We start from the raw sequence: 72,089 nt of genomic DNA on the forward strand, positions 1-72,089 counted from the left end.
TAATTGAAATGACTTAATAACAACAACTTCTTGATTCCAGGGCCAGTGTTTTATGTGCTGTGCCACTTATTGCAATCTTTGATTTCCTTTGAAATTCTGTATATTTTATTTTATGCTTTTAAAAACATTATTTTGAAAAGGGGTCCATTGATTTTATCAGACTGCCAAGAAGATCCATAACACAAAAGAGGTAAAAACCCTCTGCTCTGGAGATAGGTGTCAATATTTTTTGTTTGAGAAGGGGGCAAAGAATATTGGTGAGAAGACCTTACTCTGGATTGAAGCTACCAGCTCTGTGTGAAAGCAGAAAAGACAGCTGCCTACAGATAGCTTTGGAGGGGAAAGCCAAAAGGTTCACCTTTCCCCCACCCCCCCAAAAAAATCTCTTTCTCCTGGTAGAAAATTAGTGCAGAAAGATCATTGGAATAGGGGTCAGGAGATCCAGTCTCTGCAGCCTAACTTTCCCACCATCTCTCTCTGTGACCAGGGCATAACACTTTCCTGACATGTCAGACAAGGCCATTTCTAAAACCCCTTCTAGTTCCAGCATTCAGTATCTCTGAATTCCATTTATAGTCACTCCATTAAGTTAAAACATCAAGAGCATGCAATTATGTTTTAAAATTCAATTGTTGCCTTGGAGGATAGAAACATTAATCCATCATCACCCATAGGTTTAGAGCTGGAAGGGAGATAGCTCATCTCAATTCCTTCTTTTTCAAATAAAGAAACTGAAGTCTGAAGGAGTGAAGTGATTTGACCAAAATTGCGCAGCCAAGTCCTTTGATATAGTGGAAAGCCAATAGAGAGGGAATTGGGAAACTCGGGTTCTGGTCTTCTGGAAACACTTCAGGAAAGAGTTAATTCTTAAGTCAGCTCCAGGTACAAAGCAAACCTTCTCTATTACTTTGGGACATAGGATGGGCAATTTTTGAAGGAGAAAGGGAAATATTTAGAGTATGGAAGTCTGGATTGTGAGCCACAGAGAAGGTCCTCCCAGCCAGGGGGACAATGTATGGGTAGTCAGGTCCTGTATCCCAAAGGAGGAAGGAGGTTCCAAAGAGGAAGCTGGAGACAAACAGCCTTCTCCTTCAGAGAGCAAAGATCTGCCAGTTCAAGATTGAGTCTACAAGGTTTCCTTTAAAAGGTGAAGTAGGCAGCAAGAGTTAAAATCCTCAACTAAGTAAACAGAAGTGAAAACTAGTTATTGGTGTCTTGCAATGTGAAGTTCTGCTCATCGACATGTGGATGTTTCTATTTCTTTCAGTTGAGGGAGAATCATAGCACAAAAAAATTAGAGGTAGGCACCATATTGGAACCTAAATGTCAAAGTTGGAGGGTACCTTGAAATTATAGAATGTAGAATGACTGAGTGGGAAAGGGGTTTTAAAGATGATCATCTATTTCCAAATTCTTTGTTTTAAGGCCACCCCCTACCCCCACCCATTAGTCCCAATTGGTCAGGATTCATTCCTATTTGTAGGTAATAGAAAAAGAGCAAGACAGCAGTCAAAACATTTGGTGTCATGGAGGAGGGAAGCCTAGAATGAAGGGCTAGGGATGAGCAGGAGAGAGAGGGAAGGGGAAAGAAATTGGCCGGAAACCATTTATCATAGGCTTCAGATAGCCCTACTTCCCCATTACATTTTCGGCAGTTTATGTATAAGTCTATGTTTGAGCATATTTTCCATCATTTAAAAAAATTCTGATTTAATTTTATATGCAAGGTAGTCAGACAAGTAAATAAAGTAAATGAATTGTAAGGAGCACAAAAGTTAATTGCTTGTATTAAGACAGAGGAGCAGGGATGCAAAGAATCAAACCAAAAAATAATCCAAAAACTCATCTAGAATCTAGAGTATAGTATCTATTTGTTAATCTAGTTTATCTACATATATATATATATATATATGTATATATATATATAAAACATTTATTTTATATGGTTTCCTTTCCTAATCACATATTGCTCAAGCTAATATTAAAATGAGTTTATATTTATAAATCTTGCACTATCAGGAAGGAAAAGAAAATGTAAATATCTATCTACATATAGATTTGTATGTGTACATTTTAAATCATTTTCCTGATTGTGTGCTACTAAGGCTAATATTAAAGTTATATTTAAAGATTCAAAACCTGACTCTCAATTCTGATATTCTTACATCAATGGGAGAACACATGTTCATTTTATCCAATATTAAAAAATCCCATGACTTTTCTAAAGGACAGAAATTACTTAAGAGCCAGGTACCCTCAAATTACAGAATTATTTTCAATCAGTTATACAAGTAAAAGGTTGAGAGGGCTAAGGGAGTAAATGGAAAAGTTGGGGTCAATCACATTCCTGTGTGGTGTCACAAGTGCTCCAGGATGCACTCCGGAGTTAATCTTCGCACTATAAACCCTTCATGGGGAAAATTCAGATGATGGACTATTCATTGGTTTCTGATGGGCTTTTAGTTTCTTTTGTTAGGATGTCAGATTAGACTTGGGTTTGATGGGGAGCAAGAATAGGATATTGTGGTCCATAATTAGAAAAGGGTAATATTTTTATTTCATTAGAACCTAAAAATTGTCATACGGGTTAGCTCCATGACCTATGTAGCCCTTGACTCTATCTCAGGTAAAGGGACAGTATAGGGTTACATTATCCTTGTCCTCTATCATTTCAAAAAGAAGACTAAAGATGTCGTTCCAACAATCTAGTTTTCCTGAATGATTATAATTATTATCCATGAATTCACATAAATACTTCTTGAAATGGTTTACGTTTTCAGCCTATATCATCTCTTGGGAAAAATTCCATAACTTTATTCATTGTTATGCAGCAAAGTAGGCTTTCTTTTGATTGATCCTGTTCATATGTATCTCCTTTGCATTCCTTCATTCTAATATTCTGGGATTTGGTAGAAAAAGTTTTAGGATGACATCCTATTCCATTTCTTTTTTTTTTTTTTCTTTTTTTCCGAGATTGGGGTTAAGTGACTTGCCCAGGATCACACAGCTAGGAAGTGTTAAGTGTCTGAAACCAGATTTGAACTCGGGTCCTCCTGAATTCAAGGCTGGTGCTCTATCTACTACACCACCTAGCTGTCCCCCCCCCCCCCATTTCTTTTTGTTTTATTGACTTTAAAGATTTCTCTTTCTCAAGCTTTAGCATTCTGGATTGTCTTTATCTTTTAAATTTGTCTTCATATAATGGCATTATTCTTTCCTCCATTTCTTAAGTCTTAGAATTCCAGAATCCCAGAGGTAGAAGGTGTTTAGAAACTCTATTACTCAAGGTCATGTAGCCTAGGGTCCCCTGTACTCCCTTTTCTTTGACACAACTTTTCCCCAAAGAATAAGAAGACCTCAAAAAACAACTAATCTAGCTTTCTGGTATGAGATTAAAACTCATTCTCCTCACTGCTCTTTAGTGCTAGTATAAATACTCTGGGGAGAAGAGTAGAGGAACATGACATTAGGATCCAGGTTCCCACATACAGTCCCTCTCAGATCACAAGTCAAATTTACCCTTCTTACCTTTTCACTCATTTTCACTTCTTTTGTGTTCATGGAATCCTATCTTTACTCATTTGCTTTCTGCTCACTTTCTCCAAATTCCTTTTATCAAAATCATTTCCATATTATAACACATTCATTTATTTAGTACAACTCGTTTATCCTACAAATTCAGTACTAATGTACTTTCATTCACAATAGTAGTTAATAATTTTTATAGTGCTATAAGTTTTGTAAAGCATTTTACTAATATTACCTTGTTTTATCCTGGGAGGTATATGCTATTATTATCCCACTTCACAAAATGAGGAAACTGACCCAGAGATTATGTGACTTGTCCAGGATCACATAGCTAGTAAATGTCTAAGGCTGATTTAAACTCGCATCTTCTCTAATCATTGCACACCTAACTACTTCTGACCATAAATACTAAGTCTGCATCCATACCTCTTCCTTCACATCTCTCAGGTCCAAGAGATCAGTACTAGTCCCAAACAGTCTTCCTGATGCTTTTATTTATTTATTCTTTTTTTGGTGAGCAGTTGGGGTTAAGTGACTTGCACAGGATCACACAACTAGTAAGTGTTAAGTGTCTGAGGCTGGGTTTAAACTCAGGTTCTCTTGAATTCAGGGCTGCTCTGCCATCTACTTGCCCTCCTCATGCTTTTAAATAGGTCCAGAGCTATCTGTCCCTGTAACCTCAAGTACATAGCTATTTTTCCTTTCTCAAACTAACTCCCTAGTATGGAGCTTTTTTTTTTTTTTTTTTTTTTTTTTTTTTTTGAGTAATCATTCTCTACACCACTAAGAAGACCTTTATGCAAACATTCCAAGCTTAAAACCCATGGGTCCATTTCTGAACATCTGACAGAAGAGATTTCAAATGTTATCTAAATCAGTCTACTACACCTAAAGCATGAATTCTCTCTACAATATTTGTAAGAATTTGTTACTCAGGAGCCACTTGAAGTCCTCTAAGTGGTGAAGAACTCAATATACTTATTCTCCTGCATGCTCACAGATATCTATTCCATTTTTGGACATCTCCAAGTACTAGGAAACTTTTTAGTAAGTTGAACTTGAATTAAGCTCACTATAACTTTCTAGTTTTGCCTTTTGGACCCAAATAAAACAAGTCAAATAGATTTTCCATCTGATACTCCCACAATTTAAAGACAATTATCATAGCAATCTCTGCCCATCTTCTCTACTGCAGGCTACATATTCCTAATTTTTTCACCCAGTCTTCATACAGCATGGTTTTGAGTTCCTTTCACCATCTTGGCTGTCTTTATTCTTTAATTTGTCCTAACAGCTCATAGTTTCTCTTCTGGTGGTTCCTTGTTTATCGGGAAATTCTTAGTGATTTTGGTAACAGTAAAGATAGATTTGGCATTGGCAAAACCAATCAATAGATGCCCATGAGCCAGAAAACCCATGAAACAATCTTTAATCCTTCTTTCCTCTTCTCTCTTCTCTTTTTTCCCCCTCCTCTCTTACCTTTTGTCCTTTCCTTTCTTCTCTCTTTTTTTTTTTCCCCCTGATCTTATCTTTTCTGAAGACCTGACATTGAGGAAATTAATCTTGTCCAACAAGTTTACACTCTTACTTACTGCTCTCTTGACTCTTTTCTCAGTCTAGTAACTTTTCTCTCTTCTTTAGGGGCACAAGGTAGCCAGTGATGGGAGGAGCTAACCACAGCTCCTTTAAAGGTTTCATCCTGATGGGTGTCTCTGACCATCCCCAGCTGGAGATGATCTTATTTGTCGCTATCCTGTTCTCCTACATGTTAACCTTGGTGGGCAACTTGACTATTATCTTAGTATCACGCCTGGATGCCCGGCTTCACACACCCATGTATTTTTTCCTCAGTAACCTCTCTTCACTTGACCTTGCCTTTACCACAAGCTCAGTCCCTCAAATGCTGTTGAATTTGTGGGGCCCTGACAAAACCATCAGCTATGATGGCTGTATAATCCAACTATACGTCTTCCTTTGGCTGGGGGCCACTGAGTGCATCCTGTTGGTTGTGATGGCCTTTGACCGCTATGTAGCTGTGTGCAGACCCCTACACTACATGGTCATCATGAACCCTCGGCTTTGCTGGAAGCTAGCTGCTATTGCGTGGGTAGGTGGCCTGGGAAACTCCCTAATTCAGTCAACGTTTACTCTGCAGCTCCCACTGTGTGGACGCCGGGAAGTTGATAATTTTCTCTGTGAAGTGCCAGCTCTAATAAAGTTGGCCTGTGGGGACACAAGCCTCAATGAGGCTGTACTCAATGGCGTATGTGCCTTCTTCACTGCAGTGCCCCTGAGCATCATCCTCATTTCCTATGGCTACATTGCCCAGGCTGTCCTGAAGATTCATTCTGCTGAAGGCCGGCGTAAGGCTTTCAATACTTGTGGCTCCCATTTGATAGTAGTATTCCTCTTCTATGGTTCAGCCATTTATGCTTACCTACTGCCAGCCAAGAATAGTTCTCAGGACCGGGGCAAATTCATCTCTCTGTTTTATTCAGTAGTTACACCTATGGTGAATCCCCTAATCTATACTCTGCGGAACAAGGAGGTGAAGAGGGCACTAAGGAAATTGTTGGGGAAAGGGAGAGAGGAACAGTGAAGGAAGGGGAGGAATGGGCTACCATATCTTTCCTGTTTGTTCTCTTTCTCTTTTCCCCCTTCCCTCACTCCCTCTTTGATTCTCTCTGTTCCTGTCTCTGTGTCTCTGAACCTCTCTCATAGATCTACATTAGTAATAATCATTATTCCTTTATTCTAAATAAACTAATGTCCCTAGTGGAAAGAGGAACTTGCTATATATTTATTAATGTTACTCTGCCTAAAAGGTATACACACTAAGTTTGCCTTCATATCTCAAAGTTAAAAAGCTTCCCTACAAGGCTAAGAAATTGGTATCTGATTAGCATTATTTGATAATTTTCCACTTAGTGATGAAAAATAGGCAGTGGGATACAGATTATAAAGCCAGAAGCTTTCACTTCTCAGAAGTTATTAGTCTACTATGGATCTAATTTCCATTTCTCTTTCTTTCTATTTCAATCTATATTATTGTTATTATTATTCTTCACATCTCAAATGAGATATGTGTAAAATGTTTTGTAAATCTTATAGTGATGTACAAATGTTAGCTATTATTATTATTATTATTATTAAAACAGAAGTTTTTTGATTTGTTTGCTTTTCAAAGTGCTTTCAAACTTATTATCTGATTTGGTTCAGTACCAGTAAAGATGATGATTTCATAGATGGTAGTATCTCTTTCCAGATACAGATCACTCTTTTCTGTCATTCTGTAGATAGTATAGTCTTTCTGAAGTGCTGTATCTAAAAAACAAAACAAAACAAAAAATTAGTAATCATCACCCAATGACCAGCTTTTAGGTGATGAACCTCTCTACAATTAAGTAGATTGGGTTTTTGATTACAGACATTTAGATTGTTATCAAACTTGCCCTTGAAGGCTTTCAAATCTGGTAGCATTTATCTCTCTCAGCTTCTGTTCTGCAGTCACAGCCTCAAAATACAGGGTTATTTCTGGGCCACATGAGACTTTGAAGTAGGGATTTCATGGAGTACAAGTATAATTCTTATCCATCAGTTGTAGAATATTTATATGTCTGAAATTTGTATGTCTGAGTCTATATGAAATCTACACTTCTGAAATTATATCATCTTTATGTCCATATCCATCTCTTCATGTCAATTTATCCATTCAGTTTTTCATTTACATGTCTCTATCCTCTCTCTTCTGCCTTTCACTTTTTTACTTTTTTCGACCTCATGTAATTTTTAATGATAAATGGAGATGGGGGAGGGAGGATTGTTCACTCCTCCAGTCTAAACAAACTAATGTTCCTAACAGAAAGAGGAACTTACTACATGTTTATTAATGTTACTTTGCCTGAAAAATATAGACACCCAGTTTGCATCAGCCTTCGTATTTTGATCTGGCTAATGAGTCACACTGCTGTGTGGAACTTTTCCAAACAAGACAAGAAAAAACACACACACACACACACACACACACGCACACACACAAACCATACATACATCAGGCTCAAAGAAAATGCAAAGGGTTTTTTTTGTTTTTTTGTTTTTTTTAAGATCCTGGAGTCATTTTCCTTTCCTTTAACATGTAGAATTTCACTTCCACAGATCCTGGAAGTGGGCATGTGCCAAGTCAACTTAACAGCATGTTAGTGTGGGAAATACAATGCCAAAATGTATATTTGCAAATCTAATTGGAATTACCAGAGAAAACTAAGCAATATATACTCTCCTCAGGTAGGTGACTCAAGTCAGGATAAAAAAATTTCTTGATGATTGCACAATCAGAGAAAAGGATTTTCAATAAGGTTTTAGGTATAATTTTTTTAGCACTATTGTTGAGCCTTATAAGTTCACTCTTCATCACTATAAGAACTATTTTTGCCAAATAACCATTTTCACTTAATTAATCAGGGTCACTGTGCTCTTCAAATAGTGCCTGGTGGATGGTAACATTTTTCTCTCTTAAACTCTCCCTTTTCTGTATTTCCACATTCACCTATTTTGTCAACCAAGTTTTTTGATCGCATCATTTTATATTGTTGTTACTCCAATTGTAAATCTATCTTACAATCTAGTTTGTTTTCCCATCCGTTAAAAATACTTTTATTAATCTTCCTGGATACAATCCTTCTCTTCAACATCCTCCCATTCCCCTCTCTTGTGAATCTTTCTATGTCACAAAGAAAAACAATTAAGCAAAAACAACATACACAGTAGCCACATGTAACATGTAACACTCTATACTCAGACCTCTTTCTCTAACATTCCATGTTCTAACTCTCCCAGTGCTATCATTCTGTTCTAATATTTGTGAGTAACAAAGCTGGAAGGGTATTGTCCCAATAGAATAATTTAATTGTGTCTGACAATACAATTTTTCTTAGAAAGGAGATTCCTCTGTTTAAGAAAGAGATTCTCTTTATGAATCAGTATTTAGTAAGACTCACAGAGGATACTGTCTGTATTGACCTCTCTTTTGAGTAACTTAACAAATAGTTTATACCTATCTAATAATGCCAAAATTATCTGCATGGTTTTTTCTCAATAATGCCTTTATCCTCCAAATCAATTGGGGTTTATGAAGTTCTTCATTAATTCCATAGCACCAGTCTTCTAACAACTATGAAATTATTTCTGTAGTCCATCCTTAAAATGCAATACAAATTAGGCAACCGTACTTGCAAGGGGAGGTAGCCCTGTATTCAGTATTGCTTCTAAGAAATATGTAGTTAATCAAGAGAAGCACTGCTCTCCCTATGTAATCATTGTATTAAAGACTCTCATGGTACTGAGGACAGGGGTTCACTTTGAGGGATTTCTTTTTTTTTTTTTTTTAAACTTCTTTTGTATTCTATGCCCCTATCCAGTAAGTCTAAGAAAACTTGGATTAGAAGATTGGTTAGGGAAATTCCCTGATCAGCTTGATAATTTTAAAGAGTGACAAGCATTTGACTGAGACTTTGATTGCATTAATTGGGGATAAATTGGTTGGCTTCCAGTCTCTTGTAGGTTTGCCGCTGAATCTATTAAAAGAAGGGAGTTAGCCCTTTTTGCTCTCTTTCTTTCATTTTTCAGATATATCTAGACCAATCAGAGACCTGAGAGCAGATTTTGACAGATCATTTGTCAGAATGTCTGACACTCTACCACTAATCCACAAACAGTAGTGACCAAGGGCAGAAATAAAGCAGCAAAGGCCAAGTTCCTGGACTCAGAGTGCCTAGACCTAACCTTGGAGAAGCAGCAGCATATAGATGTTGAACACAAGGCCCTAGAAAATACATGGTCAAAAAGTGGAAATTCCTGAATTCCAGGAAATTTATGAAGCTCAGATTCCCAACTTCCTGAAAAAAGAGAGAATTCCTAAGCAGTGCCAACTTTGGGGTTGGCTTAGTAGCAACCTTAAATTTGAGTGTTCAGGATCCAGACTTCTTTCAAAAGAAGGGGGAGTTTGTAGGCAGCCCTCTCTTATTTGGATGAATGGATATAAGCAAAAAATCAAAAGAGCAATAGGGGAATAAAGTCACAAGACACAGGTGCTCAAGACTTGACTATTCCTATGAGTTAATTGGTCAATATAAATTCTCTCTGACAGGGTTGATTCTTTAGCAATTCCAAGTTCATTTTCCCTTCTATAAGGAGTCCAAAACACAATGTGATGATAGGAGGGACATGAGGAACCAAATAAAGATAACGGGCCAAAGTTGGATTCATTGGAAAAGTAGAAAAATTGTATTATTAGGGGCTATTTACCGTAAGTTCTAATGTTAGGTAAAATTAAGATTGTTATATATCTAATAAATGTATCATTTCCTTGCATGATTATTTTATTCATATCTGTAGAAACTAAATGTGAATTATTGGAGCTACATTTGAAATTTTCCTGAAGAGATTTCTGGGTAGGGGCAAAACAAATCAAAGAAATGTTTGAAGAAGCCCCAAAAATTGAATAAAATTTGTGTTATCCTAAAGTGCAGGGTACAAGAACCACAGGTTACATATATTAAGTATGGAAGGTAAGCTAAGGCTTGGTGCTGCTCTTTTATATTGAAGTTCCCATTGCTCAGAACCAGTTTTGCTGGAATTTTTCTATTGTTCTGTTGCAATTTCTGAAGTTCCCTTTTGACTCAGCAAGAAAATTCAGTCAGTGCTTTTTCCACTGCATCAAGTGCCTCCCAAGGTCCCTGCTAGTTCTAACATTCTATTAGGCATATGCTACCCATGTATGTCTATTCACATATATTGTCTAAATATATCTCATGGAAGATATTGCCTTCTAATCTGTCCACCTCTCTCCAAAAGAGACTTTGATTCCTGCCTTGGTGGGAGCAGAAATGTTCTCAAGGCTGGCTGTTTTGTTCTCTGTTCTTTGACTGGGATATTAGAATTAGAATCATATCTGTCTGCTCTCATAAACATGGATAGTTTAGTTTACTTTGACTCAAAACATCCTTCCCCCCACAAAAGTCTTGCAAGTTGTTTTATTAAAGAAGATAATTTAGTTTTAATTTAATTTAATTTAAAATCTCACCAAATATAGTTTTTAGAAAAGACCATCACCTGCAACAAGAAAATTGGATTTACACACATATATTGTATCTAGGTTATACTGTAACACATGTAAAAAGTATGGGATTGCCTGTCATCTAGGGGAGAGAGTAGAGGGAGGAAAAATTTGGAAAAATGAATACAAGGGATAATGTTATAAAAAAAATTACTCATGCATATATATTGTCAAAAAAAATTTATAATTATAAAATTAATAAAAAAATAATGAGTATAAATATACCCATTCATCCAAGCAAATAGCAAAAAGAAATCCAAGAGCATTACAGATTAGAATATATTTTTTAAAATGGATACTTTAAATGCAAATGAGAGGAAAACTCAGCTCAGGCAAGAGATAGACCCTAATTCATCCAAAGACAAATGACTCCGTTTCCAAGAAAACAAGTTGTAAATTATTATTGAGGAGCTCCTTCTATCCCTCATATGTCACATCACATTCAGCATTCTCTCTACCAATTCAGTCACATATTTACAGTTTATGAAATACCTCAGGCATAGATTGAAAATTAGGGTGTATTGTATGATTCATTTTTATCATACTTTGCTCTGGCAATATATCAAGGACTGCCAAAACAACCAAGGGTATGACTAATGTGACTGCATTTCTGACCTGCCAATATATGATGGAGAAGAGGAGGAAAATGAGTCCTTTCCTCTCACTCATAGCCCCACTATTGTTATTGGAATAATGTAGAAGTAGAAAGCCTTCTTCTGCTTAGCAAGCTGATCCAAATATTTACTTGAAAATTAAAAGCCCTAATTTGAAAGTACTGTAAATATTAATATACAAAGCTTTCAGTGACTAGCAGTTTTGTTCACAGTACCCATATATCATTGAGTTTATAGAAGCAGGAGTTGTCAATTAAGTGGAGTACCGATAGGAAAAAATTAACCTTGGAGCTGACATATGCAATTTGGCCTTCTGATTGGCTATAGTAACTTCAGGGTCATAATTTTATTAATGCAAGGAATTCAATATGGAATTCAACTAGGACTCACTACAACAAAAGCCTGCTTAAGCACAACAAAAGGCCCACTAAAAGACAAGATAATCCTGTCAATGCCCCTCCCAGCTGGCCTCTTTGAATAACTTGGCCTGATTATATATATAGTATTTCAGACCCTTTTCTAGGAATGTCTCTCCCTATGACCTATCTAGCTACCAAGTATAATACCAGAGAGTAGAGATTTTTTTTTTTTAATCTTTAATGTGGAGAGTCTAAGCTAGCTGAGTGCATGGAAATATGTTTCCAAAGCATACAGTACAGAGAAACTGAGGCAGAGAGCTTACATAGGATTTTAGTTAACTAGGGTTTGCAAACAGAGTATATAACCTGAGTATACAATCTTATAGGGGAAACAAAGGCAGATAAGGGGGATAAGCCATAATTCTAGGAAAGGATCATAACTTAATCATGACAGGATAAGGGTCAAGATAAGAAGGTCAAGGACAGGAGACATTGAAGTGTGGGGCACTACTCAAAAGGAGGGGGAATTATCCTAGTAAGGATAGAGATAATCTACCTGGTATGGAAAAGGAGTTGGAGCTTCAAGGTTTTTCCTGGGCTCTTTCCTAAATTCAATTTTCCAGTGCTAATGGCAAGGAAAGGGAGGATGGCTATGGTTTATCATCCAGGGTTTAACACAAGGACCTTGGTTATTTTTGCTGAGGTCATATTCATCCCATCAGTGTTACATTACAGTAACACTAATTCTCAGGGATCCAGGGGTATGTTAAGGGAGAATACACTTCTACTCATTACTATAGCTCTCAAGCTCCTACTACTTCACTTACACTTATACAAATTAACCACTGACAATGATGACACATTTAGAGTTTAAATATACCGATTTACTTAGCAATAAGACAAACAAATTTTTAAAATGGTCCCAATAACATAATAGTCAAATGCAAGAATAATAATTACATCACACTCTCCAAACTATGCCCTCAGAATTTTGGGGGGGAGAATGGGCACACAATTACAGAAATCTTTAAGGAAAATTCATGAGGGAGAAAAACTCACTGAGAACTCTGCACTATAATCTATTATGTCATTAGCCTATTCAGTAATTTCTGCATGATATGAAGCCATTTCTTGATTAACTACTCCCTCTCTATACCTTCCTACTCTAAAGAAAAAGCAAATCTTCTATTTTTGTGCTAAATAAGTATTTACAAGTTCTTTCAAATTACATTCACTCTCAAAAGGGTTCTGAGAAAGTGTTAGATACAATCTTAAATTAGCTATTAGCTCCAAGTCAAAGTACTGCAATATTCACTAAGCCTATGTCTCTCTGAGCAATAGCAGCCTCACCAGAATGCTATGCCATCCAATCAACATGTAGTAAATAGAGTTCACAGAAAAATAAGCATTTTAGATTAACTTTCAATCAGGCAAACAAACTGAGTGGTCACCAGAATACTTCGTCATAAAATCAGAAATCAGAATCTCTTCTTAGATAGCATTCTTTTCTTTTTTTTTTATTAAAGCTTTTTATTTTTTAAACATATGCATAGATAATTCTTCAACATTAATTCCTGCAAAACTTTGTGTTCCAATTCCCCCTCCTTCTTCCCCCCTCCCCTAGATGGCAAGTGGTCCAATATATGTTAAACATGATAGAAATGTATGTTAAATCCAATATATATACAATTATCTTGCTGCACAAGAAAAATCTAATCAAACAAGAAAAAAATGAGAAAGAAAATAAAATGAAAACAAATAACAACAAAAAGTGAAAATACCCTGTTGTGAAAATACCCTGTTGGTCTCCCCTGAGACCAGTCTTAGGGAATCAACATAAGTGATTTCATTCTGTTATCTGGGTGGGACTAGTTGAGTCCAGGACCACTCCCTACTTAGCTCAAACCTAAGTAATCTCATTTAGCTGGAGATCTAGATTTCTATCCACTCTTATTGAGTTGAATATTGGCTCAACCACTTCCAGTAAACTGTCCCATTCTACTGGAAATCTAGGCCTGGGGTTAGTAATCTCATTCAATTGAAACTTTAATTTGAAGATTTTGGTCTGATTTTAACTCAAACTGCACCCAGCCCCTAGCCAAGTTTCAAATTCCTTATATAAGGGGCAACTTGGGTCACTTCTTTGCAGAGGGCCAAAAGCAGGAATCATGCCAAGGGAACCTCTCTCTCTTCTTGGTATAGCTGCCTTTGAGAATATTCTGACAACTGAGAAGGCATTCTCTTTTCAGAGTTAATCCCTCTTTATCTCTTTCACCTATTTCCCTAATAGGACCACAATCCTCTTTACCTCTCTGTCTTCTAAAATAAATATACTTTTTTCCATTCCTATAAACCATAAAATTATTCATGCAAAAGAGGCATCACTCAATCTTTTTTGATGTGGGATTGGGTTTTGTTTTGTTTTGTTTTGGCTCCAAACTACTTGCATCCTCTCTGAAAACCAGTTTTCAGCAGTTTTTATTGAACCAGATTTCTTTTCTTTTTCTAAACTATTTATCCTGAAAAATACCTTTTCCTTTACCACTCATATCCTTTGCTGAGTTAATTTTTTTCTTTATGTAATATTCCCTTATTCTTATCCTTTTAATACCAAATTATTCCCTATGGAAGAATAGTACTTTAGTGTACATATATAGAAATATATAGAGAAAATAATTTAAAAGATAAGCTTGAGAAGTGACATCTTGATTCAATAGAAAATATTACCATGGAAGGCAAAAATAGAGAGATAAAAGAAGAAAACAGATATGCAAAACTGTACAACTAAATTTAAAACGCTTCCAAATCAGAGCAACAGTGCTAGAAGACTTAGCTCTACACTGTGGACAACCTGAGAATCATTAAAATATGAATAAACAAGGATTCCAGATATTATATTTCAATATTCATACAAGAAAATATAGCAGAAATTTTGTCCACAAAAATTAAAGTATATCCATAGGCTTTCATCAGAGAGGAGCCCTAAGCTTAAAACCACTAGAAATGTAGTCATCAAAATTCAAAACTTTAGTAGCATAGAGAAATACTTAAAGCAATAAGGGAAAAGCAAAAACCTCTTGTACCCTGATGGGAGGCCTTTTGTGAACCTAACTTGCCACTGTAAATGAGAGTCAAGTGAATGAACCCCAGAACATATGCTGTAACATCCCTTTTACTCCCATTCTGTTCCTAAAACACTCTACCCCACCCCAATAAAAGCCCATCGTTTTAGCAAATAAGTGTGGTCAAATAAAATAATTTATACCAAAATGGCCATGTCTCAAAATAGTCTTATTCTGTACCTATCATATATTTACTTTCTACATATATTTCTTCACATATTAGCTTTCTGCAAAGAGGTGGGAAGCCTACTTCTTCATCAGCCATCTCAAGCAGTGACTAGTTATAGTATATCCATAACAATTTTGAAATCGTTAAAGTAATATTCCTTTACAATGCTGTAGTATAGGCAAAACAAAAATTATTCTCCTAGTTCTGCTTACTTCACTCTCTATCAATTCATACAAGTTTTCCCAGGTTTCTCTAAATCTATCCTTTTCATTCATTCTAATGATGCATTTACATTCAAATACTATAATTTATCGTCATTCCCTAATTGGTGGGTACCTTCTTTATTTCTGGTTCTTTGCAAAAAGAAAAAAAAAATGTAATAAATTTATTTTGTGCATTTGGAACCTTCCTCTCTGACTTTGATCAATTTGGAATATGAATCTAGTAATGGTTTTGTGGAATCAACTGGTAAGTACAGTTTCATGATTTTTGGTAGCTATATTTTCAAATTGCTTTCCTCAATGATTGGGCCATTTCACAGTTCCACTATCAGCATATCAATGTTCTTGTCCTCTCAAAGACCCTGCAACAATTGCTATTTTTCTTTTTTTGCCCTTTTTGCCAATCTGACGGGTGTGAGTTGTGTTAATTTGCATTTTTATGATTAATTTTGAATACTTTTATATGGATATTGATAGCTTGCTTTGAGAATTAATTGTAGCTATCCCTTGACGATTTTTGTCTATTAGAGAATGGTTCTTGTTCTTGAATGAGATGAGGTGAGATCTTTCAAGACAGTTGTGAAAATCAAGTAAAGCTTCATCTACTTCAGTGTTTGAGTAGGCCTGAAGGACTGAACATGGGGTCAAGGGCATAATTCCCCTCTCATGATATCTCCTCCCTATTTCAGCCAAATATGGGTAACTATGTACTTATTGGTCAACTTCAATTTCATGGGCAGATCTCGAGTTTAGAATGTAAGATTCTCAGCCAATGAGGGTGAGGGTCAGTGGTGGGAGGGGGCGTTTTGCTTTAGGGATTAAAGGGGCTGTCCTGCCCACAGGAGGCGCTTCCTCTCTTCGATTGTGTGCTCGAAGGGTGGGGACACCGTTCTTGTGAGAATGTACAATAAACTTTGCTTTTCCCCAGAGCTCTCTCCAGCTTTTTTATTAAATGGTGACCCCTCACCATTCCTGTACCACACATTCTTATAAATATTAATCAGTTCTTTGCTTATCTTGAATAAAATCTTTTGATAAGACTTTTATCGGGAAACTGAAAAGAGGCTTCCCAGTTACATGATTGCCTTCTCTCAATGCTTTTTACCCACTTTTGACAGATGAAGAAAAAAAAATGTGAGGGTCCCGACCATTCATTCTGACGGTCTCAAGGAGAAGGTCCCAGACTCAGATTTGGGGTCTAGAGTGGCTGAGTCAAGAGAACATAGTGGTGGACGAAGATATTACAGCTGTTTAGAAAAAAAGATCTCCAGGTAAGAAAGACGTATGATTTTGAGGTTCTCTGATTTTAGGGGGACTTCTATTCTGGCAATGTCAGTGATTCTAGATTTTCTGCCTCAGGAAACGCGGACACTGAACGTCTGATTCTGACCCCTCCTTAGTCAAAATAGCTTCGGACCTCCGGAAACTCCAGAGACCACTCCTCAATTCATGGCTTCGGGTAATCTGGTCAGTAAAGGTCTGGGCAGTGAGAACCGCCACTCCCTCGCCCTGCCCTGGAGCCATAGAATCAGCATATCTGTGCTAGAAGCTGGACAAAAGCCTCTTCTTGCTTCCCTTAGAAGTCCAGCTCGCTTTTTTTTTTTTTTAATGGCATTATAATTACTATTGCAATAAAGCTTTACCCCTTGACGAACAGATGGGTTGCAAATTCTTTTGAGACCCCTCGAGACTCGGGTCCCCCTTCCCAACCTCGACAAGGCAGACTTCCAGAAACGGAACTAGCAAGGGGCAGCGGGACGGCACCCCACGTGACCAACCCCAGGGCCATCCTTAGGGATGCGTGCCCTGGCTCGGGCTTCAGAGCTTCGGAAGGAGCCGGGAGACGTGGCAACCGGCCCTTGCGTTCTCTCCCCTCCCTTTCACAGTTCATCTCTTCTCTAAAGTAGGCCGCTGCCTGTCTCCCACTCGGCGCCAGGGGAGGGTCCCGCTGCGATTTACAGTGTGTTTGGGAAAGCTACAGGAGCAAAAGAGCATCCTGCTCCCCGAGCACCAATCCCTGGTATTCCTCATAGCACCGACAGGGGGCGCTAGACACAAGGCGCTGCCGCAGGGACGGGCGGTGCAACGGGCATCAGTGTGTTCCTTGATAGGTCCAAACCCTGCTCACTCATTGGATGTTTACTGTCTATATATAGGACAGAGTGGGGAGGGACCCAGGCGACGCCCCCCCCCCACGCATGCGCTCTCGGGATTTCAGCTTGCCGGGCGGAGGGGCAGCTTCCCGTTTTGAATTCTAATGGAGTGTTCAGTCCCAGGGTGGGGCTGAGAGGAGCGAGCCTCGGGCGGGGCGGCACTCGCTAGTGGTCCGTCCGTCACCTGCTTTCTGTGGCCCAGCAGACTCCTCCGGCGCGGGGAGGCTGGGAAAGAAGGCTGCGGCTCAGCGATGGGACACGCTCCCCCAGCGCCCAGCCCGGAACCCTCCCGCCCTCTGCTTCACGTTAGCACCCCCGGTAATGGCTCCAGAGTTGGAAGGGATCCCGGCAGAGCAGAACCCCTCCCGTGTCACACACACAGAACAGGCCCCTCGCTCCTCCTCCCCGCCCCCCGCGTGACAAATGAGGCCGGGATGGTTGTGACTTTGTCCGAGGTCAGAGCCCCTTCCGCAGTGTGTCCCGCTTCCTCCCCACCGACGGGAGCCTGCAAGTTAGCGCTACTTCTTCCTAGTCGGGGCTCTACAGCAGAATATCGGCCCCGGCGGGGCTCGGTGTAAGGGACGATCCGGAGGGGCCTTAGCGCACGAACCAAGTTAGAACTTGCTCCTGCCTGTCCCCTCCCACCCACCTCTACCCCACCCCCAACCTTTACAGAGTTTAGTGCAGTGGGAAAAGCACCTGGTCTTGGATCTGCAGGGACACAAGTCCCCTCATCATTTTTTACTAGCTGGTGATCCCGGCCATGTTACCTAATATCTCTGAGTCAACTTTCTCTGTAAAAGACTCTAAAACATAGGAGTCTAAGGTAAAGAAAGAATCTTCGCTCATCTGCCCCTCCCCCAACCTTTTTCGTTTCAATAGGAAATGATTGTTTTTCAATTGATCGATCTCCCGGGATCTCAATGTTTCCTCCTCCATTCCTCTATTCTTGTGTTCAGCTTTGCCAAGACAAAAGAGATAGAGAGGGAGAGAAACGGTACTGTTTTCTTGATTGATAAGGACGGGAATTTGAGTATTTTTCATAAATGCATGAAGGCGAGGCTAGGGTGGACTCATCTATTGCTGCTGGCTTTCTCTATAACCAGAGTGAAGTTCTGCTTGGAAGGGATCCTTCTTAAATCCCGACTAAAATCCCACTCCCATAGGAAAACCCTCCCAATCCCCAAGCCATTCCTCTGTTAATTGTTCCTGTATACAGCTTTCTTTATACATATTTATTTGCATGTCGTTCCTCCCATTAGATTATAAACTCTTTGAAAGTAGGGACTGGCTTTTGCCTCTTTTTGCATCCTTAGTGCTCAGTACAGTGCCTGGTAAATAGTAGGTACTTAATAAATACTTATTGAATTGAATATTGAATAAAATTCTAAAAGTTGAATTTTGATTCCTAGGGTCCAGTTGGAGCAGTGGTCCTCAGACTTTTTAAATAGGGGCCAGTTCACTGTCTCTCAGACTGTGGGAGGGCCGGACTGTAGTAAAAACAAAAGCTCACACTGTCTCCGCCCCTCAGCCCATTTGCCATAACCGCCCAAACGTCCTCAGTGGGCTGCATCTGGCCGTGGGGCCATAGTTTGAGAACCCCGGATGGAGTAAGATCCCTCTTCCCCTCCTATGATGATAGAACCCAGAATCCCAGGAGATAATGACCTTCTTTTTAACTCTACAGACTCATCTGCTCCATTTAATCTTATACTCTTGCTTGGCACAACGATCCAGGTTTCAGGTTCCCCCTGGAGACAGAGGATGACTTTCACTGCTCTGTGTAATGTGAATTTGAACTGTGGCTCTATCACTTAGAAAATAGCTACGTTGCAATTGCTAGTGGCTTTGGGGTTATTAGTGGAGAGTGATGTATGTTTAGTACAGTCTAACTAGGATGATCCTAGATTTTAGGAAAGAAATAGTAGAGAGATGGGGACAGTCTTCAAAACTATGTTTACTTTTGGACCAGTTCCTGTTTAATGAGAGAAAGAGATAAAATACTGAAAGGATTTGAAAGGTTTTAGTCATGCTTGCAGTCTAGGAGAGAGGGTGGGGGCAAAGAAAAGGAGAAAAAATGTTGGGAACACAAGGTTTTGCAAGGGGGAATGTTAAAAATTATCTATGCCTATGTTATTTTTGAAAATAAAAAGCTCTATTCAAATCAGTATTATTCAATATGATATTTTACATAAGTCATATAGGAATAATTAGACAGAATAAGTTCTTTAATAGTAGTCCTTTATAATGGATTTTAAACTTTCATGTAATGTTGATTACTTATTTACAAGGTAAATTTACCAGGTAAAATTTCTCACTTGTGCAACTACAAGAATGCTTCATCCTGTTTTATTCAAACTTCAGGTCCAAACTCAGCACAATGAGATGCCTTGATTCTTTGGAAAGTCACCCAATTTATTTTTGTACCTCTGGACTGTTTTTTGACATAAGCAGAAGAAGATCTCATGACTATCTCATAACCACTTCTTCAGTGCTTTGCCCAATCTGTGATACTGATAAGGTTTAGATTTAGGGAACCAAAATGAGATTAGGAGTTAAATCTAGTGGCAGGTTCAGGGTTCAGGGAACCAGATGGAGAGGTTTGACTCCCCTGCAACCCCTTAGGATCAGGCGCAAGGGAGTTTTGGGGACTTCCTTCTGGCGGCGCAGAGGTTCTCTATAAAGGAATTTACAGACTGGAAAACCTAAATTGATAAGAGATTTATTATGGGGATTGGAAGTAAGGTTAGAAATCCTGACAGATAGGCATGAAGCCTGTTTAGAGAAATAGGTGAGGATAAATAGAAGATGACACTGGAAAAAATATTCCAGTGGACAGAGGCCCTTGGCAATCCCAAGCATGATGCTGGCATGTTTGGAACCTCTGCAAAGAGAGGATTTTAGTTTGGCTTTTTTATATTGATTGTCTTAGTGGAGGCTGGGACATCAAGCAGATCAGAACCAGTGGGGACTGGGCAGCCCAAGCAAGTCAGAATGGGGGCTGGGACAAGCCTGGATCTCCTATTGAAATTCAAAGGGATGCTTTTTGACCAGGATTTGTAATTGAATCAAAGGCTCTGGCATCCTGGAAAGACAACTTGTCTGGGGAGGATATGTCTCAGCCAAGAGGGGCTGGGAATCTGAAAGGAATCACAGAACAATAGGAAATAGTTTCTTAAAGGGACTAAAACCGGCTTCAATACCACCTCCCCCCCCCACCTCTCCCACTGATGTATCATTTTTGAGAGCCAAGAGCAAAGTCTGTTAAACAATGAGATTCTGTATTTTACCATGCCTCTTTTGCATATTTGAGTATCAAACTCTATAAAAACAAGGTACTGGAAGGAGGTGGCTCATATCATGAGGAGACTTTGGACCTATTAATGAAATGCCATTAGCTCAGAGCTCTGCTTCTTTTATTGTAGGTTTGATAATTATAATCCCTGCAAGCCTCTAGAATAGTGAATGGAGAAGTTTATGGTATTTTGCATATGAAATGAAACTTCGAGTCTGTATAAGCTTTCCATAGGCAAAAGAGAGACACAGAGCTTACCTGTATTTAGTAAATCATAATGGAAGATAACTAGTGTCATGTAGTTACTGTGCCTCAATCCTATTGAAATTATTAAGTAAGGTGTGAATAGAGAGGAACATCTAATTGGAGAAGATGAATCAGGCTTAGTGTTTTCAGTAGCTATAGGGTTAATATTAGTGATTTTCTTGATGTTCTTGATGAATTTGAGGTTCTCATCTAGTAATAAAGATTTGGAGCCAGACAAGTCAAGATGGAATTGAGCAAATTTTGACAAGAACATAAATTGTTACTTAATTTCTTTTATACTACAGAAATGTATGGTTTATCACCCTAATCCTTTCTCCTTCTTCATCAAGGTTAGTTTTCTAGCTTCCTGCTCTTCATGGAAAGGAGAGTTCAGAAGAGCAACAGGTAGCAATAGTCTTTCTTCTAGAAGAGTCCCAGGTAAATTGTTGGTTCTGTCATTATTGATATCAACAGTTCAGACATTTGAATTTAATAGGAAAAAAAACAAAAAAACTAAAATACCTTGGATCTATGAACTAAAACCTTAGGATCTTTTGTTTCAAGGTAATTTTCCCTGATATCATTATACATGGCAACAGCAAGATTATAGGATGATCAATGCTTATGGATGTGGCTCTCTTCAACAATGAGATGATTTAAATTTCCACAGTATACAAATATTTGTCTCCTCATTATCAGGAGAGGGATAGTATGTTTCATCATTACTCCTCTGGAATTGTGGTTGGTCATTAAGCTGATAAAGAGTTCCTAATTCTTTCCAAGGTGTTTGCTTTTACCATACCATTATTATATATATTATTCTGGTTCTGTTCACATCATTTAGCATCAGAATGTACAGGTCTCCCAAAGTTTCTTTAAAACCACTTCCTCCTCCATGTCCATTACATTCCCATTCCCCATTTACTTACATTTAATTAGACACTTTTGACTCATTTCATTTGAACATTCTACTTTGCATGATCTATTGCATATAACTTGACTTCTATGAGAAGTCTATTGTACGTACGCTGTACTGAATTCCCTTCTATGTACTCTGTATTGGTAAGAGATTTTAAAATTGAATACAAAACACAAAAAGGGTTGGGAGAGACTTTTATTTTCATCAGAAACAGTAACGTTTACAAAACATTTGTTGAAGGAAGGCAAGCCAATTCCTAGCAGCCACATTTTTAACTTAAAATGCTAGAATTGGGCCAAAATAATCACTACATTTTATTTCATTTCATTTTTTAAAAAGGCAAATCCAAATACTACATATATTCCAAGATCAAGTCATTTTATATGGGTTTGACCCTATTCCATCCCATTTTATTGATGATATTTTAGTATTCCTTCTAAGCAACTTATTCAGTAGATCATTGTGCCAACAATCCCTGGGAACCTGAAACTGAATTACTGGTTACCTATGGCTTAATTCTAAATGCATATTCAAATCAGAAGGAGGAAATATTCTATATTATTAACTATCTTACCTGAAAGATATATGATCCCACATATCTTGGCCTTGGAGTCAGGAAGATCTGGGTTCAAGTCACAGATAGTTGGGGTACCATGGGCAAGTCACAACCTTTCAGGGACTCAAGCAATTTCTAAGAATTTAAAGTTAAACATAACTTGCTTATTCTGTACTGGCAGAAGGAGTTTACACATTAGGGGTTGCATACACTGATGGAATCATAATTCTAAAAACAGCCAAAAAAATTCCTGCCAAGAAGACTGACCCTGAAACACTTTTCACCTCCACTGTCAGTTTGTGTATCCTTTTTAAGTGCATGTGGGATCACAGAAGGAAAGGTCTATGCCAATGAATTCATGGGTCACATTCCTTTGCCTTACTGAAACTATGTAACAGAAGGGCATTTTTTAGTCAGAGCTGAACTGTCTGGCCCAGGTTTCTTGATTTTATTCCTGTACTGTACAAAGCCAACCAGAGATAGTCTTAGAATATGGATCAGACTCGGTGGAAATGTTAAGAAAAGCTTAACAAGCACCTGTTAGCCAGCTGTGATTCAAGAATTCTCTATCATCCTTTCCTCCAAGCAGCATATATTTATGATATGTTTCTCTCAACTACATTAAGCCTTGACTGAATCAGAAACTTCTCTCTCATATGAACTCCCTGGTGTCTAGTAAGGGCAGAACTCTTACTGAAACTTTTCCCACACTGAGGACATTCATAGGGCTTCTCACCAGTATGTGTTCTCTGATGGGCATTGAAATGGGAACTATTATTGAAGCTTTTCCCACATTCCCTACATTTATATGGACTTTCCCCAGTGTGAGCTCGCCGATGAGCGCTAAACTGGGAGCTATTGTTGAACCTTTTCCCACACTCATTACACTGATATGGCTTTTCTCCTGTGTGGGTTCTCTGGTGGACAATGAGGCTTGAGCTCTGATTGAAGCTTTTCCCACACTCGCCACACTTGTAAGGCCTCTCTCCAGTATGGGTCCTCAGGTGGGCCGTGAGGTTGGAACGCTCACTGAAACTTTTCCCACATTCATTGCATTTGTGGGGTTTCTCACCTGTGTGGATTCTCTGATGCCTAACAAGATAAGAACCACGACTGAAACTTTTCCCACACTCATGACATCTAGTAGTCTTTTCTAATTCAGGGATTGATTTGTGGGAATTTTGAGAGAAGCTATTTCCATATGCAAATTGTTTATAGTGTTTTTCTCCAACACAGAGTTTCTGTTGATCTAGTTTTTTCATTAAATCTCTCTCATGGAAATCTGGTTTGTCTTGTCTCTCTCGTGGAAAATTTATAAGTTGTTTTCTTAACTTGCTTACAGTCTCACAGGCTTCTTTCAAAACAGGATATTGGAAAATTTGTCGATTAAATCTTCCTGGTATTGTTCTGCTCAGCTGGTCTTTTTCTGAATATTCCCATTTTAGATCCTCCTTTTTAATCTCATTCTTGACTTCTAAACCTGAAAAAAACAGAAATTAGTTGACTGTGCCAGAAAGGAAGCCATAAAAAAGTAATTATTACTAAATTACTAGCAGATCAAGTCAGAAACACAATCTGTAAGAAGCCAAGCCTTATATTAATAAAAGTTGAATGCTTTACTTCTCCATTAGAGATCTGTTTAAGTACATTAAATATCTGAGATTTCCAGTTTCTTTCTTTTTCTCTCTCTTTTTTAAAAAGTGATTTCAACCTGTGTTTATAGAAAAATGACCATGACCAGCATGTTTTTTCTTTTATACAACATCTCTTGGTGGACCCTGACAAGCAAATTATTTTGCACAAAAGTAAAGCCAAAGAGAGGAGATAATTCTTTTATATCAAGTATCAGGCTACACTGAGGTATTTGTTTGGTGATAAAAGCCAAAGGGCACACCCTCTTTGTAACTAGCCTAACCTCTGAAAAGAGAAAGTTCTTAAGTATGGGCATCTGAATATAAAAAACCTTTCTCTAGTTCTGTTGAAGTAATGCAGGAGAAAAATGATTGTTAGTACTGAGCAAACATAGCCTTTGGGTCTAGGAAAATACATCTTAGTTTTACTTTGGAGGTAATTTCTGCCATGTTAAGATTAGAAAAAAGTCAAGATTTATAAACCCAATGCTAGCATTGGTATAAAGATAAGTAACAAAATTTGTCCAAAGTAAAATCAGGTCTGTGCCCAAAGGGCTGTAAATTCATGCACATTTTTTGACCTAATAATAACACCATTACTAGGCAAGAATACCAAAAGAAATTCCGAAAAAAAAAAAAATAATAAAACAAGAAAAAGGAAGATGACCTATCTGTACAAAAAATAATCACAGGAGATCTCTTCTCAGGACAAAAAAAAATTGGAAACTGAAGGGATGTCCATCAATTTGGGAATGACTCAATATGATGTATGTTTTTGATGAAATATTACAGTTTTATGGCAATCAATGGGCTTGATGCTCTCAGGGGAAAAAAAAACCACACACATACATACACACACACACACACACACACACACCTGGAAAGTCCTCTATGAACAGTCCTCTAAAGTACACTAAGTAATAGCAATGTTCTGGAATGACTACAAATGACTTTGCTATTCTTAGTAGTGCTAGCTAGCATCCACAACTATTGAGGGATTTATGATGAAAAATCCTATCCATACCCAGATAAGGAAATGATTATGTCTGAATACAGACTAAAGCATTCTCTCTTTTTCTCTTTCTTTTAGATTTAATTTTTCTCAAGGGTTTTTAATTTTCATTAGAATGAGAGATGCATGTTTTCTTTCACAACTTGACTTTTCTGGAAATGTTTTGCATAATTTCACATGTGGTTTCTTAATTGTGGGTGGGGATAAGGGAGAGAACCCAGAACTAAAAAATCTTAAAAACAAATGTAAAAAAGGAAACAATTGTTCTGAATGGAACCAGGGACCAAAAAAACATTAAATAAATAAAAGTAGAATCAAGATCAGATATTGAAATGATGCCAGCAAAGAGATTCCTAGAATCACAATCTCAAATTTGGATTAGATCTCAAGGTATGTAGTCCAAATTAGTTTTTCCTACCACCATTATGAATGTAAGAAATTCTTACTAAATTGATTTAAGAGGTTTTGAAATCCAAGGTTCTCAACTTTCTGGCTAGGCGTCTTAAAACCCATTTTATCAATCTCTGATAACCTTCCTGGGTCTCCAGACTCCTTTGGCTTGTTTTTCAAACTTGACATTTCTTCTATCCTGACCAGAAAAAGAAATCACCTCTGCAAGAACTTCAGGCATGGGGACAGAAAGCAAAGAAAGGGCAACACTAATATCTCCCCTATGACAATGTAGGTTCCTTGAGGGCAGAGACTATATTTGTTTTTGTATTTGTATACCCAGGGCTTAACACAGTGCTTGGCATGTGGTAAGGGCTTAAAAAATGCTTTTTTAATTTATTCATTTATTCAACAATAAGAAATGTTGGTTTTAAAGTAAAAGTAGATAGGAAAGAATCAAAATAACACAGATAAGTGGATTCTGATGAACTTAAAAGGGTAAAGAGAGGCTGGGCATTCCTGCTATACTTTGTGGCATCTAATCTAGTCTAACTCCTGTCTATAATTCTATGGTTACCTGTGTATATGAAACTAATGAGTTAACATTTCAAAATCACAATATTCCCAACCTTGCTTATTTTGATATATATTAGAGAATGCCACTTAGCAGAAGTTAGAGTTTAGCCATCCTTTACAAATATCCTTGAAATATAGATCAAGCCCAGAAGCCCTCAAAAGATTTGAGTTTATCTAGAATTTATCCAGAAGAGCTAGTCTAGGGTTTTTCCCAAACATCTAATCTGATTCCAGTCTAATTTTGATGATCTAGAGGGCAAGGCTATACTCAACTTCTTTCTCCAATCCCATTCTCAAGCCTACAATTCTGACCTGACTGAAGGAGAAAGAAGTTGGCCATGTGTAGAAGATCAGAGAATGTCAAAAAACCCATTTTGTGGCATCACAAAAGAAAACACAAGTCTATTTTATCACCTTTATAGAGGTACTGAAATCACACTACTATTCATATTAATACCATTTTGTTCACAGAGACACACTTTAATGTCTTCAATGCAAACACAAAGAAGTAAAGGTATATGTAGAGCCTAGATAGGTGCAGGAAAAGAAGCAAAGCTATGGATAGGAATGATAACATGAGCAGATTTGCCCAAAACAAAAATTCAATCCTAACCTGAATTTATGAAATGGTACTTTTCTATGCATTAGAGACAGTGTAGAATAATGGCTAGCTCTGGAACAAGAAAAATTCAAGTTCATGTTCTGACTTAACACAAACTAGCTTTGTGATGATGACAAGTCACATAATCCTCAAATGCCACAGAAACTCTCTAAGTCTATAAATTACATAAAACTGTCACACCGTATTTGTGAGAAGAATTTTCATACCAGAAGTTCCCCTCCACAACCAAAAACAAACCCTATCCTAGGAAATATAACATTTAAGTATAGTTCTTTACCTTGAGGAAATCTGTGCATTATAAGGGATTTCTTTACATTCACATATCCTAAATAAAAAGAAAAAATATTTTAAACCTAGGGGCTAAAAATATGGGAAATTTAAAGATCATTTTTAGTTATTCTATTGTCGGTTATGGGGCAGTAGAGGATGGGAAAGAGGGAGTCATTTGGAATTGATAATGCCATTTTAAAAAAATATATCAAATTTCTAAAAATGCAATTTACAAAAGGTTTCAATTAAAAGTTCAGCAACAAACTAGCATTGTAGTACCAGCCTAAATTCAGAAAGGTTCATCAACAGAAGGTTGGCCAGAGCAACTCAATCCTTAGAAAGGTATGAAGGAGATATAACCTGAATCAATAGAGGGCCTGCTCACACCACTGAAAACATACAACCTCATGGTATTGTGTTGGGACTTTATATCATTCTATTAAATCCCAACATTATACCCAAGATGACAAAGGGAACACAAAATTTTATAAGTGGATTTAAAAAAAAAAAAAGGAAGCCCATTCTTGAAACAGAACAACTCTCTTATTTGATCAACTACCACGCTATACTCATGGCCATTTTGTTGATGGGTCAGTTTTTCATAAATCTGAGATTCATTGTGACTTAAAAGGAATGTCTTTGTTTCCTCTAAACAACAGTGCTCACCTGTGATTTTTTCATCCTCCAAGTCCTGCTGTTGCTTCTGGCCTCCCCAGTTTTCCCCTTCTCTCTTTGCTAGTTTCTCAGTTTGTACTCGGTCTTCATTTGTATGGGAGCTGCTTAGGATTTCTGTTTCCTTGGAACCCTGAAGATCTGGAAGACATATATCTTTTCTATGCTCCACCTCAGAGATCAGAAGAGGCTTGGAAAGTCCTAAACATTGCAAGCAGAAAGGGAAAATCATAGTTTATACTGACCACAAAGAATCCCTACTTTTAGGTAAATGTTAGAATTTCCCAGAAACAAGGAGTTTCTTGGAGGCTATTTGAGATGGTTGCCATCCCACGAAGGGATGGCAAAACACGATGATTTAGAAATAGCAAAAGAATGGCCAATTTGGGTCACCACTGAAATCAGAACAATCAGTTAGAAGGACTCTTTTCCAAAGTGGATGAGATGGGAAAGGACCCAGAAAGAAACCATGATTCAGTCCCTCCAAAAGGCCATGAAAATAGAGGTAGAAATTATACTAAGGGAAGAGTTTGTCACAAGAGGCAATGAAGCCTGTGTCTCTGGAAGGTTTTGGAGTTTAGGAAACTGAGTTAGTAAGCAAACTGGCTCTAAGTCTACAGGAGAAATGAATTCTTACCCAATGAGTCCACATTTCTGTAATTCTCCTGCATGATACCCCTGTAGAGGACCCTCTGAGCAGAATTCAAACACTTCCACTCTTCCTGGGAGAAGGACATGGTCACATCCCCACATGTGACTGGTTCCTGTAACAACACCGGTACCTGCTGCTACCGAGAAAATAGCATCGCTCTATCCTAGGTTGAGGGGCAGAGACAGGAGCACAATGATCAGATCAGGACACAAGAAGAGAGCTGAGGTGAGGAGCCTCTGTAGTTAAAGTGAGGTATGGGTGGGGTGGAAAACAGGGCAAAAACAAGAGATAATATATTCAAATAATATGAGGGATGCCTGCAAGAAGCCAAATATGCTCTTTTAAAATCTGCCTGATTTACTTGGCAAGGAAAGGGATCTGAGAACAGAAAGAAATGAACTCTAGACTATGAAAAAAAGTCCCAGGATGAAACCTTGTGATCTTAGAAAAAAAACAAGAACAGCAGCTCACCTGAAAACCAGTTGTAAGGATTACGGCTTCCATCTTCTGGTTTCTCTTCCTTCTCTCCCAGGGAAAGGCAGAAACCTGGGGAGCCAACTTGCCTGAAGGAAAGAAAAGGAATTATCAGAGAGATGGAAGGTGATAAACCTTCTCTTGATTTTCTCTATAAACATGTCTGAACACTAATTTACTAACTCAATAAAATCCTCCCACAGTCCCAAGAATACCCTTTTTAAATCTCATTACTTTATCCTCTGAAACCAAAGAAATCAGTGCCCTTTTCCAAACTCCTCCAGGAACCCCCCACTAGTGGTTAATCACCAATTATTAACTTGAAGGGAATAGTATCTTTGTAATCATGAGTCATTTAGAAGTCTGGATTAGAATCTGGGGACTGAAGCATTGTAATCTCTACCAAATAATACTATTATGATTATAAATTATATGAGGGTAGGAAATGTCTTATCTAAACTTTCTCTCTCATCACTATGCTGAGCTATGATTGCATGACCTGCATACATAGGCCAGTTAACAAATGTTTGTGAAATTGAACCAAATCCTGATTGATTCAGTTGTTGTCCTTGTGAGAACTAGCGCACCCCACAAGGCAGAGAGCAAAAATAAATAAATAAATAAATGAATGAATGAATCTCCCTAGAATTATAAAACAAAATAGGGAATTTTGCTTTACTTTTAAATATTAACAAGAAAAGAATGAAACAAAGAAATCACTCACGTTATTTTGAGCCCCACAAAGTTTGTTAATTCTAGATAAGGCTTATATCCAGAGTCAAAATGTAATTCTAAGACTGGCAGATTTGTTCCAATCAACTAGTCTTACTGAAAAAGAAACCTCTACCTATGCTTTTTGATCATTACATTTGGAAAATAAATAAAAGCACTGGGGAAAAAAAAAAAAAGATCTCTGAGTAAAGACAAAAGGAACTGGAGAAACATTGTAAAGGAAAGGATATTGGAGATAAAGAAATAGTTAGGGGCTAACTACATTCAGGCAAAAAGCACTTCTTAATTATAATTTATTATATCAATTAAATCATCCTGAAAATCTCTTTTCTAAAGATCTTTAAAATGAGAACCCACCAGTAGATGTACTACAGGAGCTCAGGTATTCCTTTCCTCCACCCCACCAATCACTGTTCCTTACTTGTGTCTGGTCTGACTGGAGACTCCTGTTCATAGTCTGCCTGTTCCTGTGGTCCCTGATGAAGGCTCCATGATGCATCTTTTGAAGGATCTTTTTCCTGCTGGTTCTCCTCTTGCTTTAGGTGGTAGCTCATAGACTCCTGTGCTGTTCCCAGAGACACTATCTTCTCCACAAGAACTTCTGGGTTTTGAACACTGACTGGAAACTGGGAATAGCCCTATATATAGTTACCATATAGTCTAAAATTGGATATTATTCCAAGAAAAGTGAAATCTAAAAATCCTTAGACAGGCATAAAACTGCAGAAATAGTAACTAAAATATTATTTCTTTAGATACTGTGCTTGACAGGAAGTTTACAGAAGTCAAAGGCTGATACCTTTAAAATGAGAAAATATTTTCTATTTTGAGAAATCTAATATGCTCTTAGTAATAGTTATAAAAGAACTATGGCACTTTCCTGACACTGCTTTCATTATAATATGGTGACTATTTACACAATCTTGGACCTCAACAACCATCTGATCCAACCTTTTGCTGAAGACCTCTATTAAGGTCATCATTTCCCAGAGCAGTCCACAAGACTTGTACTTCCTCAATGAATAATATACAATCCCATGCACTTTTCACCTTATCCCTGTTTCTTTTCTTCCACCAACCAAAGCACACTCTGATGACTTAATATTTAAATTTTTTTGCAGAGATACTTCCATTTCAGCCATATTCATTTTAACATTTTCCACCTCTATCCAAGTTGGAATAATTCCACCTTTACAAATGGCATGACTCTGGACAAGCTATTGCATTAAGTCTCAGCTTCCATACATGCAAAATGGGAGTGATAATGCTTACAAATCTCCAGCGTGAGTATTTTATAAAGTAAGCTGTTAGCAGTAAAAGTAGTGGTGATGGCAATAGTCATAACACACAATATAGATTGAAAAAAAAAAGAAAGGTAATGTAGATCCTTTGTCTCCTATGTCAGTTGACACTCTGACCGCCTCGCTATAACTTCTTCCTATGGTTATAGCATATTTCTTTCTTACCTGTTGTTCTGGTCTCTCAGTTTCTTTCTGCAAGTCTTCAACAAGCGCCACAGCCTCCTCACCATTTTCTGGATGATGCTCCCTCACTTGGACCTGGATCTCCCCAGGCAGAATGGTTAGGAATTGCTCCAGAACCAGCATTTCTAAGATTTGTTCTTTTGAGTTTGTCTTGGGTCTCAGCCACCTACAACAAAGTTCCCAAAGTGTACTAAAAGCTTCATGGGGCCCAGCCACCTCTTGGTAGCAAAACTGCCTGAAGTGCTGACGGAAGACTTCAGAGTCAGTTGTTCTTTCCACCTGAAGGGCAGTTTTCTGACTCCAGGTAGAGTTTTTCTGCAGAGCTTGTACGTGGCAGCTTGAGGCTGTAGCCATCATTCACCTTTAGAGGTTGACCTCACTACAGATAGTTCTTGGCTCTGGGGGTTAAATGCTGTTTCTTTGTCATGTCACTAAGTTGCCACCACAAGGTACTGGTCACCAGTGACAAATAGCTTCTCTCTGGGATCTGGGAAACAAAACAATGTCAATGATAAGTATAAGAACATGCCATTTTCAATTCATTGTGGAGAACCAAAGATCTAATAGGGATTAAGAATATTTTGCAATCTATGTTCTCAGGGACATCTGAGACATAAAGGTCATCTGTCAGAGAAGCAGCAGAGGGTGGAGGGAAACCATGAAATGATCCAGTTGTGCTTCACCTACCAATCCCTTTCATCCTATCTTTCCCTCATCTGCAGTCTACCTTAGCCCTTCATCTTAGACCTGCTTTCTTCATGATTCTACTAATTTAAGGCATAACCTGAAATGTTTAAAATACAAAAAAAACTTTTTTTTTTCTTACAACCAATAAAGAGGTTATTTTCTATGACTTCCATAGCCTTTCCCTTGCTATCCACAAAGCCACTGGACTTGTCTAAAGTGTGACCTAGCTGGACAGCCCTCAAACAAAGATGGGTCTTGGTTATTTACTTTCTTGTCACATATTCCCATTATGTTTGAGAACTTTTGTCATTTTTTGTCATTCTCCCCCCCCCCCCCCCCGCAACTGGGGTTAAATGACTTGCCCAGGGTCACACAGCTAGGAGGTATTATGTGTCTGAGGTCATAGTTGAACTCAGGTCTTTCTGACTTCAGGGCTGGTGCTCTATCCACTGAGCCACCTAGTTGCCCCTCCAGGTCCACTTTAACAAAGTGCCACCCTTTCTGAGATGGTGAATTTGTCCAGTTACTCTGAAAGCAATTTGGGACCATCCCTAAAAAGTCACTAAACTGTGCACATTCTTTTTTCCCAGAGATACTAATACTAAGCATATACCCCAGGTAGATGAAAGGAGGAAAAAGATCTATATGCCCAAAAATATTTATAATAGCATTTTTCTCTTATAGTAAAATGGAAACAAAATGGGTGTTCAACAATTAGGGAAATGGCCAGAAGGATGGGAACCTGTGATTTTACAGGTGTTGGGAACTCTCAAGTGAGTAACTCCTACCACGGCAGCCTGGAATCTTTTCTGCAACTTATAGTCTTAGTTGCTTAGAGCAGAGTGTGATTCTAACCAAATAAAAATGTAATTGGAAAATGTTTAACAAATAAAAATAAAACAATAAAACTAATAATGTTAATTTGAGGTTTTTTAAATCAATATATGGCTTGTTGGGTTTCTATTTGAGTTTGACAACACTGCCATAGAGTTAAGGGACATAGCCAGCTGTGATCACAAAGAACCAGTGTGTGTCAGAGACAAGACTTGAACCCTGGTCTCTTGGCTTCAAGGTCAGTTCTCTCTCCAGCATGCCATGATGCCTCTACAAATGAAAGTTTTGAACAGTAAAAACTGACAAAAATGATGAATTCAGATAATCTGGGAAGAGTTGTAAGAAATGACACCAAATAAAGCAAACACAACAACCAGGAGAAAAATTAAAGGAAAACAACTTGGAAAGACTAAACAATCAAGACTTCAGGAGACTGAAGATGATGTATCAGAGATCCCATTTTTTGGCAAAGAAATAAAAGACAAAAAGCACAGAATGACATGCCTATTTTCAGATAGACAATATATGGATTTGTTTTGCTTGAATATACTTATTTGTTATAAGGAAGGGATTTTATTCTGGGAGGAAAGGAAGGAAAGGTACCGAAAAGAATAGGAGAGTAGTGGTAGTGATAGTAAAAAAGTGTCAATGAAACATTTTTTAAAAACACAAAAGGGAGCAAAAGAAAGTTCAGAAGGCACAGAAAAGCCAGGCATTGGTAATATTATTCTATTAAATCGAAAAGAGAAAAAGAAAGATGTATAATAATGGAGATACACTACCATTTCTTTTTCTTAATTGTGTATAGAAGAAGTTCATATTTGTTGATGTTTGTTAACAAATAACAATTCTAAAATAATATAAGGCGGTGAGAATGAAGAAATGTACCTATTATTATTCCTTCTTGCAGTGTGGATGATTATTTCTTCCTATCTTGTCAGTAATGTTTTTATGGGCATTTCCAACCTAATTTTACAATAACAAATAAAACTTCATGACAATATTAACAGAGAGCATAACCAAAAGGTTACTGTAAAATCCCTGCCCTTGTCTTGACAAGATTGTTCTATGTAACATTATGCTTTAAAGTAACAATCTACCAACATTAAAAGCCATGTGCCTATCATGATGATATGACTTTCTCATATCATCCACCATGAAATTCTGTGGAATATCTAGCAAATACCATAGCAGACTATCACTTTGGATTTATACATTATCTTTCTTCCAAAGAATTTTCCCTTGAATCACTATTATGTCACTTTACAACATCACAGTGTTACCAGGTAAGGAAATGAAAGTTATGATTATAACATAAGTGTCACCATTTTTACAAATGGAGAAATTATTAAAAAACAGTACAATGCCTCATCTGTACAACTGAGATGACAACCCTACGTGAAGGTAGGGATTAAACCTATGATTTCATTGGCATAGGGAAGTCAAAGGTAAGAAAATTTCCTCTACCAGTGTAGTTTAGCACCCATTCTACAACTTGTTTAGAAAGTTCCTAAAGCACTGACTGGTCCAGGGTGACACAGCCAGGATGTATCAGAGAGCACTTGACCTCAGGCCTTCCTGGCTCTCTATCCATCATATAACCTTGCCTTTAAATAACATTAGCAAAAAAGATCTTTTTGCATCTAGAGAAAAAGGTGAATCTTATATTATTTTGTGTGCAAATTTCATGCATGGGGGCAGCTAGGTGGCGCAGTGGATAGAGCACCAGCCCTGAATTCAAGAGGACCCGAGTTCAAATCTGGTCTTAGAAGCTTAACAATTCCTAGCTGTGTGACCCTGGGCAAGTCACTTAACCCCAGCCTCAGAGGAAAAAAAAAAAAAAAATTCATACATGGCTTCAGATTGTATCTATACCACTGTTTTTGTTTTTTTGTTTTTTTCTTACTGGAATCACTGCCCTAAAAGTTGAAAAATAATTTATTAAATAAAATTGTACTCATTTAATTTACCTAAAATGGAGCTACTGATAAATTTTTACTGTATTTTCTTCTGTGAAACATCAGTGCTCAACACTTCAGCCAATGTGTTTAGATGCCATTTGCCCTGCTATCTCTTTTCTTTTATCACTCTCTTCTTCAACATAGTGACATGATCCAGTTTTTTATTTTGGATAGAGCCAATGTGGAAATTTGTTTTGATAGACTATGTATATTTATAACAGGATTTGTTCTTCTTTACTTCTAAAATTGGAGGAGGAGGGGAGAAGGTGGGGATGGGAAGGCAAGAAGGTAGAGAGAATAAGTCGAGATTCCTTTATGGATATCCCATTGTAACTTTTTTCTTTTAAAGTCCCTACATACATCTTTTGAATATATCTTCCTACCACTGGAATCAATGGCTGGAGAAGTCTGTTTTGGGTAAGAAGATTCTCTTCTTTTTAAATCATATTCTTGCTTTTGTTTTATGTTTTTATATTACATTTGTTTCTGAACTTATTTCCTTCTCTTTGCTCTTCCAAGCCATCCAGTCATCCTTTAAAATAAAGACTTTTTAAAAGAGGGAAGGAAAGCAATTCACAAAACTAACCAATACAGTGATCATGTTGAACAGGATATGCAATATTTTAAACCCTTAACACTTTACCTCTGCAGTGAAGAGAGATCTCATCTCCTCAGGAATATTATAGCCTAAATTCAGAACTTCCACATCAAAGAAAAGATTGCAAGTATCCAGAAAGGAGTCAACTATGAAGAGTAAGAATCACACACATATTTCTATATAGTCATCACTATAAAGGAGCAGAGAACTTGAAATATGGTATTTCAGGAGGCTAAAGATATACTTATAGCCAATAATAACAACCCATAAAACTGGGTATAATCCTATGGGGAAAAAATAGATCTTTAATGAAACAGAAGACTTTTAAGTGTTTCTGATTTTAAAAAATTTTCGAGTTGCATAGAAGTTTTCAGGTTCAAAAACAAAAATGTAAAACAATAAATATAAAACAATGATAATTAAATAAACAAGAATAAACTGCTTGTATTTTAATATTCCAGAGAAATAGAGAGTATAATTAGATAAGGCTCAAGAGTAATCCTGCTATGTTTTAATAATCTTAAAAGAAAAATGGAAAGAAAAGGGAAGCAGAAGGGATGAGGGAGAAGGGAAAGGAAGGTTAGAAAAAAAATTCTTGAAAAATTAAAAGAAATAGATATTAGGAATATATATACAAATAAGGAAGGGATAGACTCTTCAACCTCATCTGAACTGGTTAAAAGAAGGAAAAATACAGACAAGAGTTGAATACAGAAGTAAATTTTATTTAAAAGGGAATTAGGAGGGAAAGGGGAAATGGGAGAGGGAAAATTATAGGTCAGGGAGATTAAGAAGAGGAATTAAACCTAAGTAAAACAAATTCCAAAGATGTACAAAAACATTTATAGCTTTTTTGAGGTGGCAAAGAATGGGAATCTGAGGAAATACTCATAAACTGGAGAAGGAATGAACAAGTTATAGTATATAAATGTGATGGAATACTATTGTTAGAAGAAATGATGAAGAGGCTGATTTCAGAGAAACCTGAGAAAACTTTCATGATCTAATATCAAGTAAAATCATACAATTATGGAAATATAGTAAAAAGCAAACAACTTTTATAGCATCAGGAACTTTTATTAGCAAAATGACTAACCACGAAATAAGAGGACTAATGATGAAACTAACTATCCACTTCCTGATATCTAGGTTAAAGTTTCAGAATGCAAAATGAGACAAAAAATTTTTTTGGATAGAGCTAATGTGAAAATTGTTTTGGTAGATTACACATGTTTGTAACAGAATTTGTTTTTCTTTAGTTCTCAAATTGGAGGGTAGAGAAGTAAGAGGGGTGGGATGGGAAGGTAAGAAGGCAGGTTTCTACTCTGAAAAAAATAGAGAATTTTTAAAAAGAAACAATAATGATGGCTACCAAATGATTCCCAGCACAGAAAAGGCTGCTGCATATTTAGTTTTGCTGCATCACTTAACAAGCATGAACATATGCTAGCTTGCATAGAATATATTCGTGATTCAGGCAAGAAAGTTTTTTCTTGATATCAACCCCTATTCCCAACTCCCACAACCAAGACAAACACCATTATCTCCTAATATTGAACAATTTATATCAAAATTTATGTCAATGATACTGATGAAAGAAAATGGATACCAAATATCAAAAATTACCCATTTGACCAAATGTATATTGAACAGCATATCTATTGGTACACCATACTGTACCAACTAGCTGCCTAAAAATCATGATGAATAGCATTCAGGAAGTCCAATAAGAAAGCAAATCTATTAAGTAATTTGTTAAAAGTTTTTAAGACTAAAAATTGTTAATTATAAGTCTGTAACATTTCAGAATAGTTCAAAAGCATTTCTTGAAACTTAGAAATTTTATTTTCATTTACTTTAGATTGGGAAGAGGGAAATTAAACAAATATCTAGATGATTAAAGAATATCCAATTGTAGCTCTGTTTTCTTGAATAATCCCTACATATATTTCATGTGTATACCTCTCTACCTATTGGAATCAGTGGCTAAAAAAGTCTCTATTTAGGATAAAATTGTACCAAGCTTTTAGCAAACATTAATAACTAATGAGACAAGTTCCAGTTTTTCCCTTTCATTCAGAAAGGCAGATTTGAGATTCAATTAGAAGATTTTAAGGTGGCATTTTTAAAATCCTTGTTTTCTCTCTTTTCAGTTCTCTCATCAAGTGATATATGTGGCCTCTAAGGATCATGTAAGGTCTCAATGGGTGTTCTGAGACTACTGGGAGGCAAGGGGACCCATGTCTGAAGGTTCTAGAAACTAAGGGGAGAAAAGCCAGTAACATAAAAAAAAACCATGGTTATATCAGTGGTCAATCCTATACTAAAGCAGTATCCTAACAGAAATTGACTTTCTTAAGAGCAAGGACTACTTTATTTTTGACTTTGTATTCCTAGCATTTAGCACAGTGCTTGACATTTTTGTTTGAATGAACCTTTGATTTCACTGCTAGATGGAACTCCTTAAAAAGAAATCTCCTCTATCAATGTGGATCAGCACCAGCTATGATTTTTTTTTTCCCTGAGGCTGGGGTTAAGTGACTTGCCCAAGGTCACACAGCTAGGAAGTGTTAAGTGTCTGAGGTCGAATTTGAACTCGGGTCCACCTGAACTCAAGGCTGGTGCTCTATCCACTGCGCCACCTAGCTGCCCCTAACAGATATGATCTTAAGAGAACTTTCAAGGGCATGAACCTGCCAAATCAAATAAGAATATTTCAAGTAAGTCAAATGGGAAGTTGGCAAATGTGTTATTTAATTTAATTCAATGTTTATTAAGTACCAAGTATTAGACAGGTTAGCCACATTTTTTATATATATATATATATATATATATATATTTTTTTTTTTTTTTTTTTCTTAAAGACAAAACTCATAATCTAATAGGAAGGAGAAATGGACAACTAACTGAAGAGAATATGAATGCAAAGGAAAAGCAAAGTGCCAAGATAAATTTAAGGTCTATATCTATATTAATTATTATTAAACATATATTATATATTACAATATTAATGCTTATATTTAGGCATATGAAAACGTAAATTAAAACATGTCTAAGGTGCTAAGAAAAATTCAAGGAGGAAAACAGCAATCCCTTTTAGATGTATGGGAAAGAGCAGCGAAGCCTTCATGGAAAGGATAGTTTATTTCGGACTTGAAGGAAAGATGGGATTTCAAAAGAGATTGGGAGATGGGAGAAACTATGGTCATTTCAGATAGCACTAGCAAAGGCTAGAGAGACAAAGCGCAGATCGAAATTACAGAATTAAAAAAGTTCAGAATGGATAGTAGTAACTGAAATGTAGGAAACAAAAAGGGGGGAGAGTAAGAGATAAAACTGGAATGGGAGAATGCTTCATTGTGGAGGGACTTGAATTTCAGGGCTGGAAGGCTTTACTTTATACAGTTAACAGCAAATGGCCACTGTGCTTCTGAGCGGAGGAATGTAAAGTTGGATTGGTAAGTTAGGACAGAAGCAGAGAGGCGATGAGACGCGAGGCTGAGAGTTAGTCAGACAAGGGTGTAGCAGGAATGGAAGGATGCTGCATACAGACTGTACAGTTACCCGTGAGGCTCTGGGGCTGTGTGGAAGGTCGTATCCCATCTAGGGAGGGCTAAGTTAGGAATGAATCAGCTAGGGACACTTCGAGTCTAATGGGAACAGGGAAGGACCAGCCACGAGGCGGAAAATCGGGACGGAGCTCGGAGAGATACTGGGGCTAAGGCGTCGATCTGGGGATCATCTTCACAGAAGTGACAACTGAACCCACGGTATGCATGAATGAAGGCAGGGTAGGGTACACGGTGCTGGGGCCACCTAGGTTTAAGGAACAGGAGGAGAAGGAAGAACTTGCAAGAGAGAGCAAGACAAGGACAGAAAGAAGCCCTGGAGCACGAAGTCACAGAGGAGAAGGGCCGGGGGGGGGGGAAGGGGGAGAAGGCGGAGATCCTGAAAGAGATTCTAGATTGGTTCGATCTGGACTGCTCCTAACCTTGGGGGGGGGATGGTGGGGTCCCTTTTCTTCCACGCTGTGAGGCCTCCCTGCATCTCACTCCGCCCCCCAACTCCTTCAGCCTACACCGAAACCAAACAGCCTCCGGGAGGCCGCAGGAAGGGAGAAGAAGCGAGCCGGCAGGGAGCCTAAGCGAGGGGGACTGGGAAGTTGGGAAGGACCTGGCCCAGATCCCGGCCCAGGCGAAGCGGAGAACTCACCAGATCTCGGCTCTCCAGACTCCCCAAACTCCCTCACCAACCCAACCGGAAGTTCCTGCCAAGCACAGTCGGGACAAGAGAGGAGAGATCGCGCATGCTTATTAAATCACTCCCCAGAACTACATCTCCCAGAATGCCTCGCGGTGCTTGATCTTTTCTGATCTCTGTTTTCTATCGCTTTGACTGCGAAGTCAGCAGGTGAACTACGAGAAATTCCCAGAAGCCCACCAGGAGGAGTAATCAACATGAAAAGGAGCCGGCTCCTTCTGGCACCCAGCAATCCCCAATTAACTGTTACTTCTCTACTGAAGGAAGGGTTTCTCAACTTGTGGCTCTGTCGCTTGACTGGGCAGTTCTCTCTCCAGGATCCTTCCCCTGTCGGGCCCGCATTCTGCCGCGGGTCAGGGGAGGGCTCTGGGAGGGCGCTGGCTCCGAATCCCCTTCCGGAGAGCCCCAGTCCGAGAGAGGGTTAAAGAGGGGAGAAAATCAGGGACCCCGAGCCTGTATCCCCTCTCCTGCAGCCAGAAGTAAGACTCGTCCTTCAACTCACACTTGTCAGTCCGTATCTGACACTGAACTATATCCTGACCCCCAACGTGTGGCGGAAGAGTCAGTGATAGTAAAATCCTGGATATGTGATATAGAACACACACACACACACACACACACACACACACACACACACATACATACACATAGAAATGTGGCAGTGTATCTCCTTATTCCCTTTACCCTTTTTTTTTTTTTTTCAATTTTTGCTCCCCTTTTGATTAAACTTGCAAGACTATGGGAAAATACATTCTTTCTGGCCTGCACTAGACACACTCTATGCTAAGTCAGGAGTCAATTACAATATGTTCAGCTGTTGTCCAGAATTCTCTACCATGATTTTTTAAATGTAATGAGAATGGGGGGCAGTTAGGTGGCGCAGTGGATAGAGCACCAGCCTTGAATTCAGGAGGACCCGAGTTCAAATCAGATCAGAACACTTCCCAGCTGTGTGAACCTGGGCAAGTCACTTAACCCCAGCCTCAAAAAAAAAAAAAGAATAAATGTAATAGAATGTGTTGCAAATCTAATAAAATGACAATTCTACCTAAGTAAATTAACTTATTCAGTGACATGCCAAATAAGCTACTAAAAATTATTTTATGGGCTGGAAAAAATAATAAAATGCATCTGGAAGGTCAAGAATATCAAGGGAATCAATGAAAAAAAAAGTGAAGGAAGAAGGCCTAGCAGTTCTATATTTCAAGCCACATTACAAAGTGGTAATCATTATATAGTCTTGATATTGACTAAGAAAGAGAGTGGTGTATTAGTGAATAAGTCAGGTACATAATATACAGTAGTAAATGACCATAGATCCAAGCTTTGGGGGTGAATATGCAACATTTGACAAAAATATCTGGGAAACTGGAAAAATTTGGAAGAAACTAAGCACAGAACAACATCTCACATCCTATACTAAGATAAGGTCAAAAGGGATAAATGATTCAGACATAAAGGATAAAAATCATACATAAATTAGGAAGCATGGAAAAATTTACCTGTCTGATCTATCAATAAGGGAACAATTTATGATAAAACAAGAGAAAAGATCATGAGAAGTAAAATAGCTAATTTTGATTACATTAAATTAAAAAGCTTTTACACAAAGAAAACAAGTGCAGCCAAAAGTAGAAATAAAGGAGGAAACTGGGGAAAATATTTACAACAAGTTTCTCTGATAAAGACTTCACTTCTCAAACATATAGAAACTAAGCTAAACTTATAAAAAATAAAAGCCATTTTCTAATTGATAAATAGTCAAAGATTATGAACAGGTAGTTTTCAGGGAAAAAAATCAAAGCTAACAATAACCACATAAAATGTTTTAAATAACTACTGATTAGAGAAATGCAAGTTAAAACAATTTTGTGGTACCACCTTGATATTAACTGAGATCTTTTGGGGGGAGATGATGTAAATTGTGTCCCCTTCACCTTTGGGGTGAACCCTGAAGCTGCCCCCCTTCTTGGGGGAAGTACCTGAGTCTCAAATTTTCCTCTGAAAGAGGCCCACCCTTCAGGAAACTCAGGTAAGTGGTCTCATTCAGTTGGAGACCTTACCCAGGGACTCTGTGGCACCCTCTTTTGAGTTGAGTATTAGTCTAGAACCACTTCCAGTAGCTCAAACTCTCAAGGTAAGTAATTGCTTTTCAATTGGAAATCTAGGCCTGGGGCATAATCAACTTTGAGTGACTCAAACTGCCAGTTAAGTAATCTCATTCAATTTTGAATTTAATTGAAACTCCAAGCCTCAGCTAATAAAAACTGAACTTGAATCTTCACAGATGTCCTAAGGGACCTTGCCCATCGTTAAGACATCTTCTTCTTAGTGAAACCCACCTTTGCTATATTCCCTCCCACTAAGAAGGCTGACTTCCTAGCAAGCTGACATCTTAGGAGAAATCAAATTCCTTTTGCCACAGATTTTGGGTTTGTGAATTCTTTTGCATAAAACCTGAGGTTCCTACCAGAGGGGATCTCCCACACCAGTTCTCACACCTCATCATTTGGTTCTGATTCTGTTCTAGTGGCAATGCAGAGAGTGGTGACAATTCCCTTGGGGTTGGTGCAGGTTCAATATAAAAGAATTCACAAACCCGAAATATTAGTGGCAAAAAAGGAAGTTGATTGGCACTGAGAAGAAGGTCTCTTCACAGCGGGCAGGAGTACTGGCTGGCAGGTATGCCAAGGAGTAAAGCATACTAATTAGGACTACTGCAAAAATGTGGAGTTTAGAATTGTCCTTTATAGGAGTCTGAGGCTAAAGCTCCCAATTAAAAAGAGAGCCAATGCCCCCAGGCCTAGATACTTGGAGTTTCAAGCTACTCAGTATCAGAGCCAGATCTCCCAATTGAATGAAAATCACTTTGAAGGCTTCCTGAATGAGGATCCGGTTTCCCAAAAGACCAATTGGGGGAGGAGGGAGATGATTTGCCTTAGAAATATGGAAATAGCCTGGGAAATATGCTCTCTCATGTACTCTATGGAGTCTGGGAGGCCAGGAATCAAAAGGGCAGAGTAATTATTTTACAGATTAAAGGGGACACAGTTTCACCCCTGTCTATTCCCTGATCTCATTATCCTGACACATCATATTGGCTCATATGCTAAAAACAGAAAATGACAAATGCTGGAGAGAATGTGGAAAAATTTAAACACTAATGCACTCATGGTAGAGTTACGAACTAGTCCAATCATTCTGGAGAATAATTTGGAAATATGCCCAAAGAACTATAAAAGTGTGCCTACCCATTGACCTAACAGTACTACTGATGGGTGCCTATCTCAGAGATCGAATAAAAGGGAAAAGCTTCTATTGTCAAATGAGAGAATTCGTTTTGGACCCTTACTTTATTTCAATCAATATTAATTTGACAGAATCGTATCAAAGTTCTATATATGACTATGAATCTGTGTGCTGCAGATACTGAGTTCACTTGCTTAACTATAGGAAGTTAACTAAACGCTTCCCACCCTTGTTTTACCTTATCATTGTGACCAAATCCAGAGTGTCAGAGATCACAACTACATGGAAAATCCCAAAAAATATTTTTGTACCTCCAGACCAATCACTTGTTCAATAGGAGTAGATGATGCTCTTATGACCACTTGGGTCACTGACTGTGAAAGCTTGTAGCATTTCCTCCTGCTCAAATTAAGGAGAAGCCTGTCCATCTTGTTTGGAGATATTCTTTATTTCACCCAACTTGTGATCCTGCTACATACTATTTTGCTTATTCAATGGAATTATTCTGTATTTGGTATAGCTATTCCTGAATGACTAGATATCTGCAGGAGACATTGAAGATTATGAGAAAGATCTGATAGTCTACTTCATTAAAGGGAAATATGAATTCTTTAATAAAGTGCCATTGATTCAGACCTCTTTCTCAATCTTTTTTATTGTATGTGGGATAATTTTAATTTCCAAAAATATTTATGACAGTTCTTTTTGTGATGGCAAATAATTAGAAATGGTAGAGATATTCATCAATTGGGAAACAAATTGTGGCATATGATTGTGACAGAACACTATGAGAAATCATGAGCAAGATGGTTTCAGAAAAACTTGGAGAAACTTTTATGAACTCATGCAAAGTGATCAGAAAATTGTATACAGTAACAACAATATTTTAAGGATGATTAATTTTAAAAGACAGCTCTTTTGATCAAGACAATGATGCAAGACAATTCTTAAGAACTCATGATGAAAAATATAACCCATCTTGAAAGAAAACTGATTAATTTAATGCAGATTGAAGCATACATTTTGTTACTTTATCCTTCTTCTTTTATTTTGTCTGCATTTTCTTTTCCAACATGGCTAATATGGAAAAACGTTTTACATGACTTCACATGACAAACATCCAATAATTGCATGAAGATTATATGTATCTGAAAACTGATTAATCCTAACCCAAATGATGAATATGTTGACTTTAATGTAGTGGTGTCCAACCTAGATTCTCCCAGGTGCCACCTTCTCTAATACTCTAAAATTATTTTGTGTGTGTATTATTTACAAAATACATGCTATTTTCTCCATAGAATATACTATCCATGAGGGCAGGGCCTGTTTTGACCTAACACAGTGCCTAGTTAAAAAAATAGATCCTAATGTTAGTTGATGATTGGTACTTTCCACAAATAGACCTGTGGAAATCTCATTTCAATCTCATACTGACCAGTACCACAGGACAAGAATCAGCTGGTACCACTGGTTTGAGATGCTCAAAATCAGGCTTATACTGATGTGTCTTCAGAGGAAACAGTAAGGCTTCAAGGTCATGAAAGATCTGTGCTTAGCAAAAGGGCAGATAGATCTAGGACAGGAAGAGAATAGCGACCTTGCAGTTCCTCCTGAAGTATCTCCCTTGCTTTAGTATTTTTTGGCCCCTTAAAATAGTGAGAAAGCTAACATTTTACCTAGCCTATCCTCCTAAACCTTATAACTACTTCTATTTTCCCCTCTTCTTCCTTTTATCCTCAGAGGTAATATTTCTGCTCCAGTTAACTAACTTCCCTTGTCTTAGCATACTATAGCAACAATCAGTTGAATGTGGCAAGTTCAGAACTGAGGAAAAGAGGACCCCTGTTATTTGTAAAACATTTTTTCCCCAAAGCACTTATCTTTAGCAGCATTTGTCGTCATCCCGAAGAGTTAACAAAGGGTAGTTACTTTTATATAGTTTAGGGGAAAACTTATCTTCTTCTTTGAGGTCCTTTGAAATCAGTAATGAAAAACAACCTTTTTTCTAATCTTATAAGATATGATTTTGATCTTTCACATCTATGTTCAGTATACTGAAGAAAGGACAAATGGGGAAGGACTGCTGACTCACCAAAAAGTTCTCATTAGTCTAGAATGTTAGACTGAATCTTATCAGATAAATTTTTTTTTTTATCAGATAAAATTTAAAGGGAGTAAGTTTTAGGTCTTACACTAGAGGTCAATAAAACCAATTTCACAAGTACTTCACTAGTAGTTAATCTGGAAACGTGGTGGGAGCTGTAGTTAGTTCACTGCAATTTCAATCATGAGTCAATATTATGCTTTGACAGCCAAAAGATGCAATCTTAAGCAGCAATGAGAGTCATAGTAGCAAGAACAAGGGAGGAAAGAGAGTTCCAAAGTAGTTGACCTGATCAGATCACATTGAGAATACTATGTTCAATTCTGAGTGTAACATTTTAGAAAGGTTCCAGACTTTTTCTTTTTGAGCACATATTTCTTAAATTCTCATTTTTCTTTTCTTCTATATCTTTTTCACATTTAGGATCAGCCCCACAGTATAGTAGCCATGTAGGGGAATGTTGGGAATAGAAATAGAGGTAGTATTCTGGATTTTGTTTAAGCCAAGTATCTTTTTCTTAAGTTCTCAATCACAGCTTTAGTGACTGCTTTATTAAATGGTACTATTCTATCTTACTACCAAAACTCTTATAATTTCCCCCCATTATCTTGAAAAATTTACTTTTATATTGGGCATAGAGTAAATTATGTAAGGTTCTAGGTTCTAATCTGTGGTCATTCTTAGCAGTGTTTTTTTTTTTTTTTAATATTCTCATTTTTATATTCTCATAATAAAGAATAGTAATGGTAACATAGCAATCAGTGTCACCTAGTTATAATATTTTAGTTGTTACCTAGATACAATATTTTTACAGCTTTAGAAATTCCTTGCTAATTTAGAACTATTACCAAGGGGCTATCAAACTGTGCATATCCCTTGATCTTTTAGTTTCTCTTCTGGGTCTATGTCCCAAAGAGATCATAAAAAAAGGGGAAAGTCCCACATCACACACAGCCACAACAAGATTATGGGATGATCAACTGTGGTGTATGTGACTCTTTTCAATAATGAGGTAATTCAGAGCAATTTCAATGGACTTGTGATGAAGAAAGCCATCTGCACCCAGAGAGGCTGGGAGACTGAATGTGGATAACTACATATTTTTTTCATTGCTTGTTTGCTTTTTGTTTTCCTTCTCATTTTCTTTCCTTTTTGATCTGATTTTTCTTGTGCAGCATGATAATTTTGGAAACATGTATTGAAGAATTGTGCATGTTTAACCTATATTGGACTGCTTGTCGTATAGAGGAGGGGGAAGGTGGGGAGGAAGAGAGAAAAATTTGGAACACAATGTTTTGCAGGGTGAATGTTGAAAACTATCTTTGCATGTATTTTTAAAAAGAAAAAGCTATTATATAAAATTAAGAAATTCCTTGCTATATAAAATAATAGACAAGATACAATGATTATCAAAATTCTGTTTTTTTAAAATAAATATTAATTTTTAAAGTTTTGCTATCAACAAACAGGTGTGTCCTATAGAACTCTCCCCTTGTAACAAAAGTCTAGTTATGCAAAACTAATCAATACAGTAATTGTGTGTTGCAATAAATACCTCATTCCAAATCTGTATTATATCATTTCTCTGCTAAGAAGGTTTTACTACCAGGACTTTGAAACCAAGATAAGTCACTACAGTGATTAGTTCTGATGCTTTTTACTGCTGCTTTCTTTTATGATCCTATGGCCCTTCCACTTTTCTTTGCATTGTTTCATATAGATCTTCCCAAGTTCCTGTGAATTCTTAATAATATAAAGTACTTATGGCACAATAATATTCCATTACATTAATATACAACAATTTGCTCTACCATTCCCTAACTCATGAGCACCTACTTTTTAACCAGTTTTTTGGTACTACAAAAAGTGCTGCTATAAAAAATTTTTTATATTTGATTTTCTTAGAACAGATGCCCAAATAGTAATAGAACTGGATCAAAAGGAACATAAAGATTACTTAATTAGGGACATAGATCAACATAGTTTTCTGTAATAGGCCAATTCACAAACCTATGAACAATGCATTAATGTCTTTCTTTTCTCAGAGTCCCTACAATAATTACTATTTTTATCATCCCTTTTGTCAGTTTGATAAACATTGAGGGAAAAGTCGTGTTTACTTAAAGTGCTGCTTATGCTCAACTTGGCCTTTTCTATCAAGTTTCAGATTTGGAATCAGTTGACTGAGGTCAGAATCAAACTTAAACCCTTTAATCACAAAAAAATGTCCAAATGAGATGAAGAACAAAAGCAGAAAAAAAAAAGTGGAAGAAAGAAATTTAGCAAGATTATTTTGAAAGTACAAGAGAGAAGATTTATTGAACTTGAAACTACATAGATTTTAGAAAAAAATTTTTTTCCACATAATATTAAAGAGATACAGTGTAAGGAAAAGGCAACAAAAATGGTGAAGAATGAATTTAAGCTCCAACTCTGATACACACTGATAAAATTTCATATACAGACCATCCCCCCCAAAATCATATTACACATTCATACCAAAGTAGAAATAGTAAAAACCTGGTTTGTATATGAAAAGATTAGCTAATCTTCAACACCTTGTTCAAAGATGAAGAGACCTTAAAATCTTTTTTGGCAGATTCAGTGTTTTGCCTGAGGTTTGAACTGAGATCCTTGTGACTTTAAGTCTGAGTGTCTTTCTACTGGATCAATTTGCTTTAAAAAAAAAAAAAAAAAAAAAAAAGTTTTTTTAAAAAAAAACTTGTTTACCTAGTGCTATCTTATCTTTTTGGTAGAATTAAAACTTTTTTCCTTAAAAAATTCCTTTAAAAAATACTACAGTCCAAATTTTTATTCTCCATTCTTCCTATTTATGCTGGATTATACATACATACATACACACAAATACACATACACACACACACACACACACACACACACACACACACACACACATGCCAGACTTCCTAAATGAACTCTACTAGATTATTTCTGAGATCTTTCCATCTCTAAATCTATATTTCTGTTAATTATAAACTTTTTGTTGTTATTCAGTTGTGTCCAACTCTTCCTGACCCCATTTGGAGTTTTCTTGGTAAAGATATTGGAGTGATTTACCATTTCCTTCTCCAGCTTTTTTTTTTTTTTTTTTTTTTTTAAACAGCTGAAAACCTGAGTCAAACAGGGTTAAGGTACATTCCACAGATAGGAAGTGTCTGAGGCCAAATTTGAACTCAAAAAGATGAATCTTCTGATTCCAGGTCCAATATGCTATCCACTGTACTACCTACCTGTCCTTGAATAGGGCATTGTGACAATGATAAAGAGCTTCATGGAGCAGGATGAGAGAATGAATATACATCTAATTCTGACCTGGGAGATGTAGGGAATGGGAAGGAGGGAGTGACTAATGATACCAACTACCAGTATTCAACTATCCAAGGGGACAGTCTGATGACAGAGCAATACTTGCAGTTCTGGAGTACAGGAAAACCTGCATCAGTGCCAGATAATAATTCTGTTTTGCAAGTTCATCATATCGGGTGACAATGTAGAAAGGTGGCAGGATACTAAGCCTTTTTAATAAAGACAATAAATTCTCTTTCTGTGTTATTTACAAGTTACCACAGAGAAGAGTTTTATATTCTATGTTCTTGGACCTAGAATGTCAGCTATATGAGGCCAGAATCTACTCAGCCCCATACTTTAATAAACTAGTATACAGAATCAAAGATTAATTTACTTAATATTAATATTAAAAGTAATACTCTTGATACTGAAAATCAGATATCAAGAAAAATGTATTAAAGAAGAATCTTAAGGAATTGTCTTAACATTTCTGGCCAGAAGCGGACCTCAGTACAAAAATGGGGGAACCTTTATTCTTTCTGGTGTAACATAGCCCCTCCCTTCAGAGAAGGGATTGGTCCATTTTACTGGGTTATACTTTCTGATACGCCCACTACATGTTTCCCTTTAATATGTATAAAACATGTCCCCCCTCATCATACATCCCATATTCAAAAATGGCAGACAACTCCTCCTCTGGGATGTGTTGTTTAATATTCAATTAGCCTATTAAGCTGCAGTAGTGATTGGGTCAAGTCAGATCATTGACAAGGCAACTACTTTGGGCTGGATGGGCTATTATCTTAAATTTATGGTTTTCTGAAAACCATAAGACTTTTTGATTGCCTGAACCCACCTGTGCCTTCCTAGCCCCCCAATTTCTTATTTACTCAAGGCTTCTACTGATCACTTACTTAATTGTTCTGTGAATCCTAATCTTCCTTAATCTCATATTTTGAAAACTTCTTGGTTAGTGGTACCTTACTATCTCAATCCCACACTACTTCAAAGCTTATAACACTGTGGAAACCCAACTTTTCAGCATTTTTTACATCAATAATGAAGGAACATGGGTCAATTCATTCATTCTCAGATGTAATTTCAATGGGCACTTTAAACAATTTCTACTTCCAAAGAACTCTGAAAGATAACTATAAACCACTACATAGAATTCCCAATCCCTCTATTTTTGTCTGTCTGCATTTTTTATTTCATTCACAGGCTAATTGTACACTATTTCAAAGTCTGATTCTTTTTGTACAGCAAAACAACTGTATGGACATGTATACGTATATTGTATTTAACTTATACTCTAACACATTTAACATGTATTGGTCAACCTATCATCTGGGGAAAGTGGTGGGGGAAGGAGGGGAAAAGTTGGGACAAAAGGTTTTGCAATTGTCAATGATGAAAAATTACCCTTGCATATATCTTGTAAATAAAAAGCTATTAAAAATTTATATTTCCAGATGAAAGACACCTTTATTTATAGTGTGAACCTAATACTGACATAAATATAGTACTTTAGCTGGTAGTGCTATAGATCAAATTGAGAGTACCCCTAAAGATGGATTTAAATGCTTCTTTCCTCTCTAGATCCTAAAAAGCCTGTTGAGGGGCAACTATCTTTTTAAATCTTTGTTTAAGGGGCAGCTAGGTGGTACAGTGGGTATAGCACCAGCCCTGAAGTCTGGAGGATCTGAGTTCAAATTTGATCTCAGGAACTTAACACTTCCTAGCTGTGTGACCCTGGGCAAGTCACTAAACCCCAATTGGCTCAGCAAAAAAAGAAAGCAAGACCTTGAAGTCTTGCTGAAGCTTTCCCCACATTTCTACACTAACAATGCTTTTCATCAGGATGAATTTTCTTATAAGCATTAAAACAAGGCTTGATTTTAAAACTTTCTTCACATTCCCCACACTTAGGAGACTTCTCATTAGTCTGGATTCACTAATGGATGTGAGCTTTGATTAAAGCATTTTCAGTCTTCTTTCCAGTATTCTCAAATAAATAAAGAGGATAGAATATTCACTAAAACTTTCTCTACATTTATGAGATTTCTTTTGGATTCTCTAAGATTAGAATCTCTGATGCTAAACACCATTTGAGTCATAATCAAATCTTTTCCCACATTTATTACATGTATATGTTTTCTTTGCTTTATAGGTCCTCCAATGAAGAATAAGATGATGAATTCCACCCAAAAGTTCCCTACATTTAATGCTTTTATAGAGTTTCTCTTCCAGGAAAAGTAATTGGTGATCCAGAATTTTGCTAAAGTCATAATCCTTTGGAAAATTTCTCCCTGTCATCCTGATCTATATTTATTCTCACAATTTCTTCCTCAACTGGATTTATGGAGAATATACCCTTTGACTTTGCTTCATCTTTTTCAGGAACTCTGGTTAAACATATACTGTAGCTGTTTATCTTTGAGGTTTACCTTATATATGTTTTCATTCTAGGCTTGTGTCTTGAGCTTTCCCGTCACCCTCTTTATGGTCAGATTCCTTCTTTATTTGCTTTTTCTTTCATCCTATAGATAAATGAGTATTTCTGGAAGAAATATTTGGATGAGCTTTTGCTTTCTTGGGGCCTTTTGTTGCTTTTATAGGGTATCAAATTTTTTCTTTTTCCAAGTTCTCATAGTAGTTTAGCCTGTACTCTTTTACTGTTCCCAACGTGCTCTAATTCAGGGAAAAGCCTGATTACTGTCCTCCAGGACTCAGTCCTGCAAGTTTCTGATCTGTGTTTGGGGCTGTGGCAACACCCCTGTTGTCTTGTACTAGGTTAGAAGTTCTAGTACTCTGTCACTGGTTTCACTCACTATCAGACAGCTGAAAAGCTCTATAGGCTCAGAGTAAGAGAACTACAATGTGTGGGTAGAGAGGTAAGGTTAAGAACTTACAGGAATGTGTGAATTCTTTTTCTGTATTTTATTTTCATTATTTCTGTGTTTCCCCTATTACCTATATAATATGTGCAGGCCCATATGTATTTGAGCCTTGGCCAGCTATAAACATATTTACTTAACCTGAGCTGATGACATTTATCAGTATTTGGCATTTATCGATATTTATTCTATTAGCTTGACCACTGTCTGCTTGATTATGTGCAGGCCCATATTTACTTGAGCCTTGGCCAGCTATATCTGAAGCCTGAAGGACTGATTTTCTGTTTCCTAAAAATCAGGTGATTTCAGGGAAACAGAAACCTTGCATTCCAATCTCTCCGTATAGCAATAACCAATTAGATGCCTCCACCACCACCCCCCCCCGCTCCCCCTTTCTCAATGCTCTCTTACTTGTGATGTAATCTCTTATATAAAAGCTGTGTATCTTTATTACTTCTTAAGCCCTCCTGTCACAAGCTTTCTCTTTCCCTTATCTCGTGATGGGACAGCTTATCATCCAGAAGTTTAATAAACAACCTTTCTGCTTTCTACTGAATGATCTCTGAGTAGTCATTTTGGGTCTTCTACATACAAGTTCCCCTTTGGTCTGAGATTCCTGTCCTAGTTATCCCTCTGTAGGCCTTAGACTAACAAGAAAGCTGGTGACAAAATCCCATTTAGCTCTTGAGATCAGGGTTACACAGCTTTTGTACTTGTTCCTTGCTCAGTCACATAGCCAGGGCCCATGATTTACCCTTAGCCTGGAGTGCAATCTATCCTGGACTTGTGCCCTGGAAGTGAGCAACAGAGCTGCAAATTGGCCCCTATTGCAACTTTCTGTTTAAGGTGGGGATTTGGTCTGGGACCTCCTCTTGCTCTGGTGCACATCCTCAGTGCCTTGTATTACTGTGTGATGGAATGCTCTTATTGCATATACCAGGCCAGACCCCATCCTTAGTAACCACAGATCCCTTTATCTGTCTCCCTTTGCTGACTTGGCTTAGAAATATGACCCAATGTGATTTTTTTCTGAGATCTTCCCATCAGGACTCAGTCTGTTATTTTTCTAGATCTTTGTGGAGGAGTTGTATTGAGGGACCACAGCTATTCTTCTTTCTACAACTCTATCATCTTGACTCCACCTCCCTCACCTTCAAAAACTGATCTAGGGGCCAGCTAGGTGGCGCAGTGGATAGAGCATCACCCTTGAATTCAGGAGGACCTGAGTTCAAATGTGGTCTCAGATACTTAACACTTCCTAGCTGTGTGACCCTGGACAAGTCACTTAACCCTAGCCTGGGGGGGTAACTGATCTAGAAGCAGATTAAATAAAAATCAGTCTGAACCTGCAGGAAACCGGGTTAGTTTTGGTGTGACCCAGCTTCAGCTGTCCTACAGAAGAAGCCTGAGCAGCTCTAAGAATCTTAGGCCCTACTAAATTTTTCATCTCCATCCTATAAATGATATAATAGAAAGAGTAGGGGGAAAGGTATTTGGCAATAGGAGAGAAATATTAGGGATAATTCATCCCCAATAGAGGTATCTGGTTCGCAAGCAACAAAGCAAAGAATGCCCATAAAAAAAGAATCTGGGATCTAATATCCTATGTGTAGAGCTGGCACCTAGACTGGAAAATCAAGGCTTAGGAAGGAATGTTAAAGAAGGAAGGTTTTTGTTATGGAAAAAAAGTTAAGGGTAAAGAATCAGAAAGGAATAAGTGTATCAATAACTATAGAGATAGAGATCACTTAAAGTCAGCTTCAATCCATGCTAGTGTTGTTAATCATGGTCTAAAGCCTGGTCACATAAGGGTTCCAGTTCAAGATCACAACAGGTCTTCCATGGCTAATTTCTCCTAGGCTCTTTTTTTGAGGTGGGGAGATTGGGGTGAGTAAAAAAGGGTGGTGATAGAGAATTGGATCTCTTTATATCACCTTAGGCTGGAAGTGCAGCAGCATTAATGCCTACAAACCCACTAACTGATCAGTAAAGGAACTTTGGCTTGCTCTTCTTCTGATCTAGGTCACTCTGTCCCTCCTCAGGCAGCCCAGTAGATTTCTGCCATGTTGGTTCCAAATCTTACTGAAGATGTCTTTAAGCTTATTGCAATCCAGAACTGCCAAGCACAAGTGATCCACCAGCCTCAGGTTTCCTCAGAGCAAGTGTTACAAGCATGTGCCACCATCTGGCCTTGGCTCTTCTGGCCAATTTTTTGTTTTGTTTTGTTTTGTTTTGTTTTGTTTTGTTTTGTTTTGCTTTGTTTTGTTTTGTTTTGTTTTCTCTTTTCTTTCAGGGAAATTGGGATTAAGTGACTTTCCCAGGCACACATAGCTAGGAAGTTTTAAGTGAATGATGGTGGAGTTGTGAATGGATCCAGCCATTTTGGAGAACAGTTTGGAACTATGTCCAAAGCATATCAAACTGTGCATATCTTTGGTCCAGCAGTGTTTCTACTGGGCTTATGTCCTAAAGAGATCTTAAAGGCGGGAAAGGGGCCTGTATGTGCAAAAATGTTTGTGGCAGCCCTCTTTGTAGTGAGTGGCTAGAAACTGGAAACTGAGTGGATGCCCCATCAGTTGGAGAATGGCTGAATAAGTTGTGGTATATGAATGCTATGGAATATTATTGTTCTGTAAGAAATGATTAGCAGGAGGTTTTCAGAAAGGCCAGGAGAGACTTACATGAACTGATGCTGAGTGAAATGAACAGAACCAGGAGATCATTATACATGGCAACAGCAAAATTATAAGATGATCAATTCTGATGGGCATGGCTCTCTTCAACAATGATGTGACTCAGACCAGTTCCAATAGTCTTACGATGAAGAAAGCCATCTGCACCCAGAGAGAAGGCTGTTGGGACTGAATGTGGACCACAACAGAGTATTTTCACTCTTTTTGTTGTTTGCTTACATGTTGTTTTGTTTTTTCATTTTTCCCTTTTTGATCTGACTTTTCCTGTGCAACATATTTGTAGAAATATGTATAGAGGAATTGCGCATGTTTAACATATATTAACACATATCACTTGCTGACTTGGGGAAGAGGTGGAGGAAAGGAAAGGAAAATTAGAATATATTTAGAAAACAAAAAGCTATAATTTTTTTTTAAAGGAGAAATTAAATGAAATTACCTCTAAGGTTTCTTCCACCTCAAAGGATATGATATTAAGATACAGAAAGGCAACAATAGGTTTGATGTAAACAAAAAAGAAAACTTACTAATGATCAGAATTATCCAAGAGAATGGGCTTCCTTCCCTGGAAGTAATCAAGCAAAACTGGATGAGTACTTGGAGGTTCTGGTATAAAGGGAATTCTTTTTCCAGAATGATTCAGACTAAGTAGCCTGAGGGCCTTTCCTGCCTTGATGCAGTTTCTGTTAATACAGATTATCATTATATTAGCTTGTCTGAGATCACATTCTCACATCTAAAACCACTACTTGTTGCCTTCCCCTGAGATTTTCTGTTAAAAGAATTTCAAACATCAGTTTGAGTAATAAGAAGGAGCAAAGATCTTTTATGACATCTCTAAAATCATATAAAATAGATGGCTGTCTACATATGAAGCCTTGTCCTATCTCCCAATAACTCTGAACTAGACTTGTTATCCCCGAGACCCAGGGAGGAGGTATTCCAGATGGTAGACATTCTGGCACTTGAAGAAGACCTGGCACATCATGGTGTACATCACAATGAATCCCTACATAGGTGGGGGTGGGGTGGGGTAAAGAAGTAGGAGCAGGTGGTCACGCATCCTGGTTATTTTCATTAACTCATCATGAGCTAAGCTTTCAGTCACCTCTGCCTCCAGGGTCTAAGTTGATGCCATATATGTTAAGGAGAGGGAAAAAAAGTCAGCCAGGCAAAGCAGCCAGAGATGGCAATATTACAAGAGCAGAAGAGTTTGAGAAACAAGAGAAGTAAGATTTTTCTTTTAATATCTTTTTTTCTTTTTTATTAAATAACATACGATTCCCCATTACCTGTCAAGAAAATTTTAGCATTCAATTTGTACAAGATTTTGAGTTCCAAATTCTCCCTTCCTCTCTTTCCTTCCTCTCTTTTTTTCCTCTCTTCGGAAAATGGTGAGCAGTTTGATCTAGTTCATACATGTGATATCATGCAAAACAAATCTCCATATTAGTCACAGTTGTGAAAGAAGAAACAAATCAGAAGGGGGAAAAAATCGTGAGAAAGAATAAGGTAAGTGAAGAAAATTTGCTTCAATCCACATTCAGAGTCTATCAGTTCTTTATATGGATATGGATAGCATTTTCCTTTGTGAGTTCTTTGTACTTGTCTGGGATTATGGTGTTGCTGAGAAGAACTGAGTTAGTTCTAGTTGATCATCACACAAGGTGGCTAACACTTTTTACAATGTTTTCCTGGTTCAGCTTATTTTTGCATTGTTTTGTACAAATCTTTCCAGTTTTTTTTCTGAAATCTGCCTGTTTAATATTTTCTATTGCACAATAGTATTCCATTTCTTGTTTAGTCATTCTCCAATTGATAGGTGTTCTCTCACTTTTTAATTTTTTGCCACTAAGAGCTTCTATGAATATTTTTGTACAAGTCCTTTTCTTTCTTTTAAATGATCTCTTTTGGATATGGATCTAGTAGCAATGGTATTGTTGAATCAAAGGGTATGCCATTTGGTTGCCCTTTGGGCTAAGTTCCAAGTTGCTCTCTAGAATGACTGGATCAGTTCATAACTCCACCAACAGTGTATTCCGATTTTCTCACATACTTGCCAACATTTATCACTCTCTTTTTTCTGTCATATTAGCTAAGCTGATAGATATATCTCAACTGTTTTAATTTGCATTTCTGTAATCAAAAGTGAGTTAGAATAGTGGAAAAATTCCTCCCACCTCTGAAGAATTTTCATGTGTGTTCAGTCCTTTGAAAATATGTAAGGCCCTTTTTCCTATTGTAAATATTTAATTCACTCTAAAAGACAGTGGCAAGACAAACATGAAACTTGTCATGCTATATGCATATAACATATATAAATATCTAGATATAGATATAAATGTATGTTTAAATTAAATTAATCCCTCATTGTGACTTGGGTACTACACCATGTGACTAAACATGATATTTTAGGATCAAAATCATAAACAATCAGCATGGTATAGTAGAGAATCAAGCTGGTCAACTAAATTGAATGATTTTGAACAAGTCATTTAAAATCTCTTGAGATTCAATTTCTTCATTTTTTAATTTAAAGGATTAGAGGCTGAAGTCTCCTTCCAGATTTGTAAAGTTGATGAGTATTAAATTGAGGAGTAAATGATGGATAAATTGTGGTTTAAACAGAGATGGATCTGTTCCTTTCTCTCTCTCCTTCCTTCCCCAAAGTAACCAATGGCGGTTCGGCAGCAAAGGAATTTGCTACTTAATGCTGTATGGAAACATAGTCTTTATTGATTAGAATGGAAACACTGGAGAGCCGGTGGGCAAAATGGCTGCATGGTACAAGGCCATTTGCAAAGAGAAGATTCCCGTTCTCTCTTTTATGCAGTGATGTAGGGAGGTTCCTGAGAGTGATGTAAATAAGATAAGGACTCTCTTGTTATCTTTTGGGGACAGACAGAAGTCTCTTCCCAAAAGGAATTTCCTGATGCCATTTGGTCTATCTGAGCAGATTAGAATGGGGGGCTGTAAAACCCCAGCCAGCTCAGATAGCCCAAACTAGTTTGACCACATCTTGTATCAAAGATCCAAGTCCCAAAGGAAGTTGTAGATCAAACAAAGAATATCAAAGGGGCTACCGCCCTCAACATAGTGACATTCAGATCTCCCGTTTAGCTGGACTATTTCTTGTTCAAGTGAAGATCAAAGTATAGTAGAAATGAGGCAGGGTCAGATATAGTGGCAGTATTAGAGAGCTCCAGTGCCCTAGATGTTAAAGGAGAGATTCTTGTAGTGTGGTGTGGCAAATCCAATTAAAAAATACACAGAGATATCTCAAGTAAAGAATAGAAGTGCTTATTAGAATCTTAGAATCCCAAGAGAAGCAGAAGGTTGACTAATAACAAAGAGCAGAGGTCAATTTCCACAAAGGTTGAAGGGGGTTATATAGTCACAAACACAAGAACCCATGACTTTTCCCTCACTGATCAATTCTCACTTCCCCACTTAGTGGGGGCTGGGAGAGCCGGATATCTCCCATTGGAATTCAAAAGGGTGCTTTTGACCAGGATTTGTGAATCAAAGGTCCTAGCTTCCTGAATTGGTAATACATCAGCCAGGAGGGGTTGGGAATCAGAAAGGAATAAATCAATGTGAAAGGACTAGTCTTAAAGGGACCACAACCCGCATCATATTAATTTAACCCCATTTTACAGATTAGGAAACAGGCCCAGAGGGGTTAATCAATCAACATCTATTAAATTCCAAAGTGCGGTCCAGGCGCTATGCTAGGCATTGGTTAACAGACGTTTCTGGGGGTCACACGACTGGTCAGTGTTTGAGGCAGTATTTTTTACTCCAAATCGAGAACTTCCACGCATCTCGAAAGTTGGCGGCCTTTACCCTGCAGGCAGGGGGCACGAAGGAAGGTGAGAAGTGCGTGTCACGTGGTGCTGTAAATTAGACTACGGGAAAGAACAGGCGTTTCACTCCCCGGCGACTTTTAAGTTGCACTGGAAACTGGAAGAACACGTGAAAACCCCACAGGAAACATCGGACAAAAAGAAATGAAAAGGGGACCTGAAGATCAGGTTTGCGTTTTGGAGTCCGCCAGGGACTCACAGGAAGGAGCCTGAAATGAACAGGAGGCCTGGGGCAGGCCGGCTTTCCTCGGAGACTCCGCCCACTTCTGACTGCACGACCTCCCCTGTGGGGGCCTCATCCTCTCAGGCTTCCTAGGCTCATCTAGGAGACCTAGCACAGAAAGCCACCGGGAAAAGTGGGAAGGGATCCTTGCTGGGAAGCCGCCACCGAGCTGAAGATTCGTTATGTTACCACGAAAGGATGTCAGAACAAGGGGCGGAAGTGCAGACTCGAGGGCAGGAAGTTGCGTATCGTTAGCTCCCCTCTGATTGGTCCACCCTGCCGAGCGCGAGCCAGGATTGCTATTAATTAGAAAGAGGCGGAAGTAGGCGGGCCAGCCTGCCGAAACCCTCTGGGATTTGTAGTTTGGGTCTGACGTTTGGGCACAGTGATTAAATTTGGCCTAGAAGTAGAGAGGGAAAAGGCATAATAATAAATTGTTGTATATGAAGGTATGGATTATTATTGTTCTATAAAAAATGATGAACAAGCTGATTTTAGAAAGGTCTGGAAAGATTTACATGAACTGATGCAGAGTGCAAGACTGCAGTGATCAGCTATAAAAAACTTAGTTCTTCTCAGTGGTTCCGTAAGCCAAAGTAATTCCAATGAACTTTGGATAGAAAACATCTGCATCCAGAAAGAGAACTGTGGAGATTGAATAAATCAACAACATGCCATGTTCACTTCTTTTTTTTCTGTTTTTTTTCTCTCCTGGTTTTTCCTTTTTGTTTTTTTCTCTCAACATGATTCATAAAGAAATGTGCAAAACCATAAACCACTTTCCACATAAAGTCAGATCTAAACAATAGGAAAAATAAATGCTCCTGGATAGGCTGAGCAAATATAATTAAGATGACAACATTCCCTAAACTAATCTATTTATTTAATGCTATACCAATCAGACCCCCAAGAAACTAATTTACATACTTAGGAAAAAAATAACAAAATTCATCTGGAAGAACAAAAGGTCAAGAATTTCAAGGAAATTAATAAAAACATATCAAATGAAGGTGGTCTAGCAGTACCAGATCTAAATTATATTATAAAGCAGCGATCATCAAAACCATTTGGTACTGGCTAAGAAACAGACTAGTTGATCAATGAAATAGGTTAGGTTCACAATACAAAATAGGGTACAACTATAGCAATCTAGTGTTTGACAAGCCCAAAGATCCCAACTTTTGGGATAAAAATTCACTATTTGACAAAAATTGCTGGGGAAATTGGAAACTAGTATGGCAGAAATTTGGCATTGACCCACACTTACCACTGTCCACCAAAATAAGGTCAAAATGGATTCATGATCTGGACATAAAGAATATTATAAACAAATTAGAAGAACTTAGGAGAGTTTACCTCTCGACCTGTGGAGGAGGAAAGAATTTGTGACCAAAGAAGAACTAGAGATCATTATGGATCACAAAATAGAAAATTTTAATTATATTAATAGTTTAAAATTTTTTGTACAAACAAAACTAATGCAGCAAGATTAGAAGGGAAGCAATAAATTGGGAAAACATTTTTACAGTCAAAAATTCTGATAAAGGCCTCATTTCCAAAATATAGAGAATTGACTCAAATTTATAAAAAATCAAGCCATTCTCCAATTGATAAATGGTCAAAGGATATGAACAGACAATTTTCAGATGCAGAAATTGAAACTATTTCTAGTCACATGAAAAGGTGCTCCAAGTCATTATTAATAAAAAAAATGCAAATTAAGACAACTCTGAGATACCACCACACACCTGTCAGATTGGGTAGGATGACAGGGAAAGATAATGATGAATGTTGGAGGAGATGTGGGAAAACTGGGACACTGATACATTGTTGGTAGAATTGTGAATATATCCAACCATTCTGGAGAGCAATTTGGAACTATGCTCAAACTCTGCATACCCTTTGATCCAGGAGTATTACTATGGACTTATATCCCAAAGAGATCCTAAAGGAGGGAAAGGAACCCAAATATGCAAAAATGTTTGTGGCAGCCCTTTTTTTAGTGGCTAGAAACTGGACATTGAATGGATGCCCATCAGTTGGAGAATGGCTGAATAAATTGTGGTATAGGAATAGTATGGAATACTATTGATGAGATTTAGGTAAGGAGTACCGAGATGAAATTAGGGTTAATTGAGGTCTAGTGGCAGGTTCAGGGTACAGGGAGTCAAATAAAGCTCTCCTGCAACCCCTTTGGATTCGGTGCAAGGATACAGAGTTAAATGAGGTCTAGTAGTGGTGCAAGAGTCCCCTGTAAAAGAATTTACAGACCCGAAAACCTAGATTAATAAAAGAGGTTTAATTTGGAGTTTGGAAGTAAAGTTAAAGGTAGAAAGATGCCAGGGCCAGGATTGGCACCAGGTGGACAGGAACCGTTGGCATAGCTGGTGTATGCTATGTTTGGGGCTCCTGCAAAGAGTGGGCTCCAGGGTTCCCCTTTTTATAATGGGGGCTGTTGGTAATCTTGAAGGTGGGTGGAGTCCCAGGTTGGCTCCTGGCTGGTTTCAGCCAGGGTTAGAATTTGAATAGAATTCAATGGGTTTTTAGATAAGGAGGAAGCTGTTTGTGGGGTTGGGGAAACCTGAGCAGATCATTAGAGTGGGGACTGGGACAGCCCAAGTTAGCTCAGATACGGTGGGGGCTGGGAATTAGAAAGGAATCTTAACCCATATCACTATTGTTCTGTAAGAAATGACCAGCAGGATGATTTCAGAGAGGCTTGGAGAGATTTACATGAATTGATGCTAAGTGAAATAAACAGAACCAGGAGATCATTATACACGGCAACAAGATTATAGGAAGATTAATTCTGATGGACTTGATTCAACATTGAAAGAATTCAAACCAATTCCAATTGTTCAGTAATGAAGAGAGTCAGTTACACCCAGAGAGAGAACTATGGGAAATGAGTGTGAACCACAACATAGTATTTCCACTCTTTCTGTCATTGTTTGCTTGCATTCTTGTTTTCCTTCTCAGATTTTTTTTCTTTCTTTCTAGATCTGATTTTTCTTGTATAGCAAGATAACTATATAAATATGTGTACATATATTGTATTTAACATATACTTTAACATATTTAACATGTATGAGGGTGCCTGCCATCTAGGGGAAGGGGTAGGGGGAAGGAGGGGAAAAGTTGCAACAGAAGATTTTGCAAGGGTTAAATGTTGAAAAATTACCCATCCATATGTTTTGCAAATAAAAAGCTATAATAATAAAAAAAATAAAAACAACAAGAGTAATGTGTATTTTAAAAGTTAATATACAAGTATAACCAGAAAAAATAAAACAATTTTAAGAGAAAGAAGTGACTTGCCCAGGATTACACAGTTAATAAATGTCTGAAGTCAGATTTGAACCGACTCGAAGTGTCATTTAATTGCTTTTAGGGAAACAATTGGGATAGATTTAGGAATGAAGATATAAAAACCAAATTTTGGGTTTTAATAAAAATTAAAAACTAGATCATCCCTAATTTGACTTCATTTTTTTTAAGTGTTTACTATGTTTATAAAAATTTGGATTTTAATAAATATTTGACATGTGAAATGAGTGATGGTGAAATGAGATGGTGAAATGAGGGCTATAGTCATTAATGATTTATGGATCTCTTCATGTGAAAGGAGATGATGATACCCTGACTACTGGGTTTCTTCTCCCTTTCCTTCCCCTCGGGTTACTGAAGGAACTCTCTTGAGAGTATCCTACTCACGAACAGCTCTCAAGCACTGCTGCTTCTTTGTTTCTTGTGTTTCTTATGTCCCATGTTCTGGCACCATATATTGTGATAAGCTTAACCTTGTGATGTTTAATATTTTTAATAATGATTTGGATGAAAGCATAGATGAGCTGCTTAATCAAAGTTAAAGATGACAGAGCTAGGGGAGAGAACTAGTACATTAAATTTTCCTTACAACATCTTCCCTTCTAATTTTTTTTTTTTTTTTTTTTTTTTGGTCTTTCCTTATCTAGTGAATCTTGCTGTCTGTAATATGGCCAAGTATCTCCCATCTTAAAAAATTTTTTTCTTTGATCTGTCTCCTCAAATTATCATCCTATGCTTATTCCTGAAAAAGCAAATCAGTCATCAGTTTTTTTTTTTGTTTGTTTTGTTGTTATTGTAATTTTTATTTATTTTGTCCATATCTGTGTCATTGGTTTAGGAAGTTTCTGGTGTTAAAAGTACCAATTCAGATAGACAACTGTTCTGCAGCTTAATTTTATAGACTTGCCTTAGGGTACTGAGAGGTTAAGTGCCCTTCTTGGGTCACAGAACCAGTATGTGGGACTTAAATCTAGGTGATTCCGACTCTGAGGCAGGAATTCCCTCCATTAAGCCACATTGGCAATATGATGAACCTTATTTACACTTATGTTTCTTTCCATTGCTAGATCATAAGCAGTTTTTATTCTTCTGAGGTTATGCTGTTATAAGATTTACTGCAGGAGGAAGGGAAGGAGAAAAAATTGGAACTCAAAATCTTGTAATAAATGATTGTTGAAAATTGTCTTTACATGTAATTAGAAAAAAATAAAATACTGTGATTGCAACAATACAGCATCTCTAGAATACTGCTGTTTAAAAGATGGAATGACAATGAGAAGCAGCTTAGAACCAAAGCACAATGCAGTTTCTCATATGTAATCCAATACCTTATTCTACAGTTCTAGGCTCAGTTCAAAATCAATCTACAGTAATAGTACAAGATACGTTTGTACTGATGTCCTAGGAATTAATGGGCTGCCTATTAATCCATATGCCAGTCTGCTTTTACTTGTTTTTGTTTTTTTTTTAATTGATTACTAAACTGATCTTTTTTGAATTGCTATTTTTCTCATTGAGGAGATAAATTCAGAGGCATTCAGCACAATTTCACTTGTGAATTATAGGAAATCCCTCTACCATTTAGACTTGTACCAGGTTATCCTCCATGATACCTTTGGTGAATAAATCCTCTGTTTTGTGCTTTCTGGATATGAATTAGGGTTGTTGAATTGGTGAACACATTTTCCCGGACATTTATCAAGGAATCTTGTATAATCATTAACATATACAAGGGAGAAAATTTGGAGTTTGAAACTTTAAAAATTGTATTTTGTTCTCACAAGTCAAATGCTTTTTTTTTTTTTTTTTTTAATCACTCAGCAGTAACTGAGTAAAATTTTATATTTTTCTACACTTATCAAATATGTCACTGTGAAGATATTCTGTGCTATGGAAAATTTCCTTAAAGGGCTTACCTAGTGCCTTCTCATAATTTAAAAAAAGGAGACCCATTAATTCTTATATCAATAATAGCCAAGATGACCAAATTACCATCATAAACTCAATTGCCACTCCCTCAGACCTTCTTGAAGATAGCACAGGACCCTGCCCCTAAGAGCTCAGGGAATAGCAACAACTTTCCTCCATCCATCCCAGGTCAGTGACAAACTTCATTGTAAGGGCCCTTTAAATGGGCGGACACAGTGCATCGGGAGATTGAGGCCCAGAAGTAATTTCTGTGGATATTAGGACTGCCCTTGGGCGGGATCCTGGCCATATTGAGATAGTTTCGTAATGGGTGACTCTCTCGCTGATTGGCTGTGTGTGTGACCTCACAGGCCCTATGTAAGCCTACTGCAGGCAGCAACCGCCCTCTTTAACCTCGTGCTGTTCACCCTGGCTCCTAGCCTGGGTGGCCAAGCCAAGATGGGTAGCCGAAAGAGGTAAGGGTTTTGGTAGTGAACACGTGGGTCTTCTGACCAGGTGTTCACTCGGGAACCAACAAGTCAGGGCATCAGTTAGGGCATTATGTGAGTAGGTATAATAAAGGCTTTTAAGATTACACGTGGTTGTTCTTGAGTGCGCTACCGGTTATTAAGCTATAGATTCAAGAGATTGTGGCCAGAGACCTTAGAAGGCCTCAGAGGAGGCGAGCCGGGTAGAGCTCACACTGCAAAGGACAGTGGTCAAAGGTGCTCTGGTGGGTCTAGGACAGACTAGTAATTGTAACTGCCAGGAGAGCACGTTACAAATGGCGCCCAACGTGGTGGACGCATCAGGAATTATCAGGTTTTGAAAATATTTAATATTCAGAATTAAGATTCTGAAAGATCCGGTAGAAACGCCACTTAAGAGGGAAGACAGAGAAGCAATATGGACCCAGGTAAATCTGGGATCAGACTCAAGGACACAGCTGAACATAATGCTTATATCAAGAGGTTAAAGAGCCAGATGGAAGATCTTTTAACAAAGATCACCACTGAAGAACAGCAGGAAGCTTGTAATCAAGCTCCCAGAAGGCTATCCCCACACCTATTAGATATAGCTCGGAGAGGGAGCAACCTAGAGCTAATGCGATTGTATGACAGTAGAGAGTATAAAATGCCACAGCAAGAGTTGCTGGAATTGCAGGTTAAACTACAGATTGAGCTAGAGAAAGAAGAAAACGCTAGGTTACTACAGATAGAACAGGAAGAGTTCAAACCAGTGGCAGAAACTAAGGAAGGAAATAAACGAATCACATGGACTTCAGTTGTAGAAATTCTTCTTAGAGTTTTGTTGGTTTACCTTGTGCATTATTGTTTTAAGGAATTTATTGATTGCTCTTCCATTGAGAAGTTTAGTTCTTTTTATGTGCAAAGCTCAGGTTTGATTTTAAATCAGCCTTTGGGGGATTTTCCAATTCTTCTTCCCTCTGCCTCACCTTCTTGGGCCAAGGGAGAAGGGGGAGGAGGAAAAGGAAGGGCGATAATACCATCAGCACTGCCCATTAATCCATTCAAAACTCCTGTGTCTTCATTTCAAAGGACTGGAGTAGGCTTTATGGCCCAAGGCAAAAAGGAATTGTGGGGTATTGAGTATAATCAGAAAAGTTTTAAAAATACAGTTCAGTTAATTTCTAAGAAACCTTACAGGGATAAGACCTTGCAGTTAGAGAGAGTGGAGTTTTATACTTGTAAAACTGCTAGGATCATCTTTGGAGAGTTGGAACTCCTCTTTTCTTACCTCGTGGATTTTCCACTTCCACAGGTGAGCTTGATTTCCCAACCCCCTACGGGTACTTATAAAACAGTGTTTATGTCTAGAATGGGTTGGAAAATTGCTGTTTTAATCACTAGAATAAATAGACAGTGTGTGATCTTTGACCCAGGAGGAAAATATCAGATTTATTGATTCACACTCCTGAAGTACAATTCGGTATCAGAAACTCAAACTTTGATTTTTAGGCAAAAGAATTCAGGGATATAGCCGAGTGTTCTTTTTTCATTAACTGTATGAGTGGATGTTTTAAGACCAATGGACATTATGGCTTCATTCCAATCTGGAGAAGCAGCTAGACATGTGATCAACCATTTTTCTATTGTAGAAATTTCACATGCATTTAAGACAGTTTATGGATTGGCTTACAAATATTTTTGCATTGAGTTTGACTTTGCCCATTCCATTGGCATTTCTTATAATCCTATTAGTAAAGTCATTACTGCACCGACTATCCCCAAGATCTTCTCTTCTAAACAAGAGAAGGGAATTTTGGGATATGTGATTGCTTACAATTTTTAAATTTTGATTTTACATTTTTAAACACTTTTGATTTTACATCTTCAAAGTATTTTGATTTTACATTTTAAAGTTATTTTGGTTTTATATTTTTAATCTATTTCGGTTTTACACTTTTAAATTATTTTGGTTTTACATTTTTAAATTCTTTGCATTTTACCTTAGCAATGCACTTCGGGCATACACAGAAAGTGCAGCTAAGTGATAGACTGACTTTTGTCTGACTTGTTAATCTTTTTGACAACAACTTTGTTTCCACTGTGATGTGGAAAGGCCTGGATGGCATTTGGAAAGGCCCAAGTTGGGCCCCAGGGACATTCCTTCCTAGGTGCAGATCCAGCAGCAGAGTTCATCCCCACCAGAGACATTTGTAACCTGGGGATCCAAGAGAAGGACCAGACAAGAGGGACCAGCCAGATGTCCGCAGCCCTTCAGACGCTGATGGCAGCAATGTCCCTCCTGACCGTAACACCAGAGACACCAGACACAGTTCCAGTGTTGCAGCTGAAATGGACTGTTTTGGGTGATACGCAATATAAAGACTGTAAATGGACAATGGGCCTGCTTGCTTTTCCCGTGGCCACTTGCCATATGGTGGCCTGGGAAGAGGCTTTGCCCTATGCTTTCTATTGAAGGACTATGCTTTTAAATTAGTGGGTGAAAAACCAACACACCCACCTGCCATTGTTATTGAGACAATGTTACTGGACATGACTTTGCTTATGTGCACCTGTGAATCTAGAATTGCTCTAGGATTGTGAAAAGTGCAATAGAGAATTGTGATAAGCTAGAATTGCTCTAGAATTGTGAAAAGTGCAATAGAGAATTGTGATAAGCTAGAATTGCTCTAGAATTGTGAAAAGTGCAATAGAGAATTGTGATAAGCTAGAATTGCTCTAGAATTGTGAAAAGTGCAATAGAGAATTGTGATAAACTAGAATTGTTCTAGGATTGTGACAAGTGCAATTGAGAATTGTGATAAGCTAGAATTGTTCTAGGAGTGTGAAAAGTGCAACAGAAAATTGTAAGAAACTAGAATTGGTCTAGAACTGTGATAAATGTAACTAGAATTGTGACAACCTACCTACTGATATTTGTTAACTAGAATTGTGATGTTTTACCTTGTTGACTTCCCACCTCAGTGTTGACATCCTACCTCATTGGCATCCAACCTCTTTGGCTTATCTCGAGTATGACTTTGATGAATGGGTTGAACACTTGGGCCACTGTTGAGCCTAGTGCTCATTGTCATACTTCTGTTTACTGATTTGCTGCTTTGTACCTCCTTGGGCATAACACTCTGTCATCTCATGGATCAAGTGAACTATAGCTGGTGCTAAAAGTTTAGCTTGATGAGATGTGCGGTTCCCGCAAAACAAGAGAAAGGGAATTGTAAGGGCCCTTTAAATGGGCGGACACAGTGCATCGGGAGATTGAGGCCCAGAAGTAATTTCTGTGGATATTAGGACTGCCCTTGGGCGGGATCCTGGCCATATTGAGATAGTTTCGTAATGGGTGACTCTCTCGCTGATTGGCTGTGTGTGTGACCTCACAGGCCCTATGTAAGCCCACTGCAGGCAGCAACCGCCCTCTTTAACCTCGTGCTGTTCACCCTGGCTCCTAGCCTGGGTGGCCAAGCCAAGATGGGTAGCCGAAAGAGGTAAGGATTTTGGTAGTGAACACGTGGGTCTTCTGACCAGGTGTTCACTCGGGAACCAACAAGTCAGGGCATCAGTTAGGGCATTATGTGAGTAGGTATAATAAAGGCTTTTAAGATTACACGTGGTTGTTCTTGAGTGCGCTACCGGTTATTAAGCTATAGATTCAAGAGATTGTGGCCAGAGACCTTAGAAGGCCTCAGAGGAGGCGAGCCGGGTAGAGTTCACACTGCAAAGGACAGTGGTCAAAGGTACTCTGGTGGGTCTAGGACAGACTAGTAATTGTAACTGCCAGGAGAGCACGTTACACTTCATCATTCAGGGGAGCAATCCTTGTAGAGATATATGACCTGGTTACTGTTTCTGCAGCTACTATACATCCTCATTTCATCAGTTCTGAAATTTCAACAGTTCCTGAAGACCCAGAAAGTTCTCAACACTAAAGTCCTTGACACTATCAAATGGATTTCACATCAGAAATTGATATTGTTTTATCAATGAAAATCAACTAAAGAAGATGTATTACCATTTGTGACTGAACCCTTAAGACCACTGGACCTTTCCATCTGACTCTCAGCTAAATTTTTTTATTTCTCTCATCTCCCCTTAGTAGAATGTGATCTCCTTGACAAAAAGAATTGTTTTGCTTTTCCTCTATATAACTTAAGTGCTTAGTAAAATACTTTATACATTGTAATACTTAATAAATGCATTTTTATTCACTCATATATATTGTCTGCTTGGCAAAGAAATTGTATTTGTTGGCCAAAATGGTTTCTGTGCTTTTCGGGCGATAATCTCATTGGTGATTGATTTATTTTAATTCAATTCAGCAAGCATTTATTTGTTAAATTTCTCTGCAATCAGCAGAACTGGATTCAAATTATAGTTCTGTCTGCTTTGTAATTTTTGCCTAAGTCACTTAGCTTCCCCAAGAAATGGCAAGAGTCATATCCTCAGTTTTAATCATTTCCCATATTCAAAGTTAATAGCTTGCTTAAATAGTTTTAATTGGACATGTTTTAATTGATTCTAAAATAATTTCTATATCATCAATCACTCATCGTAATCCTGTGGTCCTGTGATCAGAGCAAGCTCATCAGATGTAATGCATATTGGAGGATAGTTGAATCCTGATGCTGTATATCTAGTTATATGTAGCTCTTTAGCACTATCTACAACCTGAGAGAAAGGTAGTGCCTCCATGCTCTCACCTTCCTTCTGTGGGAGAAGCAGAAGGTAAAGACAGACTTTGCATCTGTTTTGCTATATGCTCAAATGCAACACAGGTTCTGAATGTCACAGCTCTGGTCTTCATAACCTTCCACTAAAATCACTGTCAAAGATCAGTAAAACTAGAAAGAACTTTAGAGATCATCTTCTCCAATTTCTTTATCTTACAAAAGTGGAAACTGAGATCCACAGAGGTTTAATAAATTGTCTAAAGCCATATTTGTAGTTAAGTAGCAGAGCTAGTGCTTCCCCCCCCCCCCCTATATTATGCTTTCCAAGGTAGAGTTCTGGGATGCTAGAGGTTTTATTCACTTTTGGTTCACATTCTACCTCTGAGACTTATTTGACCCAAACAAATCACCTGATCTCTTGGCTCCTCAGGTGGTGTGGATAGAACAGTGGTCCTTAGCCAGCAATAAAATTCAGGCCTTATTATATATAATACAGGAGCAACTTGACCAAGGACATTTACAACCTTCTCTAAGTCATTGGAATTCCCCAGTATTTGTTGTAAGAAAGAAATCTGGAAAAATGGAGGATATTGACTGATTTAAGAAAACTAAATGAACAGATGGAAACTGCTTTATATTACACTACGAACTTCCCTTAATATCCACAAGGAATCATCAAAAACATATTTGTAACTCAACAGCACTGGAAAAATACATAATGAGAGTTGAAATACATCAGATTAGAGCTAAAACTCTTGGATTGAGATCATGAGAATGAACATCAAAGACTCCTGATTAATAGAGAGAAAAGATCAGAAAGGATAAACCTTCTCTGTATGACTGGATCTCCAATATATCTAAGGCCATCTCCAGTCATCCTGTTCTATATATCTTGCCATTGGACCTCTCCAGAGCAGAGAGTTAGGCTGGTGACTGCAGGGCCCTGACTTACTTAAATATAATTCACTTATAAATCAAGACATCATCCTTCTGATGTCATGGGTCCTCTACAAGAACAAAGGGCTAACAACAACTAGATAGTAAAGAATTTTGTTCTCTCCTCCCCACCTAAAAGAAAAGCAAAACAAAACAAATAAACAAACAAAGGTTGATAGATAATCTTACAGGTCTTATTGATTTATTTTGATAAACTTTAATCCTCAAACAATCCAGGGTTTTTCTGCCTTCATGCTAGAGTGAGGAAATACATTTGGTGGTTTGGTTAGGAGGAGTGGCCATCTCTAAGCCCCTTTATCTTCGCAATTGTTTCCCTCTCAAGAAAGCTCAGGAAATTGAGGACAATGACTAAGCTCTAAGTTCACTCTGCGGAAAGAAAAAGATGTGGTCTGGAGGAAATGGGTCTATTCTACAAACAAGAGCCAAAACAGTGAAAATACCCTTTCATTTTTTCAGTTTCCATCTTAAAATTCTAAATCCTGCCAGATAGCACCACCAAGTGTCCATATGTTATTGCACCCAGCTACATTTCAAAGTGTACAGCACAACCTCCTACAATCTTTGTTTTTAAGAGTTTATAACAAAGTAGGTTGCAAGGTTAACTAAGAATCCTCCACACATACCTTTGAACCCTCCCTATAAACATTTTTGAGTTTTCACACTGCAGCAGGAGGCCCTTGCTCCTTTTCAGAGACACAGCAATCAGCTGGCAGTAGAAGTATGAACAATCATAGTCATGGCATATGGGACCCAGCCATGCAATCTCCACTGAGATTGTATGTTTACATTCACTGCTCTCCTTAGACACTCTCCATGTAATTGCTTTCTCTTTTCTCAGACTAGACCCTTCACTGAAATCCTAGGCTCAGCTAAAGGGAGCAGTGGGGAAAAAAAAAAAATGGAAAAAGGCTTTTTTCTAATGACTATGTATAAAAGTGAATACATCCCCTCTTTTTAAAAATACATTTAAATCATAAGTTTCTAAAGGTATTATTATATAATTATTATTATTATTATTACCAGTGATAATAATGGCAACTAGAATGTGATGGTTTATAAAGTGCTTTACATGTAATCCTGCCCATTCTACTCAATACAGTATCATACACACAGAACTTGCCTAAAAACTTTTATACTGTTATTTTAGATTATTTACTCAGTCTACCAACATTTATTCAATAAACATTAATTAAGCATTTTCTATGCATATGACTAATAAAAATGGTCAATTTTACTGTTCCTGGTATCCATTCAATGTAAAAAGGACTAGAGGGAATGAAAGACTTCAAAGAAGACCCGAAAACACATTTAGCATATCTCTGTAAGAGAGGTGGGAATCACCATGATGATAAAATATGGATGAATTATGATTTTTACTCATGGAGGAAATACCCACATCAAGGGATCACAGATTGAAGTACTAACTATAACATTACAAAGAAGATAAAGAACAGATGGTCACCCAAAGGCTATTTCCCCTGAGAATAGAATGAAAGAAAATGGTTTTGAACTGCTGGAGGAGTATTTAGTTAAACTTCTACACACAGTTGTTAAACATTAAGGAAAGTTTATAGATCACCTTTCTTTAAAATGTTATAATGGAAATGATCTATTTATGAGAAGAGATTTAGCAGGAGCTTTCCAGGGCAGATAAGCTTTAATTTTCTTCTCCAAATATTTATTTCTCTCTCCCAATGTTCCTTTATTTACCTCCATAAGTATAGACTATTATAGTAAACCAAATGATGAATCTTCCCAAATTCCTAAATGGTGTTGCAACCTTTCCTCTAAATCTTTTATTTCCTCTAGTTTTTTCTATATTTAATAGCTACCAGAAGTCAAGCTCTCCATTTGTTAGCCATACTCACAGAAAATGCTTAATAAATGTTTTTTGAACATTGGTGAAGTAAGTTGAAATTTATTCAAAAGAAGTAGACTATAATTTAATACTATACTGTAGTATAAAAGTTTTTAGGTGTCTTTTGTATATAAGATAACAAATTAAGTAGAATGGTCAAGATAACATGTATAAACACATACCATACATACAACAGTCACTTAATAAATTAATGTGTGTTGAATTTAATGATAAATAAATTTGAGGGATAATAAATGTCAATTCTGACTAGACTGAAATGTACCATGAACCAACAGGACTTTAATATTAAGGATTTATGCTGTAATATATATATATATATATATATACATATATATATATATATACATATATATATATATATATACATATATATAAAATTGATACAGATCACATAGTTTCATTGAAATAAGCAAGACAAAACAATGCTAGATTGTTAGCATTTTGTTGGAATATCTAGCTTTAAAGTTTAAATGGCAGAATAATTTTGATAGTTCATTAAATTTCCAAATCCCTACCTTGAGATGAGAATTAGAGAGAAAATATTCATAGATCCTTTAAAAAAAGTTTCTCTTAAGAAAGGAATAGCACTATCAAACACATTATTAATCATGAGCTATCTGGGGTACTTATAATAATAATAATAATAATAATAATAATAGCAACAATAAACCGGTTCCTATCAAGTTCCCCAGCTAAAATCAAGCATTTACCAATGGATTTTAGAGATTTTCAGTTACCAATGTGGGATAAATCATTAAAGTTATCCTTAGTGTCAGAATAATCTGGATTAAAGTCCTTTCACTGACACAGAGTAGTTTCTATGAACCTGGACAAGTCCCTTAACTTCTTCCTATCCTGGACAAAGATGCTTTAAGTTGTAGAAGAGGGTTTCCTAACTGGTAGTTTCTCTACATCCACAAAATTACATATTCAAATTAAAAAACACATGTCTCAAACAATATGAATCATTGTACCAAAGTATTTTGTTGTTGTTTCAAGGACCTATCTACTCAAGTTTGCCATAAAATTAATTTTCTTTGGCAAATGTTTGTAAACTATGGACCCAATCCTCACATCCTATTTCATTATCACATCCAAATTCACCAGAGATAATATGATTGCAGAGGGACTCTTGGTATATCATGACCTATACAGTATTTTGTTATATAGGATAAAAGGATACACTTTCAGTTGCAATCATCAAATCTGAAAATTGGAGGCATTTGTAGTATCTGATTCAACCTGTGTATGATCAAAAACTCCCTTCAACAACTAACAAGTGGTCATCTCATCATTGCCTAAAGATTTTTAGTGAGAGAAAAAACCACTATCTCCTAAGGCAGTTCTTTCCAACTTTTGTCATTCAGTTGC

The 72,089-nt window shown here is 37.5% G+C and overlaps 2 protein-coding genes across 6 annotated transcripts; one reads left to right on the forward strand and one right to left on the reverse strand.

Annotated features, from left to right (window-relative positions):
- Positions 1 to 5,188: 5,188 nt before the first annotated feature.
- OR2C1 (olfactory receptor family 2 subfamily C member 1) lies at positions 5,189 to 6,127 on the forward strand. The gene has a single exon (XM_074279959.1). It carries the CDS (start codon positions 5,189 to 5,191, stop codon positions 6,125 to 6,127), a length of 939 nt encoding a protein of 312 aa, XP_074136060.1.
- Positions 6,128 to 21,922: 15,795 nt separating this feature from the next.
- Positions 21,923 to 53,998, reverse strand: ZSCAN32 (zinc finger and SCAN domain containing 32). 5 transcript variants are annotated; one of them, XM_074279924.1, is made up of 8 exons: positions 53,934 to 53,998; positions 30,794 to 31,298; positions 29,749 to 29,965; positions 28,593 to 28,684; positions 28,107 to 28,233; positions 27,464 to 27,670; positions 26,805 to 26,852; positions 21,923 to 23,776 (listed from the first exon to the last, which is right to left on the reverse strand). In XM_074279924.1, the coding sequence occupies exons 2-8, from the start codon at positions 31,166 to 31,168 to the stop codon at positions 22,893 to 22,895; spliced, it is 1,950 nt and encodes a 649-aa protein (XP_074136025.1). In that variant the 5' UTR covers positions 31,169 to 31,298; positions 53,934 to 53,998; the 3' UTR covers positions 21,923 to 22,892. The 5 variants fall into 5 exon arrangements, with proteins under 5 accessions (XP_074136025.1, XP_074136026.1, XP_074136028.1 ...); XM_074279925.1 differs by lacking the exon at positions 53,934 to 53,998 and adding an exon at positions 39,104 to 39,195 and having other exon boundaries at positions 29,749 to 29,953; XM_074279927.1 differs by lacking the exon at positions 53,934 to 53,998 and adding an exon at positions 39,104 to 39,195 and having other exon boundaries at positions 27,464 to 27,610.
- Positions 53,999 to 72,089: the final 18,091 nt, after the last annotated feature.

This window comes from Sminthopsis crassicaudata, chromosome 1 (assembly GCF_048593235.1).
Source record: "Sminthopsis crassicaudata isolate SCR6 chromosome 1, ASM4859323v1, whole genome shotgun sequence".
Classification (NCBI taxonomy): Eukaryota; Metazoa; Chordata; class Mammalia; order Dasyuromorphia; family Dasyuridae; genus Sminthopsis; species Sminthopsis crassicaudata.

Bases quoted from the DNA above. Each gene is read 5' to 3' on its own strand.
- OR2C1 (XM_074279959.1), top strand. From the start codon at position 5,189: ATGGGAGGAGCTAACCACAGCTCCTTTAAAGGTTTCATCCTGATGGGT.
- ZSCAN32 (XM_074279924.1), bottom strand. From the start codon at position 31,168: ATGATGGCTACAGCCTCAAGCTGCCACGTACAAGCTCTGCAGAAAAAC. The intron at 28,685-29,748 runs GTAAGGAACAGT...TCTTTCCTTCAG, and splicing joins TCCAGTCAGACCAGACACAA to GCAAGTTGGCTCCCCAGGTT. The intron at 27,671-28,106 runs GTAAGAATTCAT...TGCAATGTTTAG, and splicing joins CAGAAATGTGGACTCATTGG to GACTTTCCAAGCCTCTTCTG.